The sequence below is a fragment of the Lissotriton vulgaris genome, chromosome 8, assembly GCF_964263255.1.
Source record: "Lissotriton vulgaris chromosome 8, aLisVul1.2, whole genome shotgun sequence".
Taxonomy (NCBI): Eukaryota; Metazoa; Chordata; class Amphibia; order Caudata; family Salamandridae; genus Lissotriton; species Lissotriton vulgaris.
The window spans coordinates 785,459,825-785,531,913 of NC_141696.1; positions in this window are offsets into that span (position 1 = coordinate 785,459,825).

The window sequence follows — 72,089 nt, forward strand, 5'->3', positions numbered from 1 at the left end:
AAAATGTCAGTATACAAATACGGGCCTATAACCACGTGGGCCGGCCACGGAGCAAACTCAAATCGTATATGATGAGGAGACATTTACACTGTAGAAGAACGTAACGAGCGGGCCATTAGGTGACAAGAACAAAGGTGTCTAACAGTTGCGGAATCGGTGGACGTACATTTTGTAATTAAAATACGACAGGGCCACTTACAATAACATTTTCTAGATATACATTTGCGGGCAAAGAGTTACGAGTCCCATTTATACCGGCGCCATTTTGGGCGAGGCCGGGCAGGTCCAAGATATAGTCAAAATGTCTCCACCAACCATCGGCCAGACCAGAACCCCTTTCGGCCCTTTATGTTACAAGATGGTGTCTTCCATTCAGAAAATATTGTTGGCAGCATTTTGAAAGGAAAGATAAACAGCCGTTCTCCTAGTGAGTCTCACATTGTTACATTTAGGAAGAATGTTGAAGAGTAGTATGTGGAAAATCTGAAGCCATTTTTCTACAAACTCTCAATCAGACTTGGATGGAAAAAAAAACCTGAAGAATGTACAAACTGAAAACCAATTTTTGTCTGTATAGCACCAACAGTAACGCTTGAGTCAGCTTTGTGTCAAGCCGCCATTTTCATTCAATCAATAGCGTCCCCCTGCACACATTCAGGGACCTGGTCGTGTCTTCAGATGAAACGCATTGTAGGAAAAGATGCAGAAAGGAAAAGGAAAAAAGTTCCGCCGGACCTAGTGAAGCTGCAGCAGGTGCAAATAAACTTCAGACAGTCTTACAAGCACTGCTCAGAACTCTCAACTGAGGCACTCAACATCCAGGACTTGCCATTCGGATCTTGGCGCCTTGTATTTTTGTTTTGTTTTTGATGGAGGGGAAAGAACAAAAAACAGACATTGAAAAAGGCTCAACAGTGCAGGGCGCCTTGTGCTGGTTCCGACCTATTCACACATCGGTCCGCTACTGACATCACCTCATAAACCAACGGGGCACCCCACGCCGACTTTCGGCGCAGCATTGTAGGATGGCCACACCAGTGCGGCAATTTGCTGGACACCACCTCGGTGCCATCCAGATCTCTGCGCGTTCATTCATTCAATAGCGTCCCCCTGCACACATTCAGGGACCTGGTCGTGTCTTCAGAAGAAACGCATTGTAGGAAAAGAAGCACAAAGGAAAAGGCAACAAGTTCCGCCGGACCTAGTGAAGCTGCAGCAGGTGCAAATAAGCTTCAGACAGTTCTACAAGCACTGCTCAGAAATCTCAACTGAGGCACTCAACATCCAGGACTTGCCATTCGGATCTTGGCGCCTTGTGCTGGTTCCGACCTATTCACACATCAGTCCACTACTGACATCACCTCATAAGCCAACGGGGCACCCCACGCCATCTTTCGGCGCAGCATTGTAGGATGGCCACACCAGTGCAGCCACTTGCTGGACACCACCTCGGTGCCATCCGGATCTCAGCGCGTTCGAGTCACTGTGCCGGAAGAGTAACCGGAACTCAGCTGAACACGCCGTCTTTCGGCGCAGCATTGTAGGATGGCCACACCAGTACGGCAATTTGCTGGACACCACCTCGGCGCCATCCGGATCTCGGCGCGTTCGAGTCACTGTACCGCAACAGTGACCGCAATTCTGCTGGACACGCCGTCTTTCGGCGCAGCATTGTAGGATGGCCACACCAGTGCGGCAATTTGCTGGACACCACCTCGGTGCCATCCGGATCTCGGCGCGTTGTGCTGCCTTCGGCCTATTCGCACATCGGTCCGCTACTGACGCCGCCTCACGTGCCAACGGATTTTCTACGCTTTTTGTAGCCCTATGTCGCATAACAGGTCATGTGACTTGTTTATAAAACTTTTCATTGGTTCATTTTACTTTTGGTTTCCTAAAGATGGAAGGCTTGGTCATATGACCTAAAAAATAACACTTTTCATTGGTTTAGAACATTTTTTTTTCCCAAACGATGAAAGCCCCACCTTGTTTCTGGATCATTCAGACTGAAGCTGGCGTCAGCATGAGAGCACCACCATCTCGTGGCTCCGTCGTGGTCATTCCGCGAGCAATCATGGCAGCCGCTCCCCACCGGAAGCCTGCGGGAGTCGGGGGCCCCCAAGACTTTTATACAATCTTCACGGCTGAGGGGACGCTTTTCGAGAATGGAGCCCAAGCCCTAGCAGGCAAGCGTCCGACTTCCAAGGTGTCCCAGGGCCATTTCAGTGGACCAGGCCCAAAACCGAAGAGCCGTCCGCCATTTTGACAGCCATGTGGCAGCCGCCTATCGCTGCACTGCAAGAGTGGGAGCAACTCAACAACATGGTGAGCGAGACGCTGTAGCCGCAAGAGCGGGCGCAACTCAGCTGGATGGCCGCCACCTGGGGAGGCCCGTTCACGCCGCCTCCCCCCCCCCCCCCCCCCCCCGGGCCGCCGCACGCCAATTTTCGGAGCAGCATTGTAGGATACCAAAACCAGTGCGGCAGTTTACTGGACATCACCTGGGTGCCTGTCGTACATGTTGTGTCAGCCATGTGACACTGGACACAGACCGCTACTGACGAGGCCTCCCCCCGCACCACCCGGGACGCCCCACGCTGTTTTTCTGTGCTGCATTGTAGGATCCCTAAACCAGTGCGGCACCCAGGCGACATCACCTGGGTGCCGTCCAGAACTCTGCACGTTGTGCTGCCTTGGGACTATTCGCACAGCAGACCGCTACTGACGAGGCCTCCCCCCGCCCCACCCGGGACGCCCCACGCCAATTTTCGGAGCAGCATTGTAGGATCCCTAAACCAGTGCGGCACCCAGGCGACATCACCTGGGTGCCGTCCAGAACTCTGCACGTTGTGCTGCCTTGGGACTATTCGCACAAAAGACAGCTTCTAACCATTGTTGCTTTTTGTGTTAATAAATGTTTAAATGTTTTTAGTTTTTGTTCTGTTCATTATCGTTAAAAGTTAATAAAGTTTTATAACCTTAATGTGTTGGAGTGTTATCTATTTTTTGAAAAACGGGTGAATGGGGCCTTGAATCGGGTTATTGTCATGTGTGGGCTTTGGAAGTGTGCTGCTGCAGGATCGGACATTTCAAACTCAAATGCACGTTCTTTTTCTTACCTTTCCGAAGCATGGAGCGCAATAGCAGGCAGAGAAAGGGTGATGCACGTGTTGAACACTACCTGACCTGGCAAGTTGCTGGCAGTGCCCCCCCGCCCGCTCCTGAAAGAGGGCACACACACACCGCCGCCCCGAGTACTTCACAAATCTTTAAAAGACCATGCGCTTGTTCATGAGGCTTAAATGGTTTATCACCTCTTCTAGAACCCCTACATCGACCCTCTGACGTTTCATGGAAAAATTACCATGTAACACAATACCAAGCCCTGTCAGCTGAAACCCCCAAGGAATCGTGGGGCATATTATCAAGGGGGTTTATCTCCGCTTTTTTGGCTTTAAAAACCATGAAAGCGGAGATAAAATTATTTCCCTATTATCAAGCTGTCGCTAACACCAGTTAGTGACACCTAAAAGGAGATAGCGACCATCTTGGGCCCGGCTTTGCATGTCAGTGATACTTATCACTAATGACATGCAAAGTGGCGTGCCAAGATGTTAGCGACTGGAAACAGTCCCTAACATCGCTACCTTCTATTACCAACTTTTGGAGATATTCGCGCTAAGCGCGAATATCTCCAAAATCTAACACCTGCCCTGAGTAGTTCTTAGCCATGTTATCCAATGGGAGGTGGATAACATGGCTAAGAGCATTTGCTCGATAATACATGAATATCGCTGACTTTTCTGCGATAATAGCAAGGTTTATCTGCGATAAAAATCGCCGATGTGCGGCGATAATTTTTGTCTCTAAACAAGTTATAGACAAAAATTATCGCTAGTTGTTCGTAATATGCCCCCGGGTTTTTGCTTGCAGAAATCGGGAGGCGGGAGACTAGCACTGAAATCAGTACTCACACGCCTGAATCAGGAGGATTGGCATGTCTGAATTCTCTACAGCTGGGGCCATAAACTACATCCGCAGGGGTAGGTGATAGCCTGGGACCAGCCTGGCATCTAAAATGGCTGCCGTGCACGACAAAATTGTGGCATTCGAAAAAAGGCAAGATGGCGCAGCCGCTGGAAGAGATATATCAACATATATCAGCCTCCTCAGCCACCCTCAGGAAACATAGGGGATTAGGATATGTCTCCCGCACCCCCTTATACCTAGTACTTTAATTAACGAAGCACAAAATGGCGAATTCCCGTTTCGCTACCAGTTTGCGGCCCAGTTCGCGGCCCGTGAAGCGCTTCTACCGTGAAAAATCATTTTTTTTTTATTTTCCCCACGGGACCCTTTAATAACCCCAACAACATTCCTAGGGGGTCAAGAGGGGGATACCTTGCCCCCTTTCATTAAATTCCCCCTTAGTTTTTCACCTTTTCTTCTCTCTCGATCCTACCGAGAGACAAGATGGCGGCCGCTCCGGACTGTCACGCAGCAAAAAAAAAAAAAAAGCTCACGCACAGCCGCTGGAAGAGATGTATCAACATATATCAGCCTCCTCACCCACCCTCAGGAAACATAGGGGATTAGGATACGTCTCCCGCACCCACTTATAACTAGTAATTTAATTTACGAAGCACAAAATGGCGAATTCCCGTTTCGCTACCAGTTCGCGGCCGCGCTTCTACCGTGAAAAATCATTTTTTTTTTATTTTCCCCACGGGACCCTTTAATAACCCCAACAACATTCCTAGGGGGTCAAGAGGGGGATACCTTGCCCCCTTTCATTAAATTCCCCCTTCGTTTTCCACCTCTTCTTCTCTCTCGATCCTACCGAGAGACAAGATGGCGTCCGCTCCGGACTGTTTAGAATGTTGACAGACACCGGAGAGCCAATCAGCTTTCTGCGCGCAAAGTTCCGATAAGCGAAAAGTAAGCGGACCGGATCGCTGCCCAGAGCGCTGTTACAGATATATATCTTGGTTTGAACGTTAATTTCTCAAAAACTACTGGAGCACATATATTGAGACCTAGCAAAGGCACATCGGGCTAACAGTCCCTACAATTTTGCCAAGTTTCGTGCAAATCCATTCAGCCGTTCGAGCTAAAAGTGAGTCCAACCGCCCTATGGAAAACTCAATGCAAAAAACGCGTTTTGGGACCCCCCTTTTTTCTCAGCCCCCCCTTGACGAAACCCCACCAAATTTTCAGGAGCTGCTCAGAAACAAAATGTGCCATTTTCCTGAAAATTTCAGCCGATTCCATCCACAAACGCCAAAGTTATTAGACATAGAATTTTCAAAAGTCCCATAGGGAATTTATCCTAACTATATATACCTACTGGCGAACGCCAGTAGGTAATATATATATATATATATATATATATATTCACTGAAAAAACCATAGGTTTCACACCAGTTATAGTTAGGAATTAGCATTTAAAAAACCTATTAAATTCACTGACAAAACCAGTTATAGTTAGCTGGAAATTTTACTGATATAAAACCAATGAAATTCCACGTTATAGTTAGTTGGACTCACTATAACTTGCGCGTGCAATGCACTGCTGATGACGTCACATATTACATCACTCATGACATGGTCAGTGACATCACTCATGACATCACTGATGACACCATCCAGTGAATATGTGTCTTTCTGAAAAATAAATATTAGTGAGTAATGTTTAAATATTTAAATATATATATTAGTGTTTCACTTTGTGTATAAGTGGCTACATGTGTTGGTAAGTAGCTACATGCGTATGTATATGGGTTATTAGGTGTTTCTCTTAGTATCAGTATGAGTGTCTATATGGTTTGGTGGGGATATTACTTAGCACATAGATGCATGAGTGTCTGACTCTCTGTTTGTATGTGTTTTGAAGACAGCATATGTGCAGGACTGTATGGGTGGATGAGTGTGTATATGTGTTTGTTAGTGAGTGAATGACTGTCTCACTAGTGTCTTTATCAGTAACTACATATGTTTTAATCTAGTATATGTGAATATTGATGTATATAAGTGAGTATATGTGAGAGTAAGAGATTGTAAGAGTTCCTGTTTAAATAAGTATGTGTTTCTATAAGTGATTGTTTAAGAGAATAAATATGTGTAATTTTCAATACAAGTAAGGTGGAAATGTGTGTATAACTCTATATTCAAATAAATGGATGTTCAATAGTTTATTTGCACGTGTGAGTATGTGTGTGAGTAACTTTTGGATGACTGTCGGTGTGTAACAGGATGTATAGGTGTATCACTTCATATGATGAGTGAGTATATGTATGAGTGACTATATAGAACTGTTGGTGAATGACTGGATGTGCATATAGATGGTGGAATTACTGAATTGCTTGTTGTAACTGATATGGGTATCGCAATTTTTTTTTAAATTTCAGTTTCTATTTTTGAATATGTGTTTCAAGGGTTACATTACAGTGAAAGGAGGTCTGTCACTATGTCACAAGGATGGTGTCATCAGTGATGTCATGAGTGATGTCACTGACCATGTCATGAGTGATGTAATATGTGACGTCATCAGCAGTGCATTGCACGCGCAAGTTATAGTGAGTCCAACTAACTATAACGTGGAATTTCATTGGTTTTATATCAGTAAAATTTCCAGCTAACTATAACTGGTTTTGTCAGTGAATTTAATAGGTTTTTTAAATGCTAATTCCTAACTATAACTGGTGTGAAACCTATGGTTTTTTCAGTGAATTTCAAAGGTTTTTTAAATGCTAATTCCTAACTATAACTGGTGTGAAACCTGTGGTTTTTTCAGTGAATTTCAAAGGTTTTTTTAATGCTAATTCCTAACTATACAAGACCTGAAAGCCCACCAGGAATCTCCAGTATGCGCCAGGGGACTGCATTGCAGAGAGGTGTAATGAAGCCACAACCCTTTTTACACCTCTCTGCAACGCAGCCCCCGTGCATGTTTGAAGAGGGGAAACTAATTCCCCTTGCATACTGGGGGCCCCTGGGGGCCAATTAGCCCACCTGGAACCTCCAGTATGCGCCTGGGGCTGCATTGCAGAGGTGTAATGAGACTATGCCCCTTGTTACACCTCTCTGCAACGCAGCCCACTGCCGCGTTTGCAGAGGGGGAACTAATTCCCCTTGCATACTGGGGGTCCCTGGGGTCAACTAGTCCACCAGGAGCCTCCAGTATGCGCGAGGGAGCTGCATTGCAGAGAAGTGTAATGAGACCACACCCTTGTTACACCTCTCTGCAATGCAGGCCACTGGCGCCTTTGCAGAGGGGGGACTAATTCCCCTTGCATACTGGGGGTCCCTGGATCATATCTGCCCAAACACCGATATTCCGAACGATTGTAAATGACTTTTCTTGAGAAACATTTGGATTTGGATTATCATGTCCTATACTTTGGAATTTTTGAAAGACTGACTTTGAGGATGCTATAAATTACTCAAGTCTGCCCGAATTGTGTGGGTAAAATTGATACCTAGTCACTTTTAATAAGAATATACTTATGTCTCGTCTAACATTTGGAAGAAATATCTAGTTATATGACAACGGGATACCGACATAACTTGAAGGAAATAAGAACGCCCTGAAGAAGTTCTGTTGTACAGAACGAAACGTTTCGGCTGGCTGTGGTACATAAACTTAAGGAAAATAAAAGCATTTGAATATACACCAAGATTCAGCGCTTCAATAAGTACTCTAAGTGATATGATTTGATTGGACTCATTGTGAAAGTGGTGCTGTGCCAAACTTTGGAATATTCTCCACTACTCTCTACTACTTACTCTCTCCCACTCTCTACTACTCACTCTCTACTGCTCTCTACTACTCACTCTACTACTTACTCTCTACTACTCTCTACTACTCACTCTCTACTACTCACTCTCTACTACTCTCTACTACTCACTCTACTATTCACTCTACTACTCTCTACTACTCACTCTGCTACTCTCTCTACTGCTCTCTACTACTCTCTACTACTCACTCTCTACTCTCTATTACTCACTCTCTACTCTCTACCTCTCTACCTCTCTACCTCTACGCCTCTACCTCTCTCTACACGCACACATATAGACATATATGCATATATATATGTGCATATGCATTTATATATATGTATGTGTATGTATAAAAAAAACAACTAAACATTTTTTTTTCTAATCAGCTACTTTTAAAACTGTCATTCTTTTTCCCCATGGTATGCTCCCCGGTACGCTCCCCGGTGCGCGTACCGGGCGCTCCCCCCGCGAAAATCCCCAAAAAAATTTATTTTTTTTTGCCCCGTGGCGCCCTTTTATGGCCCCCACATCAAACCTAGGGGGTCAAGGGGGGTCTACTCTGCCCCATTATGGTCATTTCCCCCTTTGTTTTGGCCACCTCTTGTGTCTCGATCCTACCGAGACACAAGATGGCGGCCGCTCCGGACTGTTTAGAATGTTTACAGACACCCCAGAGCCAATCAGCTTTCTGCGCGCAAGTCGCGTGACGCGCCCGGTGCGCGTTCCGGTGCGCTTACCGGAGCGCTGCTATAGATATATATATTTTTTTGAACCTTAATTACTCAAAATCCACTGGAGCACATACCTTGAGACATAGCAAAGGCACATCGGGCTACCAGTCCCTACAATTTTGCCAAGTTTGGTGGAAATCCATTCAGCCGTTCGGGCTAAAAGTGAAATCGACCGCCCTATGGAAATTAACATGGGGAAAACGCGTTTTGGGACCCCCCTTTTATCTCGGCCCCCGCTTGACGAATCCCCCCCAAACTTTCAGGGAAGGACCGGAACGCCGCGAGGCCATTTTGAGGAAATTTTCAGGCAGATTTGTCAACCGGCGCCAAAGTTATTCCAAATAGAATTTTCAGATTTAACATTGAAAAAAATCCTAACTATAACTACCTACTGGCGACCGCCAGTAGGTAATATATATATATATATATATATATATAATTACCTACTGGGATTTTTGAAACTTTGGCGTTTGTGGATGGAAGTGGCTGAAATTTTCAGGAAAATGGCACATTTTGTTTCTGAGCAGCCCCTGAAAATTTGGGGGGGTGTCATCAAGGGGGGGCCGAGAAAAAATGGAGGTCCCAAAACACATTTTCCCCATTCATTTTTCCATAGGGCGGTTGGAATCACTTTTAGCTCGAACGGCTGAATGGATTTACACGAAACGTGCCTTTGCTATGTCTCAATATATGTGCTCCAGTGGATTTTGAGAAATTAACGTTTTTGAAAACAGATATATCTGTGACAGCGCTCCGGTTAGCGCCCCGGTTCGCGTACCTGACGCATAACGGAACTTCGCGAAGCGAAGCTGATTGGCTGTCGGGTGTCTGTCAACATTCGAAACAGTCCGGAGCAGCCGCCATTTTGTGTCTCGGTAGGATCGAGACACAAGATGTGGCAAAAACAAAGGGGGAAATGAGCATAAGGGGGCAGAGTACATCCTCCCTGACCCCCTAGGTTTGATGAGGGGGCTTTAAAAGGGCCTCGCGGGGTTAAAAAATAACAATTTTTATATCGTTTTTTTTTGCGGGGGGAGCGCTCGGTACGCGCAATGGGAAGCGGTCCGGGAAGCGTAATATTGGGAAAATAGGATGAAAGAATGTTCAAATATTTTATGTTTATTGATCTTTTTTTTTTTTATTTAAGTACCAACATGTAGGTACCAATGCAGAGTCTAAAAATGAAAATACATTGTTTCCTTTGAAGATATCTTGCATGTTGTTTCAGAAGTTATTGTGGTATATGGAATTCATAGCGTAGTCTGTCAGGAAAGCAGAAAAACCATGGAGGCAGCAGATGATAAAGAGATGTTAAATACACATTGGAGATGATATAGTGGAAGAAAGGAATTCACTATGAGCAAACTTAAAGTTGCACAGTCTAATTTTACATTATAATCAATTTGCTACTAGTTTAAAAAATACATATAAAAATGAATAATGTCTCAAACAATTTTTGAATTATTATATATAAATGTATTTTTCAGAATTGTTTTCAAAATTAAAAAGAACTTCTAATAATTCTTTGTCAGAATTTGTCTCATTTTCAAGTAGGAAATCCACAGATTCAACACATTGCAGAAGTTCTATGTCCAGTGATTCATCAAAGAATTCTGATTCATTTTCTGTATCTTTGTTGCATTCTGCAACAATTTCCACGTTATTTTTTTTCTCTCCTTCCATTTTTGTGCTGTAAAATGAATTTAAAAAAAATATATCAGTACAGATAGGGCACAGACAGGTAGTTTGGTTTTTTAAACAGTGATTTTTTCTTTGGGCAGTGTATGGTATCAGACTGGAAGTAGAAATATCAAAAAATGTATGTGATAAAGTCTAAGTCAATTCTTAATTATACAAGACAAGCCTAACTCCATCCATAACTAAAACAGAGAAGTCTATCTTATTACAGAGGGATAGTATATAACTATCAGAAAATGTTTTCCTAATTAACTTAAAGTACAGAACATACTTCAGTTTTTAAAATAACATCTTACCTTTCAAATAGAAGCTTAAGTTCTCAGTTGAAATGCACTTGATATGTACTTCAGGAAGTAGTAGTCAAAATAGCTGTGTTTCTCTCTCTTTCTTTATATATATTCAGGTACATAACCAATCAAATGTCATGAAATAATAGAAGATATTGAAAGTAGCATTTTGATTGGTTGTTAATTCTAACTCTTCATAAGTGTTTTTGTTAGGTAATTTACCTCAGGATATTTAGTGAGGCTTACAGCATAATTTTCTCAATGGAATTCCATCAAATTTGGGGAAATGGTAGGGACTGCTATGTAGTAGGGGCTATTCTATATTTGATGAAAGTGTCTGTAGTGGTTTTTCTGTAAATTACTTTCCCACCTTTTTTTATCGAGCGCTTACCGGTGCGCTCCCCGGTACGCGAACCGGCAGCGTTACGGGAGACCTCCATTTTGAGTATCGGTAGAATTGAGACACAAGATGGAGGACAAACAATGTTTGGAATGGGTAAAAGGGGGCACGGTAGACACTTTGTGACTCTCTAGGTTTTCGGACGGGGGATTAGGATGCTGATACATGCAAAAATAAACAAAAATAAAAATTTAAAAATTTCGCGGGGGAGCGCCCGGTACGCGCACCGGTAAGCGAACCGGGGAGCGTACTTTGGTAAAAAAAAAGTATGAAAAAGATAAACGTTTTGAATAATCAGAGGTAGGGTAGCTCTGAAAAGAGCTATTGGGTTCTGTCGCTAATTTAGGTACCTACAAGTATGTTCTAATGCACACTTTTAAATAAAGGACAAATATTCTATTCCCTTCATCGGGGAAGTGCACACTATCTCTCTGTAGATGTCTTGAATGTTGTTACGCAATAATATTTCCTATTAAAAAACCATTGAAATTCACTGAAAAAACCATAGGTTATAGACCATATATAGTTAGGAATTAGCATTTACAAAACCATAAAAATTCACTGAAAAAACCATAGGTTATAGACCATATATAGTTAGGGATTAGCATTTACAAAACCTTATTTTACTCGCACAAAACCATTGAAATTCGCATATATAATTAGTTGCACTAACTATATATCGCGCATCCACAATCCACTGCTGATGATGTCACATATTACATCATTCATGACATGGTCAGTGACATCACTGATGACATCACTGTTGACAACTCAAATGACATCATTGACAACATCACTGATGACATCATTCATGTGATAATACAATGAACCTCTTCAGACTCTAATATAACCTTAGATAAACTCAGTGTAAACAGACACTCACAGACTGTCACTCATCCATGGAGTTACTCACACACCTAGTCAGTCATGCAAAGAATCAATCACACCTCCATTTCCTCAACTATACAATTATACACACCTTACTTATTCAAACATATACTAACACATATTTACTCTTTTATACAATCCTTGATTGAAGTTCACAATGATCCATACAGCCACTCACACATTCACTGGCTTTTATGCACAGTTATTTATATATGTCAACTCTCACATGTACTGTGTTTTACATATGTACTTACTTTGACATACAGCACTGAGATATCCATTCACTCACCAATACACTCATGCACACAGTCAACCACGCATACAGCTGTTTCCACATGCAGTTTTGAACCCATACATCTAGTGAATCAACTGGTCACACATCTATGCACAGAGTTATACACCTCCCAGCCACCCACATACATACTCAGTCTCCCATACAAATACTTGGGCAACCAATCAATAACCCATATAGTTACTCATATAGCTACTGATTAACACATGCAGCAGTTTAGAGAACAACAGACATAATGATGCACAAATTAAGACAGTTTAGTCACTAACCAATGCACTCAGTGAGACACATTTAATCACTCTCTCATACAGTCAGTCATGCACCTACTAAAACCTTTATCCCGACACTTATACATCCACTCATTCTTCAATATGTAAGACATAGTGCTGTCACTGACCATGTCATGAATGATGTAATATGTGACATCATCAGCAGTGGATTGCGGGTACGCGATATATAGTTAGTGCAACTAACTATATATGCGAATTTCAATGGTTTTGTGCGAGTAAAATAAGGTTTTGTAAATGCTAATCCCTAACTATATATGGTCTATAACCTCTAGTTTTTTCAGTGAATATATATATATATATATATCCACAGCCTTGGCTCAAACTTTCGCGGTCCAATGGCGCTCTCTCCACCGGTGCTAGGACTACTAAGCAGAGCCTCGCTTTTATATATTACACAAATCCCTTATGATAAGAGAATAAGTCCGCACTCACAAAAGAGTTTCTTTCCCAGTCCTTTGGTTTATTTGTCAAAAATCCTGCATATTAAGTTACAAAACCAACGCATTTCGCAACCCACAGTCGCGTGTTCACGGTAAATGCAAAAGTGTACAAACTCCTCCTATATTTTCGAAGGACCCGCCACAAACTCTCTGTTGTTGATCTCACTTCCTGTGGTTACACAGGAAGTTAGATGGGAAATGTAGTTTTTAGTCATTTCTTCATATGTTTCAATGTTTTATGAACACAGACTTGTGCAAACAATTTTGCGGCCATAGACAATTATATTACCTCATATATATCGTCAGTACAGTGGTTCGATAAGCTTTTACAAATTAATCATCGTTTGCCTCGTTTTGCTAAATGGCAAAAACCAACACATTTGGAAGAAAGCAATGAAGCCCTCTAGTGGGCATATTCATTTACAAACGCATTGATCTCATGAATTAGCTTCCATACTGAAAGCTTGAATATGTTTTTTGGTGCTTTTTAGCAAAGTTTGTGGCGGGTCCTTCGAAAATATAGGAGGAGTTTGTACACTTTTGCATTTACCGTGAACAAGCGACTGTGGGTTGCGAAACGCGTTGGTTTTGTAACTTAATATGCTGGATTTTTGACAAATAAACCAAAGGACTGGGAAAGAAACTCTTTTGTGAGTGCGGACTTATTCTCTTATCATAAGGGATTTGTGTAATATATATATATATATATATATATATATATATATATATATATATTCAATGAAAAAACCATAGGTTATAGGCCATATATAGTTAGGAATTAGCATTTACAAAACCTTATTTTACTCGCATAAAACCATTGAAATTCCATATATAGTTAGCTAACTATAAGCGCTAACTATATATCGCGCACCCGCAATCCACTGCTGATGATGTCACATATTACATCATTCATGACATGGTCAGTGACATCACTGATGACATCACTGATCAAAACAACCAGTGATTGTATGTGTCTGTAAAGTTTAAATATGTTTCACATATTGAAGAATGAGTGGATGTATAAGTGTCTGGATGAAGAATTTAGTAGGTGCATGACTGACTGTATGAGTGAGTGATTAAATGTGTCTCACTGAGTACATGGATTAGTGACTAAACTGTCTTAATTCGTGCATCAGTATGTTTGATGTTGTGTAAGCTGCTGCATGTGTTGATCAGTAGCTATAAGAGTGGCCATATGGGTTATTGATTGGTTGCCCAAATATTTGAATGGGAGGCTGAGTGTGTGTGTGGGTGGCTGGGAGGTGCGTGACTCTGTGCATAGATGTGTAAGCAGTTGATTCACTAGGAGTATGAGTTCAAGAGTGCATGTGGAAACAGCTATATGGGCGGTTGACTGTGCATGGGTGTGTTGGTGAGTGAATGGATTTCTCATTGCTACATGTGCAAGTAAGTACGTATGTAAAACACAATACATGTGAGAGTTGAGATATATAAATAACTGAACATAAGAGCCAGTGAATGTGTGAGTGGCTGTATCGATCACTGTGAGCTTGTATCAGGGATTATATAAGAGAGTAAATATGTGTTATTATATGTTTGAATAAGTAAGATGTGTATAACTGTATAGTTGAGGTAATGGAGGTGTGATTGATTCTTTGCATGACTGACTAGGTGTGTGAGTAACTCCATGGATGAGTGATAGTCTGTGAGTGTCTGTTTATACTGAGTGTATGTAAGGTTATATTAGAGTCTGAAGAGGTTCATTGTATTATCACATGAGTGATGTGATCAGTGATGACAAATGAGATGTCATCAGTGATGTCATTTGAGTTGTCATCAGTGATGTCATTTGAGATGTCATCATTGATATCATTTGAGTTGTCATCAGTGATGTCATTTGAGATGTCATCAGTGATGTCATCAGTGATGTCACTGACCATGTCATGAATGATGTAATATGTGACATCATCAGCAGTGGATTGCGGGTGCGCGATATATAGTTAGCGCTTATAGTTAGCTAACTATATATGGAATTTCAATGGTTTTATGCGAGTAAAATAAGGTTTTGTAAATGCTAATTCCTAACTATATATGGCCTATAACCTATGGTTTTTTCATTGAATTTTCAAGGTTTTGTAAATGCAAATTCCTAACTATATATCCACTATAACCTATGTTTTTTTCTGTGAATTTCATTGGTTTTTTAATAGCAAATATGAAAAGCTTTAAAATGTCAAGTACGTGATAGATAAAAACATTTTCGTATTTATGCACGCTGATGTGCTTTGAACGCTGCCCCCCCCCTCCCCTCTTTTGCCTTAGTAGTACTCTCTCTTTGCAGATACAGAAGGGTAGTTAACGCAGGCCTTTACCCCCGTTGTAATCCGTCGTACCTCCTTGTCTCTCCATTTGATTGATTGTTGTCCAAGCATTTACTGTTTTAGAATTGGTTCTCTTTGGATCATTCTCTATTTACAAACAAGCACAAAGTCGCAATACTCTGTTTAGTCTTTGCAGATAGTGAAAAATCGTGTAAAAAAATAAAAGTAATCGAGCAAAATCAGTAGGCCACTAATTGGATCTCTTTTTGACCTCGCTAAAATAGAAATATTAGGAACAACCCTTCTTGAGAAATACGAAAATAGTGAGATGAACTGAGCTCCACACCATGAGGGCTGCAAGACAGCTCGGCTCCATCACCCATCCCGCACAAAATAATGACAAACCCTATGCAAATATTAAAAATATAAACAACACACCAGCAAAGAAACAGGGTAAAACATTTTATTAAAAAACTATTTACATAACGTTGGTTTATAAGATGATGTCAGTAGTGGACCGATGTGTGAATAGATCGAAAACAGCACAAGGCTCCAAGATCCAGATAGCAAGCTCCTGGATGTTGGGTGCCATAGTTTAGAGTTCTGAATTTCAGCCTTTATCAATGCCTGTGCTTTGTTGAATCAAAATGGCGGCTTGACACAAAGCTGACTCAAGCGTTGCTACTGATGCTATGCAGACCAAAACTGGTTTTCAGTTTGTACATTTTTCTAGATTTTTCAATCCAAGTTTGGTTGACTTTGTAGAACGATGGCTTCAGATTTTCAACATACGGTGTGGTGGCGCTGACTGGGAGGGGGCGCTTCGCTCCTGCCCCCTCCCCAAGTAAGATTTTCATACGTGAAAGTACGTTAATGGTTTTGGTCCCTGAGATGCTTCGATGTCACTACCATTCTCAAATAGCATAAGTTCTAGATATTGGGTGCCATAGTTAAGAGTTCTGAGCAGCGCTTGTAACACTGTCTGAAGCTTATTTCCACCTACTGCAGCTTCACTATTCTCAAAGTAAGTGAGTGTCGTTTGTGGACCTGACTGCATTAGAAAACAATGTGATATGTTACCTTCCTAAACAGCTTGACGGAGGCCCCTGAGGGGCGCTGTGATGGCCATGGACTCGGAGAAGACGCTTGGCTCCGACACCCTCCCCAAGTCTTATAGCACTGGTGTAGCCTGAGATCGCCCCCGACATAGGCGGCCGGCTCCCGGGGTCCGGCAGTACTTTTTGCCTTTTGTTGACTCTTCAATTCTGGACCTTGTCCCACAATCCGTTTGACCTGAAGACAAGCTGTAGTGGGGCGCCCCTTTATCGTTTTAGTTGCCATTCCGCCCGCTTTTGCTACACTGTGCCTCTTCCGCCATTCAGCTGTTTTCCGCCCGCTCTTGCGACTACAGCGTCTCGCTCACCATGTAGTTGAGATGCGCCCGCTCTTGCGGTGCAGCGATAGGCGGCTGCCACAGGACTCTCAAAATGGCGGCCGTCTCTTCGGTTTTGGGCCTGGTCCACTAAAATGGCCCTGGGACACCTTGGAACTCGGACGCTTGTCTGCTAGGGCTTGGGTCCCATTCTCGAAAAGCGTCCCCTCAGCCGTGAAGATTCTACAAAAGTCTTGGGGGCCTCCGACTCCCGCAGGCTTCTGGTGGGGAGCGGCTGCCATGATTGCTCGTGGAATGGCCACGACGGAGCTACGAGATGGTAGTGGTCTCATGCTGACGCCAGCTTTAGTCTGAAACATCCAGAAACACTGTAGACTACCAATTCGATCAGTTCCGGTAGCGCCCCAACATGACCCGGAAGAGAAGAACTTGCCCTCCCCTCTTTGACTGATGGTTCTTGTTGCCTGTCCCCTCTGTTGTCATTTAACAGAACTTTTTGGACTGCTGAAAGGGGTTGTGTTCTGAACGCTGGTTGGTGGAGACATTTAGACTATATTCTTGACCTACGTTGTCGCGTAATGCGTTTTATGACACGCCGCGTTAGCGCACCCGGAAGTGATCCGAGGCGCGGCGCGTAACGTAAGCATAACAGGTCATGTGACTTGTTAATAAAACTTTTCATTGGTTCATTTTACTTTTGTTAATTTAATGATGAAAAGCTTGGTCATATGACCTAAAAATTACGCTTTTTATTATTTTCGAACAATATTTTTTTTTCAAACATATGTTATAATATTCCAAGCTAATGTACTTTCCCGGAAAATTTACAACTGTCTTGCAAGTAAAATATATTCCTTTTTCGAGAAAAAGGGCGTTTCTTCCTTCCATGACGGAGCCGTTGAGTAAAAGAGATTCGGCCTGCTGTCTTAGTCGCCGATACGCCTGATTATCAGATTCTTATCGATCACTTTATGTTGCAGACATGAAAAACACAACTGCCCTTGACCATTTATCTTTACTGCGTTCCTACATATTATACCTTTTATCCGTCATGTAATTGGACTGCTTTATTTCACTTGCCTTTTACTGATTCGAAAACAGTCACTAAAAGTAAAAACTTTACAAATGAAAATACTACTACCGTGTTTTATTTTAAAAACCTTTATTGTGAAAATGTCAGTATACAAATACGGGCCTATAACCACGTGGGCCGGCCACGGAGCAAACTCAAATCGTATATGATGAGGAGACATTTACACTGTAGAAGAATGTAACGAGCGGGCCATTAGGTGACAAGAACAAAGGTGTCTAACAGTTGCGGAATCGGTGGACGTACATTTTGTAATTAAAATACGACAGGGCCACTTACAATAACATTTTCTAGATATACATTTGCGGGCAAAGAGTTACGAGTCCCATTTATACCGGCGCCATTTTGGGCGAGGCCGGGCAGGTCCAAGATATAGTCAAAATGTCTCCACCAACCATCGGCCAGACCAGAACCCCTTTCGGCCCTTTATGTTACAAGATGGTGTCTTCCATTCAGAAAATATTGTTGGCAGCATTTTGAAAGGAAAGATAAACAGCCGTTCTCCTAGTGAGTCTCACATTGTTACATTTAGGAAGAATGTTGAAGAGTAGTATGTGGAAAATCTGAAGCCATTTTTCTACAAACTCTCAATCAGACTTGGATGGAAAAAAAAACCTGAAGAATGTACAAACTGAAAACCAATTTTTGTCTGTATAGCACCAACAGTAACGCTTGAGTCAGCTTTGTGTCAAGCCGCCATTTTCATTCAATCAATAGCGTCCCCCTGCACACATTCAGGGACCTGGTCGTGTCTTCAGATGAAACGCATTGTAGGAAAAGATGCAGAAAGGAAAAGGAAAAAAGTTCCGCCGGACCTAGTGAAGCTGCAGCAGGTGCAAATAAACTTCAGACAGTCTTACAAGCACTGCTCAGAACTCTCAACTGAGGCACTCAACATCCAGGACTTGCCATTCGGATCTTGGCGCCTTGTATTTTTGTTTTGTTTTTGATGGAGGGGAAAGAACAAAAAACAGACATTGAAAAAGGCTCAACAGTGCAGGGCGCCTTGTGCTGGTTCCGACCTATTCACACATCGGTCCGCTACTGACATCACCTCATAAACCAACGGGGCACCCCACGCCGACTTTCGGCGCAGCATTGTAGGATGGCCACACCAGTGCGGCAATTTGCTGGACACCACCTCGGTGCCATCCAGATCTCGGCGCGTTCATTCATTCAATAGCGTCCCCCTGCACACATTCAGGGACCTGGTCGTGTCTTCAGAAGAAACGCATTGTAGGAAAAGAAGCACAAAGGAAAAGGCAACAAGTTCCGCCGGACCTAGTGAAGCTGCAGCAGGTGCAAATAAGCTTCAGACAGTTCTACAAGCACTGCTCAGAAATCTCAACTGAGGCACTCAACATCCAGGACTTGCCATTCGGATCTTGGCGCCTTGTGCTGGTTCCGACCTATTCACACATCAGTCCACTACTGACATCACCTCATAAGCCAACGGGGCACCCCACGCCATCTTTCGGCGCAGCATTGTAGGATGGCCACACCAGTGCAGCCACTTGCTGGACACCACCTCGGTGCCATCCGGATCTCAGCGCGTTCGAGTCACTGTGCCGGAAGAGTAACCGGAACTCAGCTGAACACGCCGTCTTTCGGCGCAGCATTGTAGGATGGCCACACCAGTACGGCAATTTGCTGGACACCACCTCGGCGCCATCCGGATCTCGGCGCGTTCGAGTCACTGTACCGCAACAGTGACCGCAATTCTGCTGGACACGCCGTCTTTCGGCGCAGCATTGTAGGATGGCCACACCAGTGCGGCAATTTGCTGGACACCACCTCGGTGCCATCCGGATCTCGGCGCGTTGTGCTGCCTTCGGCCTATTCGCACATCGGTCCGCTACTGACGCCGCCTCACGTGCCAACGGATTTTCTACGCTTTTTGTAGCCCTATGTCGCATAACAGGTCATGTGACTTGTTTATAAAACTTTTCATTGGTTCATTTTACTTTTGGTTTCCTAAAGATGGAAGGCTTGGTCATATGACCTAAAAATAACACTTTTCATTGGTTTAGAACATTTTTTTTTCCCAAACGATGAAAGCCCCACCTTGTTTCTGGATCATTCAGACTGAAGCTGGCGTCAGCATGAGAGCACCACCATCTCGTGGCTCCGTCGTGGTCATTCCGCGAGCAATCATGGCAGCCGCTCCCCACCGGAAGCCTGCGGGAGTCGGGGGCCCCCAAGACTTTTATACAATCTTCACGGCTGAGGGGACGCTTTTCGAGAATGGAGCCCAAGCCCTAGCAGGCAAGCGTCCGACTTCCAAGGTGTCCCAGGGCCATTTCAGTGGACCAGGCCCAAAACCGAAGAGCCGTCCGCCATTTTGACAGCCATGTGGCAGCCGCCTATCGCTGCACTGCAAGAGTGGGAGCAACTCAACAACATGGTGAGCGAGACGCTGTAGCCGCAAGAGCGGGCGCAACTCAGCTGGATGGCCGCCACCTGGGGAGGCCCGTTCACGCCGCCTCCCCCCCCCCCCCCCCCCGGGCCGCCGCACGCCAATTTTCGGAGCAGCATTGTAGGATACCAAAACCAGTGCGGCAGTTTACTGGACATCACCTGGGTGCCTGTCGTACATGTTGTGTCAGCCATGTGACACTGGACACAGACCGCTACTGACGAGGCCTCCCCCCGCACCACCCGGGACGCCCCACGCTGTTTTTCTGTGCTGCATTGTAGGATCCCTAAACCAGTGCGGCACCCAGGCGACATCACCTGGGTGCCGTCCAGAACTCTGCACGTTGTGCTGCCTTGGGACTATTCGCACAGCAGACCGCTACTGACGAGGCCTCCCCCCGCCCCACCCGGGACGCCCCACGCCAATTTTCGGAGCAGCATTGTAGGATCCCTAAACCAGTGCGGCACCCAGGCGACATCACCTGGGTGCCGTCCAGAACTCTGCACGTTGTGCTGCCTTGGGACTATTCGCACAAAAGACAGCTTCTAACCATTGTTGCTTTTTGTGTTAATAAATGTTTAAATGTTTTTAGTTTTTGTTCTGTTCATTATCGTTAAAAGTTAATAAAGTTTTATAACCTTAATTTGTTGGAGTGTTATCTATTTTTTGAAAAACGGGTGAATGGGGCCTTGAATCGGGTTATTGTCATGTGTGGGCTTTGGAAGTGTGCTGCTGCAGGATCGGACATTTCAAACTCAAATGCACGTTCATTTTCTTACCTTTCCGAAGCATGGAGCGCAATAGCAGGCAGAGAAAGGGTGATGCACGTGTTGAACACTACCTGACCTGGCAAGTTGCTGGCAGTGCCCCCCCGCCCGCTCCTGAAAGAGGGCACACACACACCGCCGCCCCGAGTACTTCACAAATCTTTAAAAGACCATGCGCTTGTTCATGAGGCTTAAATGGTTTATCACCTCTTCTAGAACCCCTACATCGACCCTCTGACGTTTCATGGAAAAATTACCATGTAACACAATACCAAGCCCTGTCAGCTGAAACCCCCAAGGAATCGTGGGGCATATTATCAAGGGGGTTTATCTCCGCTTTTTTGGCTTTAAAAACCATGAAAGCGGAGATAAAATTATTTCCCTATTATCAAGCTGTCGCTAACACCAGTTAGTGACACCTAAAAGGAGATAGCGACCATCTTGGGCCCGGCTTTGCATGTCAGTGATACTTATCACTAATGACATGCAAAGTGGCGTGCCAAGATGTTAGCGACTGGAAACAGTCCCTAACATCGCTACCTTCTATTACCAACTTTTGGAGATATTCGCGCTAAGCGCGAATATCTCCAAAATCTAACACCTGCCCTGAGCAGTTCTTAGCCATGTTATCCAATGGGAGGTGGATAACATGGCTAAGAGCATTTGCTCGATAATACATGAATATCGCTGACTTTTCTGCGATAATAGCAAGGTTTATCTGCGATAAAAATCGCCGATGTGCGGCGATAATTTTTGTCTCTAAACAAGTTATAGACAAAAATTATCGCTAGTTGTTCGTAATATGCCCCCGGGTTTTTGCTTGCAGAAATCGGGAGGCGGGAGACTAGCACTGAAATCAGTACTCACACGCCTGAATCAGGAGGATTGGCATGTCTGAATTCTCTACAGCTGGGGCCATAAACTACATCCGCAGGGGTAGGTGATAGCCTGGGACCAGCCTGGCATCTAAAATGGCTGCCGTGCACGACAAAATTGTGGCATTCGAAAAAAGGCAAGATGGCGCAGCCGCTGGAAGAGATATATCAACATATATCAGCCTCCTCAGCCACCCTCAGGAAACATAGGGGATTAGGATATGTCTCCCGCACCCCCTTATACCTAGTACTTTAATTAACGAAGCACAAAATGGCGAATTCCCGTTTCGCTACCAGTTTGCGGCCCAGTTCGCGGCCCGTGAAGCGCTTCTACCGTGAAAAATCATTTTTTTTTTATTTTCCCCACGGGACCCTTTAATAACCCCAACAACATTCCTAGGGGGTCAAGAGGGGGATACCTTGCCCCCTTTCATTAAATTCCCCCTTAGTTTTTCACCTTTTCTTCTCTCTCGATCCTACCGAGAGACAAGATGGCGGCCGCTCCGGACTGTCACGCAGCAAAAAAAAAAAAAAAGCTCACGCACAGCCGCTGGAAGAGATGTATCAACATATATCAGCCTCCTCACCCACCCTCAGGAAACATAGGGGATTAGGATACGTCTCCCGCACCCACTTATAACTAGTAATTTAATTTACGAAGCACAAAATGGCGAATTCCCGTTTCGCTACCAGTTCGCGGCCGCGCTTCTACCGTGAAAAATCATTTTTTTTTATTTTCCCCACGGGACCCTTTAATAACCCCAACAACATTCCTAGGGGGTCAAGAGGGGGATACCTTGCCCCCTTTCATTAAATTCCCCCTTCGTTTTCCACCTCTTCTTCTCTCTCGATCCTACCGAGAGACAAGATGGCGTCCGCTCCGGACTGTTTAGAATGTTGACAGACACCGGAGAGCCAATCAGCTTTCTGCGCGCAAAGTTCCGATAAGCGAAAAGTAAGCGGACCGGATCGCTGCCCAGAGCGCTGTTACAGATATATATCTTGGTTTGAACGTTAATTTCTCAAAAACTACTGGAGCACATATATTGAGACCTAGCAAAGGCACATCGGGCTAACAGTCCCTACAATTTTGCCAAGTTTCGTGCAAATCCATTCAGCCGTTCGAGCTAAAAGTGAGTCCAACCGCCCTATGGAAAACTCAATGCAAAAAACGCGTTTTGGGACCCCCCTTTTTTCTCAGCCCCCCCTTGACGAAACCCCACCAAATTTTCAGGAGCTGCTCAGAAACAAAATGTGCCATTTTCCTGAAAATTTCAGCCGATTCCATCCACAAACGCCAAAGTTATTAGACATAGAATTTTCAAAAGTCCCATAGGGAATTTATCCTAACTATATATACCTACTGGCGAACGCCAGTAGGTAATATATATATATATATATATATATATATATATATATATATATATATATATATATATATATATATATATTCACTGAAAAAAACACAGGTTTCAGGGGTGTTATAGTTAGTTGGACATTTCACTCTTACAAAACCATTGAAATTCCCCCATTATAGTTTGTTGTACAAACTATAACTCATGCGCCTGCAATCCACTGCTGGTGATGTCACATATTACATCATTCAGTGACCTCACTGATGACATCACTGATGATATCACTGATGAAATCACTGATGACATAATCCAGTGAATTTGGTTTGCTTTGATATTTAAAGAAGTATAATATATATATATAGGAATCTGCCTTGAACACTGAGTCGATGTATAAGTGTCTGAATGGAGCATTCAGTAGCAATGTGATTGAGTGTTTAAGTGACAAATTTAAAGTGTCTCACTAAATATATGGGATAGTGATTAAACTTTGTGAATACCTGTATCACTCTATCTCTTGTTGTGTAAACTACTACATAAGTGCATTACTAGGTATGTGAAAGTCAACATTAGTTATTAATTAGTTAATTGAGTATTTGTATGGGATAGTGAATGAATGTGTGTGTGGTTGGGTGGGACATGTGTGACTGTCGAAAGATGTGTAAATAGTTGATTTAGTCGGTATATGAAGTTAAGACTGTATATGGAAACAGTTGTTTGGGTGAATGAATTTCTTTATGGGTGTGGTGATGAGTAAATATATTTCTCAATGATATATGTCCAACAAACTAAAAATATAAAAGGCAGAGTATGTGACAATTGTGTTATGTAAATAAGTATACATAAGACTCAGTGATTGTATGAGTGAGATATGGATAACTGTATAGTTGTAATAGGGATTTTATAGCACACTAAGTATGAGTTACTATCTATATGAATAAATAAAGTGGTGTTTGTGTAAATCAGTAGCTTAGTAAATATAAGTATGATCAATTATTTGCTTAAGTGAGTAGGATGTCTGCTTAAGTGAATAGGATATGTGCTGATGTGTAATGTTTATGTAGGTGTATAAGTATATTTAATAGTGTACTATTGATCTTTGTTAGCATGTTTGAGTGAATCTATAGGTAAGTGTTTATATGTGTTTGTAGATCTAGTTATCACTGAGTGGGTTTTTAGAAACTTGTACTGGTGTGTCAATAGTTTCAAATATGACACTTCATATTTTATAATGAGTGTTAAAAGGTTATGCTACTGTATGATGAGGTGTATCAGTTTGTCACATGGATGATGTCATCAGTGATGTCATTAGTGATGTCATTTGAGATGTCATCATTGATGTCACCGACCATGTCATGAATGATGTAATATGTGACATCCTCAGCAGTGGATTGCAGGCGCGTGAGTTATAGTTAGTACAACTAACTATAACAGGAGAATTTCGATGGTTTTGTTAGAGTGAAATGTCCAACTAACTATAACACCCCTGAAACTTGTGGTTTTTTCAGTGAATTTTGGAGGTTTTTTAAATGCTAATTACTAACTATAACATGTCTGAAACCTATGATTTTTTCAGTGAATTTCAAAGGTTTTTTAAATGCTAATTCCTAACTATCACATGTCTGAAACCTATGCTTTTTTCAGTGAATTTTAAAGGTTTTGTATATGACAATTTTTAAATATATTTATTCTTATATTTATTGTTTTGATACTGGTTACACATTTTTATTAAACTATTTATTTTGAGATATTTTATTTTTTTAAATTACATTACATTTTGTGCCCCCCTTCTTTTTATTTTTTTGCGCCCTTGACCCCTTCTCCTAGAGCCTGACCCGCACATCTAATTTTATTCTTTTTTTTATAGGAATGGGATTCCTATGGAAGAAAATACAAGCTGCTTGGAACTACTTTTCAGGGTCAGTGCTGGGCTAAAAGATGCAGCACTGGTTTCTCTCCTGATAACAAATTAATAAATTGGAATTCGTTCTTCGGGATGACTTAAGGTGAATATTTTAAAGTTCAAAAACTGCACACTTAGAAGAAGTTGCAACTGAAACCAGTCAACGTCAGCCTACGAAAGGAAATTCACTTAGCAGGTAAAAAGTGTTATTAATACTTTTTCTTACTCAGGGGTGGATCCTGGATCCAGCACTGCTGCATTACCTCTAAACAGTTGAAAGAATGCAAATTACCACAGACACGCAGATTGTATGGTTGTTGTGACAACCAACAACGAGGCGTAGACCTGCCTTTTCAGCTGGTACGAGGGAGTGTAGCTGAATAAGGCTTCCTGTTTAAAAATGTCGGAAGTGGGAGCAGCAACAGAGTACTAACCCTGATGAATCTGCCATAAAGGTCACTGGGCAGTGAAACATGTTGGTTACAGGTATTGGTATGCGACTTTAAGCTACCAGCCTTTTTATTTCAGCCGTACACAACTGAGTCATTAATAAAAGAAGTCCAAGAGGTGTGACTGTTGATTTTACTCTTCACTCTGTTTTCTGTATGTCTAAGGAGTCATGCTCTAAGCTCCTTGCATTGCACCGTTTCTTTATCTTTTGCTTTCTTTCACGTATTCACCAATTCTGGAATAGGAATGGTCACCTATGATGAGAAAGGGGCCAAGTTGTTGGTAAACATCTGACCAGATCGCCCGAGGGTGTTCGCCCGTGAGGTGCCTTCCTCTCCGCCACACATTTTTTTCCAGATTATTTTTGTGTATGTGTGGGTGTGTGTATGGTCCTAGGTAGGGCTGACACTTTTTCTGGTTGCGCCAAGTTGAAAAACACTTTGAATCCCCCATAATCAGCAAAACTGACAGATTAGAGAGTCTGTTCACGGACAGTAGGGCATTAGAGACAATGAACATCTAAATATAGAAATAGTATCGGGTGTTTTCCGCAATTCTATGAATTGAGAATTTTAGCGGAAGAGGGTCTCATGCCCGTTAGATAATTACTAACTATAGTCCTGGGTACTGGGAATTCTTTTTGGATTAGTTTCATTGAGTGGAGGGCTTTTTCTTTTTAGTACCCATAATTTTCCCTCTAAGCTCCTCTTGTTTTTGAATCTATAACCTGCCAACCTTCTTGAACTTTTACTATTCCACAGTCACAGCCATTGATAGTGTTCGTATCCACTTCTTCATAGGTGAGCACTTTTTTTTAAGAATAATTAAATTAATTAATCTGAATGATCTTTAAATACCGCCTCAATGCAAATTTTTGTTCGATTTCACAATGTGTTTTTAAGCACACTTTCCTACTTTTTTATATCCACCTCCACTAAAGTACAAAAATACCAGCATTGTCTGGAAATTATTCACCTTTCCACCTGACTTAAAAAAAGGTGAATACAACAAAAGTTACTTGCCACATATGCAAGACTGTGCTTTCAAGACAAGACTGCAATAAATAGTACTTGTGTAGAACTGCAAGAACACGGAAGCACTTGCAGACCAAGATGCTGTCTCTCTGCTGCTGCTCCCGTATCTGCTTGTGACAACTAGTACATTCCATAGTTGAGATATCGATGTAATGAAGTGGGTAGTAGATATATACTTGCCACTCCCCACGGCTGGTGTTGTATCCATCTGTGGACCACTATGTATCTGTATACCCCCTGTGTCATGGGGGAGCTGATAGAGACACGTTCTGTTTGTCTGCTGCTACTCCCCTATCTGCTAGTGATGACTAGAACATTCCATAGTTGAGACATCTGTGTAATGAACTGGGAAGCAGAGAAATACTTACCACCTCCAGGGCTGGTATTCTATCCATCTGTGGACCCCTATGTATCTGTGTACCCCATCCATCTGTGGACCCTTATGTATCTGTATACCCCCCTATATCACGGGGAGCTGATATAGATAGGTTCTTTCTATCTGCTGCTGCTCCCATATCTACTTGTGATTCTCCTTCCCAATTTGGAAAGCTTAGAATGACCTGTATAAAATATGGACGACTGATAGCATATGGAGAGCAGTCAGTAGATCTTTCCACCAGACTAAAAAGGGTTGGTGTTCTATCCATCTATGGACCGCTATGTATCTGTGTACCCCTATATCACGGGGAGCTGACATAGACAGGTTCTGTCTGTCTGCTGCTGCTCCCATATCTGCTTGTGACAACTAGTACATTCCACAGTTGAGACATCAGTGTAATGTACTGGGAAGCAGATATATACTGGCCACCCCCCAAAGCTCCTGTTCCATCCATCCATGCATCCCTATATATTCCCCCATGTCATGGGGGAGCTGATATAGACAGGTTCTGTATGTCTGCTGCTCCTCTCGTATCTGCTTGTGACGACTAGTACATTCCATAATTGAGACGTCTGTGTAATGAACTGGAAACCACACATATACTTGCCACCTCCCAGGGCTGCGTTTCTATCCATCTGTGGACCCCATGTATTTGTGTCACCCCAATGACGCAGAGAAGATAATATAGACAGGTTCTTTCTGTCTGCTACTGCTCCCATATCTGCTTGTGATACTCCTTCTCAATTTGGAAAAGTTAGAATGACCTGTATAAAATATGGACAGCTGATAGCATATGGAGAGCAGTCAGTGGATCTTTACTCCAGACTTAAAAGAGGGCTGGTGTTCTATCCATCTATGGGCCGCTATGTATCTGTGTACCCCCTTTATCACAGAGAGTTCATATAGACAGGTTTTGTTTGTCTGCTGCTCCTATATCTGATTGTAATGACTAATAAATTCCACAGTTGAGACATCTGTAATGAACTGGGAAGCAGATATATATTTGCCACCCCCAAGACTCCTGTTCTATCCATCTGTGGACCCCTATGTATCTTTATCCCCCGGTATGTCACAGGGGTGCTGATATAGACAGGTTCTGTTTGTCTACTGCTGCTCCCGTATCTGCTTGAGACGACTACTACATTCTATAGTTGAGACTCCTCTGTAATGAACTGGGAAGTAGAGACATACTTGCCACCCCACAGGGCTGCAGTTCTATCCATCTGTGGACCCCTATGAAACTGTGTACCCCCTATGTCACAAAGAAGCTGATATAGACAGATTCTATCTGTCTGCTGCTGCTTCCATATCTGTTTGTTATATCCGTTATCAATTTGCAAAAACGTAAAATGACCTGTATAAAATATGGACGGTTGATAGCATATGGAGAGCAGTCAGTGGATCTTTCCACCCGATGTAAAAAGGGTTGGTGTTCTATCCATCTGTGGACCCCTATGTATCTGTGTACCCCCCCTATGTCATGGGGGAGCTGACATAGACAGGTTCTGTTTTTCTCCAGATGCTCCCATATTGCTTGTGACGACTAGTACATTCCATAGTTGAGACATCTGTGTAATGAACTGGGAAGCAGATATATACTTGCCACCCTCCAAGACTCCTGTTCTATCCATCTGTGGACCCCTATGTATCTCTATCCCCCCTCTATGTCAAGGGGGAGCTCATATAGACAGGTTCTATTTGTCTGCTGCTGATTCTGTATCTGCTTTTGATGACTAAGCATGGGCTGAAAATTTGTTTCGCTTGCGGAATTTGCGGATTTTCCGCGATTTCCCAATCCACAAATCTCGCGAAATCGAGGTAAAATCCGCCAATCAGCTGAGACGAATTTTCAGCCAAGCACTTACAGGGTTACAGCAGCAGGTGCAAAAGTTGAAGCTAATTTTTTGTAACCTTTTACAAAAGGGTTACAAAAAAATTAACTTCAACTTGGGCACCTGCTGCTGTAAGCCTGTAAGTGCTTCCTGGCGCCTCATTGCCTACTTGCAACTATTCTCTGACCCTGCTCTGACCCTTGAAGCACGGTCAGAGAATAGTTACAAGTAGGCAATGAGGCGCCTGTCACGAAAGTTAAACCTCAACAGGAAGCACTGTCAGATATAAAAACAAGCATTTGCAATGCAATAGGTCTCGCATTAGAAAAGTTTGAGCTAGTGGTCTTGTAAATGACAATTTTTTTTATTTATGTGTTGGTTTTGAAAATAGCTAAATTAATAGCTTTGTCATTTACAATGCCAATAGTTATAACTTTCGCAAATGTGACTCCTATAGCATTTGTAATGCAACATGTTTTGTATTTTCGTGACTTAGATGTATTGTTTTAATTTTTTTAAATAATGATTTCTTAAATAAAAGTGATTTTAATTTATAATGGCAATAGCCTAAACATTTGTAAATAACTTTTGTGAAGATTATGTTCAGTGTATTTTATTGTGACGAAAATCTAAGAACAGAAGTGAAATATTAACATCTTTTTGTGACATTTGTAATAAAGCTTGAAACATTGAGAGAACATATTTGAACCAGTTGTTGTTGAATAGTTGCGCAGATTGATGCTGGGGTGGCGCTGATTGGGGCTGTAGTGGTGCTGAGTGATACTGGGATGGTGCTGAGTGCTGCTGGGGGGGTGCTGATTGGTGCTGTGGTGGTGCTGAGTGATAATGTGGTGGTGCTGAGTGATGCTGTGGTGGTGCTGAGTTGTGCTGTGGTGGGGCTGAGTGATAATGTGGTGGTGCTGAGTGATAATGTGGTGGCGCTGAGTGATAATGTGGTGGCGCTGAGTGGTGCTGTGGTGGTGCTGAGTGATGTTGTGGTGGTGCTGAGTTGTGCTGTGGTGGGGCTGAGTGATAATGTGGTGGTGCTGAGTGATAATGTGGTGGCGCTGAGTGATAATGTGGTGGCGCTGAGTGATGCTGAGGTAGCGCTGAGTGATGCTGTGGTGATGCCGAAGGCAGAAATGCACAAAACAGTCTAACAAAGGGCAGAAGGGCAGAAAAACAAGGGAAAAACGAGTCTAACAGAGGGCAGAAGGGCACAAAAAACAGTCTAACAGAGGACAGAAGTGCATACAAACAAGGGAAAAACAAGTCTAACAGAGGGCAGAAGGGCACAAAAACGAGTCTAACAGGGGGCTGAAAGGCACAAAACGAGTCTAAAAGAGGGCAGAAGGGCACAAAAAACGAGTCTAGCAGAGGGCAGAAGGGCACAAAAACAAGGGAATAACAGAGGGCAGAAGGGCAGAAAAACAAGGGAAAAATGAGTCTAACAGGACAGAAGGGCACAAAAATCGAGTCTAACAGGGGGCAGGAGGGCAGAAAAACAAGGGAAAAACGAGTCTAACAGGGCAGAAGGGCACAAAAAGCAAGTCTAACAGGGGGCAGAATGAATCCCGCCCTGTGTGTTTGTCCACGAAGATGCCACCTTTTTGCGCATTACCTCTACTCAACTGGAGTACTTTCTATTGTCTAATCAGTAAGTGCTCCCTCGTTGGCTAAATGTATTGGGGCAGATTTACAATAACTGGCGCATCCCCTGGGATGCGCCAGTTATTGTGCGCCGCAGCACCATGTGGCAAAAATGGCACAGATGCGTCAAGCATCCGTGCCGTAAAAGCAGCGCATTGTTGGAGCTGCGGCGCAGCTCCAGCAATGCTCTGAGGGGCCCTATCTCCACAATGCTGCATCAAGCCTTGTGCCTGCTTCAAACAGGCGCAGGGTTTTGACGCAGCATTGGCCTAAAAGTGACTGAGTGAAATCTTGTAGATTTCACTCAGCACTTTTAGGAGGTGTTCCTGCGCAGGAACGCCCTTCCCTGCGCCAAAACGCCTCCTGATGGTGCAGGGCTTTACAACGTGACGCATCTCTCAGATGTGTCACGTTGTTAATACCCAGCACCATGGCGCATCTTTTGTGCTGCCGCTGCGTCACAAAAGTGACTCAACTGCGGCGCAAAAGAGGCACAAGCGGCTTGTAAATCCGCCCCATAGTGCTTTTATTACACTGTAGCTGCGTAAAGGGCCAGAAGATGTGTTTCCAGTGACCATGTGTGCCTGTGCCTGTGTTACAGGCACACATGGTCACTGGAGACACATCTTCATGCCCTTTACGCAGCTGCAGTGTAGTAAAAGCGCTATACATTTAGCCAATGAGGGAGCACTTACTGGATTAGCCAGTAGAAAGTACTCCAGGGCAAAAAAATCCGCGATTTTGCGGGAAAATTTGCGAATTTGCAGATTTTTTTGCGATTTCACGGGGAAATCGCATATTTCGCCCATGCTTACTGATGATTAGTACATTCCATAGTTGAGACGTCTGTGTAATGACCTGGACAGCAGAGATATACTTGCCACCCCAAAGACTGCTGGTCTATCCATCTGTGGACCCCTATGTATCTGTGTACCCCCCTATGTCATGGGGAGCTGATCTATATATGTTCTGTTTGTCTGCTGCTGCTCCCATATATGCTTGTGACGACTAGTACATTCCATAGTTGAGACATCAGTGTAATGTATTGGGAAACAGACATATACTTGCTACCCCCAAAGCTCCTGTTCTATCCATTTGTGGCTTCCTATATATCTGTATCCCCCCTACGTCACGGGGGAACTGATATACACAGGTTGTATTTGTTTGCTGCTCCTATATCACAAAGAAGCTGATATAGACAGGTTCTATCTGTCTGTCTGCTGCTCCTGCCATATTTGTTTGTGATATTCGTTACCAATTTGAAAAAAACTTAAAATGACCTGTATAAAATATGGACGGCTGATAGCATATGGAGAGCAGTCAGTGGATCTTTCCACCTGACTTAAAAAAGGGCTGGTGTTCTATCCATCTGTAGACCCCTATGTATCTGTGTACCCCCTATATCACGGGGGAGCTAATATAGACAAGGTCTGTCTATCCCCTGCTGATCCCGTATTTGCTTGTGATGACTAGTACATTCCATAGTTGAGGCGTCTGTGTAATAAACTGGGAAACAGAGATATACTTGCCACCCCCCAAGGCTGCTGTTCTATCCATCTGTGGACCCCTATGTATCTGTGTACCCCCCATGTCACGGGGGAGCTGATATAGACAGGTTCTGTCTGTCTGCTGCTGATTCCGGATCTGCTTGTGACGACTAGTACATTCTATGGTTGCGACATCTGTGTAATGTACTGGGAAGCAGAGATATAATTGCCACCCCCCAGGGCTGGTGGTTTATCCATCTGCGGACCACTATGTATCTGTGTACCCCCCTATGTCACCGGGGAGTTGGTATGGACAGGTGTTGCCTGCCTGCTGCTGCTCCCGTATCAGCTTGTCACGACTAGTACATTCCATAGTTGATACATCTGTGTAATGAGCTGGGGATGCAGAGATATACTTGCCACAATCCCCAGGGCTGGTGTTCTATCCATCTGTGGACCCCTATGTTTCTGTGTACCCCCTATGTCATGGGAGAGCTGATATAGACAAGTTCTGTCTATCTGAACAGTTGTATGTCAGCCATGTGACATGTCATCACAAGAAAGTGGCCAAAAACTACCTACAATTTAAGAAGAAATGAAGAGTCAATATACATAAATGACTACAACCCAGTCATTTTGTCCATGTGGAATGCTAACATGGATATTCAATATGTTGCAGTTAATTCCATTGCTGTTTCTCGATATGTAACGTCCTACATTACAAAATCAGAAAAGGCGGAATTGAAAGAAATATGGGAAGAGATTTATCACGAGAACACACTAAGTAAGAAATTATACAGTTTTAGTTTGAAGATGTTATCCCATCGAGAAATCAGAGCATATGAATGCTCAGATCAGTTATCATCAGCAACTCTATACTCCAAATCTAGAAGAATAATTTACGTGAGTCTAAGTCTTGCGGCAATCCAAAATCGGGTACTGAAATCTGTTCAAGAAATTGAATATTTAGCAGAAAAACATCCAGAAAGTACAGATATTTTGAAAACGAATATGTTGGATACATATTACCCAAACAGAAGTCCTCATCTTGAGAACATTTTTCTCTATGAAGTGCTGCAAAATAACACTTTTAAACAGAATACTACAGAGAACACAATAATGGTAGATATGGAGACATTAGTTACGAAGGATATTTGGTGAAACAAACGAAAGGAAATTTGATTAATCAAAGGAAGCTGAGTTGTGACAGCTGATAAAAGGGAATTTTACTATTTAGCTCTTTTAAAAATATTCAAAACATGGCGTTTAGAAGTAGAATTATTTGGATATTTTAGGTGAAAGGCCACATTTTTCTTGTATTTGTTGTCGTCGAACTCACTACAAGAAAGAATTTGCAACTTATTTGTAGGTAGAGAATTGTTTTGATTTGGGTTCTGATCACTATATTTGTAAATATTGTTATAACAAATTTTATAAGAATAGAATGCCTGCTAGAGCTGTGCATAATAATTTAGAGTTAGTTTGCATTCCTCCAGAACTGACAGATCTCAATACCTATGGCTCTGTTCTCATTCAATGTGTGCACCCGTCTCAGGCTATTAGTCATATGGACCTAAAACAGGTAAATTGCATCTTTCAGATTTACAAAGACGATTAAAAGGAAGAGTGGTGTATTTACCATTAGATTTAAAGAAAAATATTGAACTATTGGTGTAGACAGTGTAGAAAGTGAACCACTAGTTATTCTTGTTAATAGTGTGCGGACTAAGAATAAGAAAATCTGGCAGGAGTTAGTGGATGTTAGGAAAGTGCAAAACGCAACATTGTATTCGATAAAAAACAATACATACTAAAAGAATGTTTATATAGAAGAAGAAGAAATAGTTTTAGCAGATCATACTGAAACATCAAGTGCACAAATTAAAAAAGTGGATCTGTTAAGATGTGAAGAAATCTATGAACATTACAGTGGACCCCTATTTATCTGTGTACTCCCATATGTCACGGGAGGGCTGATATAGACATGTTCTCTTTGTCTGCTGCTGTTCCCGTATCTGCTTCTGATGACTAGTACATGCCATAGTTGAGATGTCTGTATAATTAACTGGGAAGCAGAGATATACTTGCCACACCTCAGGGATGGTGTTCTATATATATATAGACCCCTATCTGTCTGTGTATCCCCCTATGTCAACAGGGAACTGATATATAAAGGTTCTGTCTATCTGCTGTTACTCCCGTATCTGCTTGTGACAACTAGTACATTCCATAATTGATACATCTGTGTAATAAACTGGGAAGCACAGATATATTTCCCACCCCCCAGGGCTTGTATTCTATCCATCTGAGAACCCCTATGTATCTGTGTAACCCCGTATTTCACGGGGGAGTAGATATAGACAGGTTTTATCTATCTGCTGCTGTTTCCATATTTGCTTGTGACAACTAGTACATTCCATTCGTGATACATCTGTGTAGTCAACTGGGAAGCAGAGATATAATTGCCATCCCCTAGAACTGCTTTTCTATCCATCTGTGGACCCCTATGTATCTGTATACACCCCTATATCACAGGGGATCTGATATAGAAAGGTTCTGTCTGTCTGCTATTGTTCCCGTATCTGCTTGTGATGACTAGTACATTCCATAGTTGATCCATTTGTGTAATGAACTGGTAAGCAGAGATAAACTTGCCACCCCCAATGCTGCTGTTCTATCCATCTGTGTACCCCTATGTATCTGTGCACCCTCCTATATCACGGGGGACCTGATATAGACAAGTTCAATCTGTCTGCTGCTGCTACCATATCTGATTGTAACAACTAGTACATTCCATAGAAGAGACAGAAAGTACAGATGTTTAAAAAACAAATATGTTGTATACATATTACCCAAACAAAAGTCATCATCTTGAGAACATGTATCTCTATGAAGTGCTGCAAAATGACACTTTTAAATGGACTACTACAGAGAATATCAATGATGGAAAATATAGAGTCACAAGAACCTGACTTGTGACACTGCTGATAAAAGAACATTTTACTACTTAGCCCTTTTACAACTATTCAAACCATGGCGTTCAAAACTGCAATTACTTGGAGATTTCCAGAGCTATGAAGATGCCTTTAATACTTGTAAAGATAGCACACGATGCAATGCTTTTGAAAATTATGTGAAAATGTTGAAAGATGTAATTGATCAAAAAGCTACAATTACAGCTGAGATTGCTAGAGACAGTTCTCAAGAAAGCCAAAGTTCTACTGCACTGTGTCAAGATCTATTAGGACAACTAATTATTGAAAACGAAGCAGCAATCGCCATAAATGAGGTGAAAACAGCATTGTATCAAGCTGAAGAAGATGTAACAAACTTAGCACACTGAGAAGAACAACTAAATGTTCAGCAAAAACAAATATATGAGCAAGTGAGACAACAGATTGACCATAGATTTCTTCATGAAAAGAAAGACCGCTCATGCATGTCATTTCAACCTATCCGAATGTACGTGAGTAGACAAGCTGCAACAGGAAAAGTTTTTTTAATTACAGTAATTACAACTTTTCTACAGAAAACAACTGTCGCATTTGTCTTCTGTTGTCACTGCTCCAACTGGGTTGGCAGCACACAACATTAAAGGAATTCCTTTATATAATTTACTAATGCTACTAGTAGAGCATGAAAACAAATTGGAATATCACAAGCTACCTGGAGAAGCTTGTTGTGAAGTTTCAAGAGTCTTGAACAAAATGAACTTCTCATTATTAATGAGGTAAGCATGATATCAAATTTAATGCTTGCCTTTGTGCATTATTATCTGCAATTTCCTTATATATTTACTCTGGAACTATATTTTCATTTGGAAATAAATTGAAAAGTAATCAAGTCTATAAAACTTGTTTGCCAAGTTCTGTCAGTAGTCCAATTCTTAAATCTTGGAGAATAATTCCATAATCAACATCATTTGCCTGTTGCATATTTGTAATGAGTTCTTTATATTTAAAATATGACAAATGTTCACGTTTCCAACACTTCCCAGAGAATTTCTAGTGTCTTCATGCGCAAGTGTTTTAAATACTGGTTGTCTTTTTACAGGAGTCAGTTGCAGTAAATCTCCAAAAACTATGACGTGTTTTCCTCCAAATAATACGTCCAACTCTGTTTTAAGAATTTCCTGTTTAAATGACATTCAGTCAGGCAGCTCCCTACTGTGCCCCTCTCACAATTGAGACCCTTGGTCAGCCCAAGTCACCTATACACAAGGCCTGCACTGTATAGAAAGCAACTTCCCTGTAAAATTTACTAATCTATATAAATACACATAGGTACAACTATATTATACTCCTAAATACTCCATTCTCAACATCTGCATCCTAATATACTAACAATAGAGTCGATTTTCATGCACAATATCATCGAAAGGAGAAGACAACCTAACGGCGTGACAAACTAGACTTCTTCAAAGAAAAACAACTTGCAAATATCTCAACACAACACAAGACGACAAGACTATGGAAACCATTTCAATCTACAGCACTACATGCCAAGAACAAACAATTACTGAGTAACTGACATTTTCCATCTGTCACATGAAAAATCTATCAGAAGTAAAGAAAGATGTTCTAAGTGAAGTGAAATTAGTTATTCTGATACATGGAAACTATTTTCATAACTTGTTCACTGTTTTTACAACTTCTTTACTGTAATATCCACCTTTGTGGTACTCACATAAAATATTATCTGATACATTAAAACTATTTTAAAAACTTCTTTACTGTAATTTCAGTGATTGAGATACTTAGGAAAAAAAATTAAGATACATTGAATTTTTTTAAATAATATAAGCCTTTGTGTTGCTTACTATAAAATCCATTTAATATTTATTTAGTAAATAAAGGAACAAAGTTTGTACTTGTGGCACCTATTTTGAAAACGTACACTATTTTCTGATACTTTGAAACTATTTTAAAGACATCTTTACTGTAATATCAGTGTTTGATGCAATCAGAAAAAAATTATTAACAAACATTGAAAATATTTTTACAACTTATGTACTGTAATATCGGCGTTTGTGATGTTTACTATAAAATGTATTTAATATTCATTTTGAAAATTAAGGAACAAAGTTTGTACTTGTATAAATTAATTTAAAAACATTCAATAACTATTCACAATAAATAAATACTGTATCAATATGCATTGTATCCAAGTGCTTTATCAAAAATATGCAGAACAAATGATCCCTTTAATTGTTGTGATGCACACAGCCAGACAGAGCTCACATATAAACTACTTTCCCAGCCTTCTTACTTTTTCTCTTGAAGTGTTGATAAGGTCTTTCCAATAGAATTTTAAAGGAGAAAGTAGAAGATGAAGAACATAAGTAGGACATTATATCTCAAAGTGCAAAAATTGATAAAAATAGACGGACCAAAGTATGCATGTACAATAGCCAGTGGAAGCACTCTGACAGCGGGTACACCCAAGGTGGTGAATAATGTGCAATATCTAGTAGAGGTACCACCACAAACAGAATGGGCAAGGGCACATGAATTGATGGATTGTATTGGCTTAGACTATCAGGAGAATATACTTTAAGAGGAACAGCTCAAGAAAAGACATTTGATTGATAAGACATAGCAAAGGAGTAGGCAACAACGGGGAGTAAAATCCGTGAGTGGTGAAGACTTGGTTTCTAAAACAATGTCTTTCCTACTATGTTGCAAGCTTAAGACACAATAACAACCTGAGCCCCTTACTTTGTGTCCCCCAATTATTTTGTCAATTAGGGTAGAGGGAGGAAATTGAAAACAGTAAACAACATATCTACAAATATACAGGTATGTTCAGAACACTAGATCAAGAACTGAAGAACAAAGGTCACAAAAAAAAGAAGTTACAAAAGGAAGGCTGCAAAAGAAAAATGACAGATCTTGTACACAAATAGGTAAGTCAGCAAAAGAACAACAAGTTAACAAGACTAAGAACACTGAAACAAAGGAATGCTGTGCAACAGATTGCGATAAGATGTAGAAAGATACTGTAAAAAAAACAGAGTTCAAATAAAGAAAAGTTCAAAAACATGTCATACGTGATGATGCAGGAGTAACACTATTGTCCATCACTTTTAATAATGCTCCCGGGATGGGCCCTCTTTGGTCAAATTAAAACAAAAATGCTTATGAAGGACATCTTTGGAGAATTATATAATACATTGGAGACCGTGAAGGAAGCCCCAATGCCCCCACGGTCCAAGCCGACTTCCCGCATCCTACGGAAGGCAGCATTACTTTTCCTCAAGGAGAGCAACTAACATGCTACTCCCCCTAAGCAAAAGCAATCTGCTTTCCTATTTGGAAGAGAAAGCAGGTTTCCTGCTCTCTCTTCCAAATAGGAAAGTAGTTTGCAATGGCAGGGTGGGAGCCGCAAGACTCATGCCCTGCCATTGCAAACAGCAGTGTCCTGGGGGTGAACACCCCGGGACACTACAAAACTCGGCCCTGGGGGGTGGCGGTCCCAAGGGCCATCTCCAGCCCCCCCTCCCACACATTAAAAAATCCCCGGGATGGCGGTCCCTGGGGCTGTGGAAGTCCTACCACCCCGCCACCCTTTTTAACAAGAACCAGGGAGTGGCGGTCCCCAGGTCTGCGAGGGGTAGTGAGCCCCCCCGGACATATTAATTTAGAGCCCGAGGGGTGGCGGTCCCCAGGGCAGTATGTGGGGGATTGGGACCCCCACGCTATTTATTTTAAAAATGCCCCTGGAATTTGGCCGTCCCGGGGACTAGTAACCTTTAAACTGCGTGAGCCCGCGCATCATTTTTCTGGTGGCGAAAGGCGCGGATTCTACACTCACACCGCGATTTAAAAAAAAAAATGTTTTTGCCCTAGAGGTCCTTCTGCGACCCCCTAGGCAGACCTAGGGAGTCAGGGTGTGTCTACCCTGCCCCCTTTTCACACGTTGCACACATATTTCAATGACTTCCTCAGCCTCGCTTCTATCGAGGCACAAAATGGCTGCCAACAGTTCCTGATTTCGAATGTTTACAACCGTTTGACAGCCAGTTAGAATTGAGTGTGTGATGGGGACGGTGCGCTTATCGTACGAGGCCAATCCTCGCACAATCCGCGAATCCACCGCACCCAATGATATATAAATGACTTTAACCGTAATTTTCAAAGAAACTACTGAACAGATTAACACCAGATATGCGAAAGGCACAAGTCAGAACTAAGGACTACCTCTCTGCCTAATTTGGTGTAATTCCATTCAGAAGTTCGAGCTGTAGCCGTGGCTAAAGCTCCTATGGGAAATTGCATGTGGAAAACACGTTTTGGACCCCCCTTTTTTCTCACCCGCGCATAGTATTTTTTAATTTTTCTGCGGCAAAATGCGCGTATCCTACACGCACCCCGTGATTTAAAAAAAAATATATATTATTTTGCCCTAGAGGTCCTTCTGCGACCCCCAGAGCAGACCTAGGGGGTCAGGGTGTGTCTACCCTGCCCCCTTTTCACACGTTGCACACATATTTCAATGACTTCCTCAGCCTCGCTTCTACAGAGGCACAAAATGGCTGCCAACAATTCCTGGTTTGGAATGTTTACAACCGCTTGACAGCCAATTAGAATTGAGCGCGTGATCGGGACGGTGCGCTTATCCTACGAGGCCAATCCTCGCACAATCTGCGGATCCACCGCACCCATAGATATATAAATGTCTTTAACCGTAATTTTCAAAGAAACTACTGAACAGATTGAAATCAGATGTGCGAAAGGCAAAACTCAGAACTAAGGACTACCTCTCTGCCAAATATGGTGCAATTCCGTTCAGCCGTTCGAGCTGTATCCGTGGCTAAAGGTCTTACGGGAAATTGCATGGGGAAAACACATTTTGGACCCCCCTTTTTTATCGGCCCGCTTCATCAATCACCCCCCAACTTTCAGGGAAGGAGTGGCACTGAGCTGGCCAAAAGTTTGAAAAATTTCAAGAAGATTCATTAATCAACGCCAAAGTTATTGGCAATAGAAAGTTGCGGTTTTCGTTTGGATAATAGGCCCAAACTATAACTACCTACTGGCGACTGCCGGTAGGTAATATATATATATATAAATATATGTATGTATATATATATATATATATATTACCTACTGGCGGTCGCCAGTAGGTAGTTATATTTAGGATTGTTTTCCATAGGAAATTCTTAACATTCTATTTGGAATAACTTTGGCCCTGGTTGAAGAATCTTAGCGAATTTCTCAAAGAAGATGGCTCGGTCCGCTGCGCTCCTTCCCTGAAAGTTTGGGGGGGATTGGTCAAGTGGGGGCTGAGATATAAGGGGGGTCCCAAAACGTGTTTTCTACATGTTATTTTCCATAGGACCTTTAGACTCGGCTACAGGTCGAACGGCTGAATGGATTTATAAGAAATTTGGCAAAACTGTAGAGTCCGGTTCGCAGATTACGCTTTTTTTGGAATGGTGTAAATCCGTTCAGTAGTTGTTGAGAAAATTAAAGTTAAAGTCAATTATATATCTATAGGCGGGCACGCGTGCGCGCACTCAAGCGGCTGCGCGTGAGCGGAATTTTTTTTTGCTGCGTGACGTCTGTTAACGTTCGATTCGAAGGAAATCAGGAAGTTTTGTTCGCCATTTTGTCACTGCGAGTAAATATATTGTTCATTTCAAAGCGTTGAAACATGGAAAGGGGAGAAGGTAGAGATTGTTTTGCTGCGTAGCTTTTCTCGGGGTGTGCATTAAGGCCCTTAAACGCAAAAAGATATAATTTTTTCCCGAAAAAAAATACGGGGTGCGCGCACACGGTCGCGCACACCTATTTACAAGAGAGTGAAATTGGAGATAAATCAGAAGTTTGAGTGCTTAGATATAAGGTGGCTCTGAAAAGAGCCATTGTGTTAATTGAGTGTTTTCTGCATTTATAAGTAAGTACCGATGCAGAGCCTGATGTTGCAGAGGAAGATTCTGTTTCCCTCATTCGTGAAATGAACACCGTCTCTCCTATAGACGTCTTGCATGTGGTATCGCAAGTTGTTGTGGTAAATAGAACCCATGCTATAATCTCTGAGGAAAGCAGAAACAGATGTATTTACATGTCTCCGTGCTTTCTCAAATTGTGCACAATGTTGATTGGACCAATTCCATTTCTGTCTTTGGCATATATTGGAATATACCAAGGCAGATCGAGGAAAAAGTGTCATCAATTGTCGAAAGGTGTCTTTTAGAAGCATTTCCAGACCTACCCCAGTGATTGTGCCTAGATCGTTCCCGCCACAGTGCACAATTATAAGGTCTGGTTCTGGGAGATGCATAAAAGTTTTCACCAATGGAATCAAGTGGTGACATTTCAATCCTCTTTTGCCAATCCATGTTATGTGTACATTTGGTAAGCCGAGGTTGCAAATTCGTCTGCTTACTGCATATTTTTCACTCCAGTGAATATAACTGTGTCCTATAAGCCAGACCTTCATTTTCAAGGGATTTGTAGTCGTCCTCCGATCGGTTCTGGAAGTGGAATGGTAGTTAGAAGTTGAAATTCTAAATAAAGAAAAAGGAAGAGGCTGGGTGTGGTTAAAAAAATAAAAATGATTGGTTGCTTGTAATAAGTGGAGATTGAACAGTACGTTGCATGTTAATGTTTATGTTAAACGAGAAGTACTATTGGGTGTGAAAAAACAAGACATGTAACAGAGCTGTGGATTGGCAGGTGTTTCTGGAGGGAAAATAGTCTTCTTAATTTGTTGTAGAACGTTGAGACATGAACTTTTGACCTGTGCCTTCAGCAAGGTGCAGAATGAGGTGTAACCATGGAAACAGCCGGAGATGGCAGTTGGTGATGGGTTCACTCTTTGGTGCCTCTGTGTCTGACTCTGTTCTGTGGTGGCAGGCGGACAACTGTTTGTTATTGTAGAGATGAAAGGGTGATAAGGAGAGAAATACGACATAGCGTTTGGCCTGTAGAAGCGTGGGAGCAGTGATTAAGTCTGAGTGAAGCGGAACTGTGGCGGTGCTTGGTAACAGTAAAAAAAATTTTTTAACAGTGGTATAACTGTCTGTACAGTGCGCGACCTACTAAGAAAGAGTTCACGGGCCGTAATTGGCTTGCAGGTTCTAGTATCAGTAAGTGATGTCGAGAAAAGAAAACATTCAGGACTTTATTTATGAAGGCCTTGCGCCACCGGTGCGTCACTGTTTCCCATTTTAAAAAATGAGGCACCGCCGGCGGAAGGTCTTCATAAATAAGGTCCTCAGTGACTACAGTTAAGGTTATGTGGAACCCATGAATAGTTTTTCAATATGAAATCATTTCAGTTGAGATTATGGATTAAAAGAGAAACCGTGAATATTTGAAATGTTTATTTAGAAATGTACTGTTTTAAAGGCAAATCATTATGTAATATGAGTACAGAAATTGCAAAAAACACAGTAATTGGTATTGTCAGTAGTACATGGAATACAAACGCTATAGTTGAAGAAAAATGAATATAGTTGGAAAAAAACATTGTACACTCTTATAAGGAAGTATATTATATTTCAATAAATGGAAGAAGGTCTCTGGCCTTTCAGTTTAGGAACGATATATGAAAAGGCAAGTGGTTATACATCATTACTTTATCAATCAGCTGTCTACATGCGAAGCACTATCAAGTTTGTGTTATGTTACTGTGTTCGGGGAAAAAAAGGCGCCAAAAGCGACAAAATGGCGAGAGGTGCATGTATGTAATCTGTTGGATGCTGCGCAAATCACTATTGAGGAGAACTACTGTATTGAGATATCTTTTGAAGGTTGCAGTATTGCATTTGAAATACAGCACAAGTAACAATGGAAATATTGTTGAAAGAACATATTTTTCTGTAAAGTATTTTAAATTAATAATTTTATAGAAAATTAAAGGAGCAGAGGCGTGTGAGGCGGAAATAAGCAGTTGAGATGCGAAATGGCGTTTACAGTTATAAAAAGCTCGTTTAAAATTTACACATTAATTAGGGTACATGTAGCATATATTAGCGAGTTTTGCATCGAGTACGTTTGAAATAACCTTAGATAAGATATGAAATAGAATTGTTGAGATTAGACTGTAAAAAAATAAAGTTGAAAATCGAGTAGCTGAAGAAACAAATGTAGTCCACATAAAAGACCAAAATTTAAACAACACGAAATCATAATGTCCACTGTTAGTAAAGCCAATAGGTCTGTTCTTCAAAAGAAAATATGGAAAAGAACTTGAAGAATATAGGGAAGCAAAAGGATAATGAGGACGTCAATGGCTTGTATAAGAGTTATTGAAGCATTGTTTAGGCAAAATAGATAACTTCTGCTTGTAACAGGAAATCACTTTTATGATTTGAAAGTATGCCAGCTATCCAATGGAAAAGAGTAAAGCAGTACTCATGATCTGTTAAAATTGGAGCCTCTTTTATTATCAGAGGGCAGCTCGGTGGGTTTTCGATGTAGTTCTCTGTTAGGAAAGAGTTAACCGTCCATTGTGTAGGCAAAGTATGCAGCAAGTGCTTCTAACAGGAAATCACTGTTATCATCTGAAAACATGTCAGCCATCCAATTGAGAAGATGAAAGGAGCATTCATGATCTGTCATTATTGGAGCGTCTTTTACCATCATAGGGCAGCTCGGTGGGTTTTCGATGTAGCTCTCTGTTAGGAAATCTTGCGCCGCTGCGAATATATTCCAATGACCCAGAACTCCTTGTATCGCTGCAAAGGCCATAAACCCTCCGTTGTAACAAAGCTGTTCATGATCAAGTAACGGATTCATGAGGCGATTGTAATTCGGTTCAGGAGGTACCAAATTGCAGAGACATAAATCCAGGGCCCACGTGAAATCACAGCTCAGGCAATGAAATACAGGCTGCACACAGATGAAATACGAATATCGAAATGTTAATCGATATGAAGTATTCAAAGTTGAGAGTGGTAAGGTGCCGTAGTACAGAAGCATTCTCTGTCGAAATAGTTCTAAGTAGTCCGGCTCGTTTGCGAAGGCAGGAGGGACATCCATTTTGAATTTCCCAAGATGGTAAAGGAAACGGCGCAGCACTGCCGGTTGTATAGCAACTCCACAGAATTAGGTCGCCGGCTATGCAGTGGAGAGGAGCAGAATGACTTAATAAATTTTCTAGGAGTCTAGTCACTTATATATTGCTTAGTAGTTATCAAAAAAGTAGCTTTTCTTGAAGTGGAGGATGCGTTAAAAAATAAGGGAGTCATTTGACCAAGTTGTAAAGCAAGGTCAATTTTTTTTTACATCAATGCTGTTTTCTGTGAATGTTTGCTAAGTGAAAGATATGTGTGTGAGCAGATGCAACGTTCAGTTTTAAATGGTAGGTAGGTGCTGTTTCTTTATTTTTATTTTGAATTCAGTTTATCTGTTTTTCCCATTAGTATACACCTCCGTTTGGTTGTTTCATTTTGTTTCAGAAAGTAACCCAACAAATGTTCCTCATCTAATTATTTTTCTCTCACATACAAGCCTAAATTGCTACGAATGTATTTTCGTTCCTAGAACATTTATTTTCCGCTGTTCCTTACTTATATTAATTCTCACAATCTTGGCATTTGCTAGTTTGCGTTGTCTATACCGTGGTTTGTCGCTTTTCAACTATATACCTCTTTTTGTACCAATTTGCTATCTTCATTCATGAGTTTTACTCACACCTGTCAAAATCAGAAAGGAGGGGTTCTGCAACTTCTACATGTTTGTATAAGATAGCTTTTCAGAATATCCACTGAGTTATCTTTAACATGGCCTTATAATGAACCCCCAAAACCCACTATATGATTTGTTGTTCGCCCTCTTCCTCAGCAAACATTTTCTGATGTCTCTTCACACACACAATGCATCTCTACATGTGCAGTGTGTCACCAAAAGTACAAACTGTCCTGTCCTATTAAGTGATGATGGGAAATTGGCCACCCTACTTGGCCCTATCAATGATGACTGCGAACCATGGCTGTGAGGCCCACTGAAGGGGACTTTCCTCTCCTGGACTTCTCAGCACAGACCATGAATGTGATGCCCGGGCAGTGGGGCCACATCTCCTGGGCCTTGCAGCACTAGACCATAGCTGTGAGGCTGTGACACTCTCCTAGCAGTCCTTGTGAAATCTACTTCCCCCCCACTCCCTATGGTGAGGTGGCTCATTCTGGCGAGCTTATAAAGAACAGGTCTTCTGTTAACTCAGAAAGTGAATGCACAATATCGATGCCTTTAAATCTTGTTTTTATCTTGTCAAATTTGCTCTTTGTTGAGAGACATAGGTCAAATGTCACCTTATGTCTTACAATTTGCTGTCAGAGAAGTAATGTAAACACAACCTCCAGGATATTATAAGCAGCTTAAGTTAGAGGAATTTGTAAAGTGAACTGTCTGACAATTGTGCTGGACAAAATGTATGAAATGTAAGGCTGTAGGATATTGGGTTTTTTTCTAACACACATTTAAAAAGCTTGTAAATAGACTGTAAAACACTTCAAAATATATTTTAGTAGTTATGAAAACACTTTTTGTAATTTTGAGTAATGAAAACGTTTATAATAGGATGAAAATAAGTCAGAACACTTTACTTGGTGATATGCAAATGATAAACATTGTTGCGAAACCCAATTTTCACAGATTATTAATTATACACTATATAGTTTTATCAGTACAAACTGCATGTTAATGGGAATATTTGTGGCCATTTCAATAAAACATATGCTTTTTGAAATTTTCAGTGTGCTACCAAATCAAGTTTTAGTAATACATTTATTAAAAGTGAGCTTTTAAATATTGACTGAGAAACATTCTTGTCCCGCCCTGATAACAATGTTATTGGTGAACTAAGAGGCAGGTCAGGGGTTAGGTCTACCCTATATGTGGGTTAGATTCTTACAGGTACCAAAAGTTTAGTCTAATAATGAAACAAAAGTGTTTTGTACAGCATAAAATGCTGAACTTGCATATTTGAAGTTGCTCACAATGGCTTCTGTGCTGGGGAGAGAGCCATAGTGATAGGTGGGTGAGGGTGGAGACTGTTCTACAAGTTTAGAAGTTAGGTATTATCATCAAGGACTCCCAGCCATTACCTACTGCTGTGAGGTCCAAGGGAGGAAGGAACAACCCCCATGCCTTGCAGCGCTGGACCACGGTGGGAAAGGCCCATCCTCCCTGGGGCCTCACAGACATGGTCAAGTGCTGCAAGACTCGAGGAAGGACGATGCCCTGGCCTTGCTGTGCTGGACCAACAATGAGGGACCTGGAGGGGCCCTTCTCCCTTGGTCCTTGCAGTCCTGGTCAAGTACTATGAGGCCTAGGGAAGTTTGCTTTTGATCACTTCTGAAGTTCAAGTAATATTTTCTTTCAGTTACTTTCCTGTCTGCAAACCGACGTTAATGTCTCCAGATCCCAGGCCACCTGTGAAATGGCTGAATAAATGGATTGCCCATTGTAGAGTGTCTCACTGCAACTGTTTTCGTTCACCAAAAGCACAGCCCTGTTTTAATAGGCATGATGTTGTCTCTACCACCTTGCTGCATAATATGTTTCTCCTGGTCAGTACTCCCTGAGATCATTTGAAGCCCACCAAGGGGGGCTCTCTGCAATTGCTCTACGCCATTTCTCCTTATGTTTTACGCACTTGAGAAATTTGACTTTGTTGTTGAAGCAAGAATTTGTTGTATAATGTTATATCCACCAAAAGTCTGTTGAAATCTTTGCTCTTTTGCTCTGGTTTAGACATTGAAATACTGGCCATTGGGGTAAAGTACAGACCAGATGTAATTCTAGAGGCCTGGGGTCCCTCCTCTGGGCTTTGCAGCCTTAGTCTGCCTTTTGACTAGGATTGTGCTGTAGAAATACCACATACACATGATTGCCACCCCTGCCTACTTGGATACGAATCTTGCTACTACTATTGACTCTGCACACACTTGCAGCAAGAACACCTTCAGATGGAAGAATTGCTAAGAAAATAAACAAACAAAAGGGTTTTGCCATCTATGCAGCAAGAATCTGGAACCATATCCCCCTATCCATCCGGACAGCCCTAACCAGGCTCCCGTTTAGCAAACAACTGAATACTGGGTTCTTTAAAAAGGACTACATCATAATCCTGTGACAGTCCACAAATCATGTACTCCTCATACCACATGTTGACTGTATCTTTGACCCTGTACGGCTCTTCACAACCGTTAAGCTAGGTTTGTGCTATATATATTCCTTATACATTAGTCCTCATGCTCTATTGTGGAAACAAATTGTTAACTTTTGATTAGAGATATAAGTTTTGGAGAAACTTAGACCAAACCTTTTCATCCAGTGTGACCAATATAATTTTGTTCCACTTAATAGAAATGTAAAATGTATATACTTATATTATTAGTGTCAATATTGATGTTTTTATTGTTTTACTGATATCCACACCTAGAAAGTTGCTTCTTGCAAAATTGCTTAAAAAATATTCAGTAGTTTTCACCTTCTAAACGCATTAGAGGGCCCTCACATTTTCCCTTTCTGGCCTGGTCCCCAGAAGTGCTAAAACCGAAATGGTAAATGTTTGTTGGAAGGACCAACTTATTTAGGGCATGTCACCAGTAAATTATTTAATTGCCTCAAATTGTAAAGCGCTCTGATATCCTTCGGGATCAAGTTCGCGCTATATAAAACTTTATAAATAAATAAATAAATAAATAAATAAATAAATAAATGTGACAATGGAGATCTTGTTCATGTCTTCCGATTCAAGGTCGGTATTCGCTGCCAAATACAAAGATCAAGAAACGCATGCGTGGGGTAGATAGTCTGCATTTTTAAAGGAAAGGAAATGAAGGGTTATTTTTACCGCGTTAGCATTGTCGTTTAAAAAGTTACAGTGATTTTCATTATATGTTAAGAAAGTGTCACTGATGAAGACTGAAAATAAATCCTTATAAATAACAGGGACTGGTGTATTTTAGAAAAGGTGTGTAACATTACATGAATTGTAAAAAAAAAAATAATGTAATTGAAAGTGTATGGTTTGAAAATGAAAAGTAGAGGTTTATAGTTCACGTTTTGAAAGCGGTTCTAGAAGGTCAGATGCATGATAGATTTATAAAAAATTGAACATGTTTTTCAATAGTATTATGGAAAAAATATGTGCCTTTATGTACTATTTAGATTATCTGCCTGTTGCCTATTCTTTGAGTTTTAGTAATCCTGTGTCTTATAAGTTTTCCAGGGGCGGTTTGAGGTCCATGGTGGGCTTGGGCAGGGAGGGTAGGTTGGGGGTTTGTAATAGGGGGTCCGGGTGGGGTGGAGTGTGGAGTTTAGTGAAGAGTGAGGGGGGCGGGGGGTTAGGGTGTTTGGTAATGAAGCAGAGTCAGAGGACTCCAAATTTCTTTTATGGGGTGCCACGGAAATATGTATTTATTCTCAGAGGTTTATTATATTAAGGATATATATTAACATGGTGGCTCTTGTCGTTTTGTGGTTCTGTGCATGTGTATAATGCTGGCCCTGTAGTTTTTGTTTATGGACCTTATTACGACACACAGGGGAGCCACGTTGCACAGTGTGAGATCAGAGACTTAGGAAATAAAACTTTATAATTGTAAGGGCTCTAAACGATACAAATCGCCCGTTCTTGGTGTAAAAAATATCACCGCTATTGGTGGTATTTTCTACGGTGTTAGTGCTCGAAGGAGAATAGTAACATATATGTGAAATAAAATTATGTAACAGGCTCAGCATTTCACATTATCGCGTGAAAACAAAAGTTGTTCTCACATAGCAATAAGTCTCTTATAATTAAGGGACGGAGTGTATATAGTGCTATTTACTACTCTGCTATGTGAACGATGTCGAATATTTCATAAGAGGAGGCTTTAAAAGTTTTTCGATGAACTGGTTTTCCAGGGAAGTGGGTGAAGTGTTCCGTGTAAATTGCAGAATAGAAACTAGTAAGAACCAATTGGAAGTGTTGTTTTAAAGTCACATGACTGCACATGCGTGTCTCGACACCTGTACGCGATAGGTGGGTGCGCGCACCCGGTCCCGCACTAAATGTAAGCGGTGAAAAAACATCCTATAATATGCTCTTGGAGCACGTTTTGGTAGAAAGAGTTAGTTCTGAAAATAATTTTTTTTTTTTTGGAAACAAGTGTTATGATGCTTTTGATTTCTTAAAGTTGCTACGACATTTTTCAGTATGTCATACTATCCAAATAAAGTGAAGAAATTTAACTTTTCTTGGAGCATTTATGACTGTTAATTTTGTGTTTAATTAGAGTAAAGCTTTGCTCTCCGTATACAAGAAGTTTTCCACAGTTCGTGCATTCCATGTGCACGTTCGCCAGATATGGTTTCAAGTCCATTTCAGCACTCGATGGAGATACAGGTCGTCCACCGGAAGATGTGCTGATTACTTCTGATGGTAATAGCGTGGCCTCCGTTTTTCTTGTCAAAGGTGGTCGCTCATTTCCTTCAGATTCGGAAGATAAATGCGGAACGGTAGCCATTGCAGCGAAGTCTTAGGGAAGATGTTCGACGTTGTTCTCTCTTGAGAGTAGAAAAGAAAGTGATGGAAGTGGGTGGAGTGCTGCATGTAAATTCCAGAATAGAAACTACCAAGAACCAATTAGAAGTGTTGTTTTGAAGTCACATGACTTCACATGCAAGTGTCAGGTCCTGTACGCGATAGGAGGGTGCGCGCACCCGGTCTCGCACTAAAATAAAGAGGCGAAAAAACATCTCATAATATGCTCTTGGAGCATGTTTTGGTAGAAAGAGGTAGTTCTGAAAAGAATTTTTTTTTTTTTTTTGGAAACAAGTGTTATGATGCTTTTGATTTCCTAAAGTTGCTACAACATTTTTCAGTATGTCATACTATCCAAATAAAGTGAAGAAATTTAACTTTTCTTGGAGCATTTATGACTCTCAATTTTGTGTTTAATTAGAGTAAAGCTTTGCTCTCCGTATACAAGAAGTTTTCCACAGTTCATGCATTTCATGTGCACGTTCGCCAGATATGGTTTCAAGTCCATTTCAGCACTCGATGCAGATACAGGTCGTCCACCGGAAGATGTGCTGATTACTTCTGATGGTAATCGCGTGGCCTCCGTTTTTCTTGTCAAAGGTGGTCGCTCATTTCCTTCAGATTCGGAAGATGAATGCGGAACGGTAGCCATTGCAGCGAAGTCTTCGGGAAGATGTTCAACGTTGTTCTCTCTTGAGAGTAGAAAAGAAAGTGATGGAAGTGGGTGGAGTGCTGCGTGTAAATTCCAGAATAGAAACTACCAAGAACCAATTAGAAGTGTTGTTTTGAAGTCACATGACTTCAAATGCAAGTGTCAGGTCCTGTACGCGATAGGAGGGTGCGCGCACCCGGTCTCGCACTAAAATAAAGCGGCGAAAAAACATCTCATAATATGCTCTTGGAGCACGTTTTGGTAGAAAGAGGTAGTTCTGAAAATAACTTTTTTTTTTTTTTTTTTTGGAAACAAGTGTTATGATGCTTTCGATTTTTTAAAGTTGCTACTACATTTTCCAGTATGTAATACTATGAAAATGAAGTAAAGAAATGTATCTTTTCTTGGGGCATTTATGACTTTCAATTTTGAGTTGAATAAGAATGAGGCTCTGCTCTCCGTACAAAAGAATTTCTCCACACTCGTTGCATTTCATGTGCACCTTCGCAAGATATGGTCTCAAGTCCATCTCAGCACTCGATGGAGATACAGGTCGTCCACCAGAAGATGTGCTGGCCACCTCTGATGGTAATAGCGTGGCCAGGGCTCTTGTCGATGCTTTTGCATAATGCTCAGGGTGCCTTTGTTTAACATGCCGCAGCATGGTGTGTATAGAAAAGGAATATTTTCTATTTGGATTTCCCCTTGAGAGCTCCGAATTGCATATCGTGCAGGTTACTTTTGGGGCATTCACTTTCTTTTGATCTTCAGGATAAGTAAAAAATTGCCAAATGAAAGATTCCTTTTTTCTTCTTAACGGTGGTCGCTCATTTCCTTCAGATTCGGAAGATGAATGCGAAAGGGCAGCCATTTCAGCAAAGTTTTCCGGAAGATGCTCGACGTTGTTGTCTCTTGAGAGTAGAAAAGATTGTGAGGAAAGTGGGTGGAGTGCTTCGTGTAAATTCCAGAACAGAAACTACTAAGAACCAATTGGAAGTCTTGTTTTCAAGTCACATGACTTTACATGCGCTTCTCAGGACGTGTAGGCGGTGACACTATCTAGTTACGAACGTGATTTCATACTTAGGAACTAGCATTCAAAAAAACTATGAAATTCACTGAAAAAACCATAGGTTTTACATACGTTATAGTTAGGAAAAAGCATTTGAAAAACCTATGAAATTCACTGAAAAAACCATAGGTTTGACACCAGTTATAGTTAGCTGGAAATTTTACTGACATAAAACTAATGAAATTCCACGTTATAGTTAGTTGGACTCACTATAACTTGCGCGTGTAATGCACTGCTGATGACATTACATATTACATCACTCATGACATGGTCAGTGACATCACTCATGACATCACTGATGACAGACCTCCTTTAAGTGTAATGTAACCCTTAAAACACATATTGGAAAATAGAAATTAAAATTTTCAAAAAAATGGAGATACCCATACCAGTTACAACAACCAATTCAGTAATTCCACCATCTATATAAACATTCTCTCATTCACCAACAGTTCTATATAGTCACTCATACATATAATCACTCATCATATGTAGTGATACACCTATACATCCTGTTACACACCGACAATCATCCAAAAGTTACTCACACACATACTCACACATGCAAATAAACTATTGAACATCCATTTATTTGCATATACAACTATAAACACACACTACCACGTTACTTCTAAGGAAACTTATACATACTTACTCTCTTAAACAATCACTTATAGAAACACATACTTATTTAAACATGAACTCTTTCTATCTCTTAGTCTCACATATACTGACTTATATATATCAATACTCACATATACTAAATTAAAACATATCTCGTTACTGATAAAGACACTAGTGAGGCAGGCATTCACTCACTAACACACACATATACACACTCATCCACCCATACAGTCCTGCACATATGCTGTCTTCAAAAAATATAGAAACAGTGAGTCAGTCATTGATGGATCTATATGATAAGTAACACCCCCACCAAACCATAGAGACACTCATACTGATACTAAAAAACATCTAATAACCCATATACACACACATGTAGGTACTCATCAACCCATGCAGCCACTTATTCACAAAGTGAAACACTGATACATATATTTAAATATTTTAACATTACTCGCTAATATATGTATTCACTAAGATACACTTAATAAGCCAGTTAACCAATCATTTTTTTAAAAAAAAACATTCATTAAAACATTTATTTAAACATTTATTCTTCCATCGACCTTTACATATACATATATAAAAAATATTTATTTTTCAGTAGGATACACATTCACTGGATGGTGTCATCAGTGATGTCATGAGTGATGTCACTGACCATGTCATGAGTGATGTAATATGTAATGTCATCAGCAGTGCATTACACGCGCAAGTTATAGTGAGTCCAACTAACTATAACTGGTGTCAAACCTATGGTTTTTTCAGTGAATTTCATAGGTTTTTCAAATGCTATTTCCTAACTATAACGTGTGTAAAACCTATGGTTTTTTCAGTGAATATATATATATATATATATATATATATATATATATATATATATATATATATATATATATATATATATATATATATATATATATATATATATATACCTACTGGCGGTCGCCAGTAGGTATATATAGTTAGGATTTTTTCCCTATGGGATTTCTGAAAATTCTATGTCTAATAACTTTGGCGTTTGTGGACGGAATCGGCTGAAATTTTCAGGTAAATGGCACATTTTGTTTCTGAGCAGCTCCTGGAAATTTGGGGGGGTTTCGTCAAGGGGGGGCTGAGAAAAAAGGGGGGTCCCAAAACGCGTTTTTAACATTGAGTTTTCCATAGGGCGGTTGGACTCACTTTTAGCTCGAACGGCTGAATGGATTTGCACGAAACTTGGCAAAATTGTAGGGACTGTTAGCCCGATGTGCCTTTGCTAGGTCTCAATATATGTGCTTCAGTGGATTTTGAGAAATTAACGTTTAAATCAAGATATATATCTGTAACAGCGCTCCGGGCAGCGATCCGGTTCGCGTACTTTTCGCTTATCGGAACTTTGCGAAGCGAAGCTGATTGGCTCTCCGGTGTCTGTCAACATTCTAAACAGTCCGGTGCGGCCGCCATCTTGTCTCTCGGTAGGATCGAGAGACAAGAGGAGGCCAAAACAAAGGAGGAAATGAAGGAAAGGGGGCAAGGTAGACCCCTTCTGACCCCCTAGGATTGATGAGGGGATATTATAGAGCCACGCTGGGCCCAAAAAAAAAAAAAAAAAAAATTCCGTTTTTTTCGCCGTAGAGACGCGTCTTGGTACGCGAACCGGGCAGCTAACCGGGAAGCTAACCGGCAGTGTAACGGGAGTCTGACGAGTAGCTGATTGGCTGTCAACATTGTAAACAGTTCGGAGCGGCCGCCATCTTGTCTCTCGGTAGGATCGAGAGACAAGAGGAGGCCAAAACAAAGGGGGAAATGAAGGAAAGGGGCAAGGTAGACCCCTTATGACCCCCTAGGATTGATGAGGGGATATTATAGAGCCACGCTGGGCCCAAAAAAAAAAAATCCGATTTTTTCGCCGTAGAGACGCGTCTTGGTACGCGAACCGGGCAGCTAACCGGCAGTGTAACGGGAGTCTGAGGAGAAGCTGATTGGCTGTTATCATTGTAAACAGTCTGGAGCGGCCGCCATCTTGTCTCTCTGTGGGATCGAGAGACAAGAGGTGGAAAAAAAAAAAGGTGTAAATGAATGAAAGGGGTAAGGCAGACCCCTCCTGAACCCCTAGGATTGATGAGGGGGATATTAAAGATCCCTGGGGGGTGAAAAAAAAATGCGATTTTTCGCGGTAAAGGTGCTTCCTGGTACGTTAACCGGGCAGCTAACCGGCAGCGTAACGGGAGTCCGACATATTGTGTTTTTTGAACGTTTGTGATATGTGCACGTGTGGATTTTGTCTAATTAAGGGTTAAAAAAAAATATATATATCTTTAAGCGTGTTTTGGCGAGCTTACGTTTTGGGTTTGGTTTGCGCTGCAGAGACGATACGTCACGGTTATGCGATGCATCATGAGGCGTCTCACGGGCTACGTGATACGTCACTTAATAAAGAATATATTTTACAGCTATAGATATTAGCTTTTAAAAAACCAATGAAATTCACAGAAAAAACCATAGGATATAGACCATATATAGTTAGGAATTTGCATTTACAAAACCTTGAAAATTCACTGAAAAAACCATAGGTTATAGACCATATATAGTTAGGGATTAGCATTTAAAAAACCTTATTTTATTTGCACAAAACCATTGAAATTCCATATATAGTTAATTGCACTAACTATATATCGCGGACCCGCAATCCACTGCTAATGATGTCACATATTACATCATTCATGACATGGTCAGTGACATCACTGATGACATCACTGATGACATCTCAAATGACATCACTGATGACATCACTGATTACATCTCAAATGACATCACTGATGACATCACTGACATCTCATTTGACATTACTGATTACATCACTGATGATATCATTTATGTGATAATACATCTTCAGACTCTAATATAACCTTAGATACACTCAGTGTAAACAGGTACTCACAGACTGTCACACATCCATGGAGTTACTCACACACCTAGTCAGTCATGCAAAGAATCAATCACACCTCCATTTCCTCAACTATACAGTTATACACACCTTACTTATTCAAACATATACTAACACATATTTACTCTCTTATACAATCCTTGATACAAGTTCACAATGATTCATACAGCCACTCTCACATTCACTGGCTCTTATGTTCAGTTATTTATATATGTCAACTCTCACATGGAGTGTGTTTTACATATGTACTTACTTTGACATGTAGAACTGAGATATCCATTCACTCACCAATATACTCATGCACACAGTCAACTGTCCATACAGCTGTTTCTACATCCACTTTTGAAGCCATACACCTAGGGAATCAACTGCTCACACATCTATGCACAGAGTTATACACCTCCCAGCCACCCACACACATACTCAGTCTCCCATACAAATACTTGGGCAACCATTCAATAACCCATATAGTTACTGATATAGCTACTGATTTAAACATGCAGCAGTTTACAGAAGAACATAAATAATGATTGCCAAATTAAGACACTTTAATCACTAACCCATGCACTCAGTGAGACACATTTAATCATTCTCTCATACAGTCAGTCATGCACCTACTAAATCCTTCATCCAGACACTTATACATCCACTCATTCTTCAATATGTAAGACATATTTTAACTTTACAGAAACATACAGTCACTGGGTGTTGTCATCAGTGATGTCATCAGTGATGTCATTTGAGATGTCATCAGTGATGTCATCAGTGATGTCATTTGAGATGTCATCAGTGATGTCATCAGTGATGTCACTGACCATGTCATGAATGATGTAATATGTGACATCATTAGCAGTGGATTGCGGGTCCGCGATATATAGTTAGTGCAACTAACTATATATGGAATTTCAATGGTTTTGTGCAAATAAAATAAGGTTTTTTAAATGCTAATCCCTAACTATATATGGTCTATAACCTATGGTTTTTTCAGTGAATATATATATATATATGTATATATATATATATATATATATATATATATATATATATATAAATACACATCATCATATATGTGTGTGTTTATAACATATATATTAAAATATAGTATTGAAAAATTTGTGGAATCTATTTGTTTTATGGTATTAATATTATATATTTAAATATACAAAATGTACTACTTTAAGCTATATACTTCAAACTGTATATATTAGAAACACTACATTTGTGTATGTTTTTTGACAAAAGTATTGCCAACAATAAGTTTTTGATATATTTGTCATTTCCAATATAAATATAGGAACACAATACTGTGGTAAACAACATATTTTACAGTATGGGCCTCATTACGGTTTTGGTCGGAAAGGTTCCCAACGGCATTCGGATTTTCCTAACCTGTGTCGAAACCCATGTTTTCGACAAAGTCTGAAACCTTTCCGACCCACCGAGTACGATGGAAGGTAACCGTTCGGTCATTTTGAATCAGTTCTGACCGGCATTCAGAGAATCCAAGTCAGTCAGAGATGATTTATACAGCTCAATGGACAGCATTTCCGATTGACCAATTACAATGTGTGTCCAACATAAAAAGGCTGTCGGAAACCGACTTTGTGGGCCCCTAGCAGGCCCCCCTTCACCCGGAGGTCTCCAGGTGGGGCCCAAGATGGGACCCCTCTTTCAGACCATGCACAGTGTTGCATGCACCCCACAGGGTGCAGGGTTTTCGGCAACCACCCCTTTTTGCAATGGAAGCCTGTGTTGCCGATTGGAACACAGGCTCTCATCGAAGTCACTGGGAGTCTGACCGAACGGACCTAATTCTTTCTGACTACATCATAATGAGGTCCCAAGTTTTTGTCAACAATATTGTTTACCTCCATACTGTGTCATTGATCCGCTCCTGAAAACTGTAAACAAAAGCTGTGCGGACAGGAGTTAATTTGTGCTGGTGGGTCCCCACCTGCATTTGTTTGAAGGTACCAAGATTCTTTTAGTCACTCCTTTGATGGGTGGTGGCGAGTTGAAAAAGTTCCATGTTCACCTCATTTTATCAAGGAATTGCAAGTGACACTTGCTTGTATTTTTTGCTCATAAAGTATTTGATACTATGATGCGGGCATGGACAAGTCAGGCCATGCATGTGCATCATTTTGTAAAGTAGAATGAAAGTTCCTAACACCATCTCTACTCTGGTTTAACTTCTCTGTGGACACTGTTCAGTTACAATGAAAGAAGAAGAACTCTTGGAACTCAGCTATTAAGCCAACGGTGCATATTTCTGTGTGGCTTTTTCCATAGGGACATTTGTGCTCCTGGAGCGCAAAGTGAATTTGGCGAGCATGACCTGATGAATGATGTGAAATGGTAGCAATACCTTGACTTTATGAGTGGTTAAGCCTATATTCAGCGGTTTCAACTTCTAAAAACAAGGTATGACCTGAGTGCTTTTTTCTAGTAAGAGAAATCAGCTTTACTCAGCCTAAAAGGTTTTAGTTTATTAACCTCTATATTTAGTTCCTAGTATGTTGTAGCTAATTTCACTGGCTGTGAAAGATTGTAAATTAAATTGAGGATTAAGGGTGGGTGGTGAACTCTGCCCCGCCAGCAGAGTTTTCCAACTCTGAGCTCCACTGGGAGAGTGGAGTTCGGAAAAAACACTCTGACCCAGGCGCATAGCAGAGTTTGCCCCCACCGCCCACCCCTTGTAAGGTAGGAATACTCCCCAGTATTTCTCTGCTAATTGCAGAGGTGACTGAAGGAAAAGTAGGAGGCGGGTGTGTTAGTTTCATTTCCTGCAAGTTAAAATGTGAGAAGTTTCCACCTTATTCAATTAAATTCCCAGCATTCCTGACATTCTAGCTGCGGTGCATTCATGGTAGTTGCTGAGCACACAGAGCTGTCAAATGCAGATAAAAATGATGAAATGCACAACCAGGAGCCGGAGGCTCTCATCGTAAAAACCTCTTGAGTCCCACTGATTCGGTCTTGCAAGGCATAGCTCACTGTCAACACTAACCCTGCTGGTATATGCCTTTGCAGGTGCCCTGCAGAGCCCACTTCCGCTCTCGCCCGCCCCACTGTCAAGTTCAACTCTAGCCAATCGCAACACCAGCTGCTCTAATGCACCCACTACCCATGCGCGAAGCAGGATCCCAGTCTGCTCAATTCACATGAGTTTTAAGAACCTTTTTGCTTGCCTTTTCATTCTGCAACCGGATCTGGATATTATCTCCCTCCCACCGGCCCTAAAGGCACAGGTGGTCCTCACTTCCTGCCCAGTCTGCCTGGCTTACTTGTTGCTAATTGCTTTACCTGTGACTGCGAGAATTGACTCCAAAGAAGAAAGCAGAACCGGCTGTTCATCCTGTGCTGGTATTGTGTAGTATATTCATGTGTGGACCCTCCCCCCTAATCCGTGTACACCCCCTGTGCTAGGGCAGAGAGGAACTCTGTTGAATTCCAAAGTTTTTTTGCAACTCTGCGGAATTTTCCATAGTGCAAATTCGCCCACTTCGCCCACCCCTATTGAGGATGGTGACATTTTCAGACTTTTACTAAATGAGGCACACCACAATGCAGAAGAGTTAAAGAATTCATTCCAGATACCAGCAAAAACATGCCATCCCTGGCAGGTCCACCAAAAGTTGTCGCCGTTTAGTGTCTTTACAAGGATTTGGAGAAATGTTATGGCATAATGTCAGTTCATACAAAGCAGCTCCGCCCATGTTTCTACAGGAACCTGGAAATCCTATATTGACTTGGGAGGATTAGATGGAGGCATTTGAAACTTATTTGGTGGCACTAGTGAAAGATGTGAATGTTGTGTAAAATTTTTAGTATAAGAAAGGTAAAACCATTGTGAGCAAGAACTTAATTGAAATTCCTAGTTAGAAAGAAACTCTGTTATATGTGTCAAAGAGGACAACATTTAGCTGAGTCCAATACCTGCCCTGCTGTTAGGACAAGATGGTTTAAGAGAAATAAAATTGAACATTTCTCCAGTATCTGTAAGATGCTGAAGAGCAATGAAAAGAAGCGCAGGGTAATTGGATTAGGTAGGCAGCCGGATGATAGAGTGGGTGACTGGGAAGAGTCTGAAGGAGGAGATGTACAAGTTTTAGTAGTATCTGGGATGACTGGGCAACCTATTAATGCTTGTGATATATACTATTCACCTATGTGTTTACTTAAGGTGGATGGTGAAGAAGTACATATGTGGACGGATTTGTGTTCTTCTTACATCCTTATGTATATATAAATTTGGCAGAGATTGAGTTAATATGACCTAATTCTCATGGATGTGCAACCTAAGAGTTATTGTGGTGGTAAATTACCAGTATTAGGTTATTGTGTCGCCAACTTTGAATACAAAGACAGACACACCATGGGCTAAGTGTGCATTAAAGAAAACAGGAGAACATTGCTGGGTGGAAGGGAGCAACGAGCATTGGGAATTGCATTAAATCCTAATCGTCCGGATCAAGTGTTGCTTCCTGATTCTAATGAAGTAAGTAACTGGAGTTCTGAATTTCAGGCATTATTTGGCCAAACTTTAGGATGTTTAAACAAATTTGAGCATCAGATAACTTTAAAAATGGGGGCTATTCGCAACATTCATAGGCTATGCAATATTCCTTTAGCATTTATGAGTCGATTGAAGGACAAATTATACTGGTTGTGTGAGATAGGGGTTATAGAGCCGAGTGATGCCACAGAATGGCTTAGTCCTGTTGTCCTGACTAAGAAAGTAGCAGTGTGAATCCTGTTGTCAACTGAGACGACTTGCAGCAGGTATTGTAGTACTCCACCAGCCCAATTGCCACGAACAAGCTGTATGTGGGAGAGGGCAGCTTCTAATTGCAATCCCCCGAAGGACAAGAGAAGGTATATATAGAAGAGGGGAATAAGAGAATGTGTGGTTATGGGAAACGTAGAGGAGAAGAAAGAGGGGCAAATGCAGGCATGAACAAAACAGTTGGCTCGATGTATCAAATGGTTTTACCCATTCTGTGTCTATGGTGAAAGGCATTAATGCAAAACGGCCAGTATGCCTTAAGTAAAGAAAGGAAAGGTGGTGGGGAGAATGGCAAAAGGGGCTCTTACAAAGAGCAGGAGAAAGAAGGGTAAACGATAAACAATAGGCATGAAAAAACGACCAAGGAAAGAAAAAACGGTAAAAGCAGGGATTATATGAACAATAAAAGAAGAGTGGTAACTGTGGAGGGAATGAAACAATCGACTCTAGGAGGGGAAAGAAGAGGAAATGATTAAATGAAAGAATGCAGTGAAATAGAGAAACAACAAGAGAGACATTAACAAATAATGCTTATAGCGTCGACATAGTGAATGAAAATGAAAGCAAATAGATTGGGGAGTGAGTGGCAGGTGAAGAGAGTGACTGAAATGCAGCAGGAAAGTGATGTGGTAATATTGATGGAGTTACAGAGGAGAGTCTCTCATGAATGAGAAGCTACGACAAAGGGAGGTGAGAGAGACGACAGGTGCAGCATTTAGGGCTGAAAAAATAGAGTAAAGTAAGAAAGTGAGGACAAGGAAAGGTGGGGAGTAGATCAGGCGAAACAAACAGGCTTGCTACTTTGCCTACAACCATTCGGCTTTTGATGGCGTCCATACCGACAGTAGGCACCAATAGTGGGAATGGGCAGTGGCAGTAGCAGAAATGGGTGGTACCAGTGTGAAAAGGGGCAGTGCCAGTGGTGGAATGGGTGGTGACAGTGTTGAAGTAATAGATGTCCTTCTAACAAATTTGGGACAACTGCTGTATAGAAAGTGTCTTGAACTAAACACCTTTAAAAAAAAAAGTTTATCCTTAATTTTCCACCGCTCAAATTAAATTAATTTCATATTTCCCTAGACTACTTCACCACTAACCCTTTTTTTTTTCTGGAGTAGCGCGCTACTCGCGGAAAAGCTCTTCAACACCTCATAAGGGGTAGCAAGGGCTATATATCTCCACTATCCTCCTCAATCTAAATAACAGACTAACATATCCACCGCTCAAATTAAGTTCATATTTCACTATACTAATTCATCACTAATCCTTTTGGGTTCCGGAGTAGCATGCTACTTGCCAAAAAAGCGCTTAGGCGCCTCGTCACGGGTAGTAAGCGCAACATAAATGCAATTGCAATATAATTACAATACAATAAAAAACAAATGTGATGACATGCAGTGAGATAGTCTAACACCAGCACAAAGAAGGCATGATGTAGTTGCCAATAATTCCTGATAAAATTAATGGCCAGTCTTCCGATTCCTGCACAGACCCTGGGTGGGTTTCTTTGGTGCGGAGATTTTGCGTGAACTGAAATCGCGTTCTTTGTGATAAAAATATGGTATTGCTTTGGACAGATACAGAACTCCCTTTATTAGAGGTGTGATGCAATCATTTAACTCGCAAGATACAGGGGCATATTATCAAGGGGGTTTATCTCCCCTTTTTTGGCTTTAAAAGGCAAGAAAGCGGAGATAAAATTATCTCCCTATTACCTAGCTGCTGCTAACACCATTTAGCGACAGTTAGTAGGAGATAGCGACCATCTTGGGCCCCACTTTCCATGTCAGTGATATTTATCACTAATGACATGCAAAGTGGGCGTGCTAAGATGTTAGCGACTGAAAACAATCGCTAACATCGCTATCTCCTATTACCAACTTTTGGAGATATTCGCGCCTAGCGCGAATATCTCCAAAAGCTAACACCTGCCCTGAGCAGTTCTTAGCCATGTTATCCAATGGGAGGTGGATAACATGGCTAAGAATTGGATAACATGGCTAAGAGCATTAGCTCGGTAATGCATGAATATCGCTGACTTTTCAGCGATATTCATGCATTGCGGCGATTTTTATCGAATTTGCGATAAACCTTGGTAATACCAAGGTTTATTTGCGGTAAAAATCGCCGCAGCTCAGCGGTAAATTTTTGTCTCTAACCAAGCAATAGCGATAATTATCGCTATTGCTTGGTAATATGCCCCACATATCTTTGTTTGTTTTCGATAAAAAATTATTTTGAAAAAACTACCGTCTGTTAACATCTATGCAGATGTCACATTCTAGGTTTTCTCACACAAAGCTTTGTGAATGGCACATCAAACATCAACTGAAATAGAAACCAGCTGTGTGAGAATGTAGGCTGGCATGGAATGATAGCTGCTAAAATGCAACATCTTCACAAACAATAAAATAGAACAAGAATTTAAGAAATTGTGAAAAACGATTCCATAATTTAAGGTCGAACTTCATAATAAAAATGTTCATGTGATTTAGAACGCATATGACCTTCTTCTATGAAAATACGGTTTATGGGTAGCAGATGCTATCTCTTTCTAATCTGTTCATTTTTCACGTTGTTTCTGCTGTGAAGAACATAAAATAGGTATTGGGATTTGTAGTTAGAAAGAAAAACAGCCACACGTTTCGTTGTGATTCATCGAACTTTGGACTGAGCCTTTAATCTTTTCCAGAATTCTGACAGAAAAATGAAGGTGGATCGTAAACATTGTGGAAAAATCTATACGCCCTTTTGACTTCAGAATGGAAAGAAAGTGAAATCAATAAAGAAGTTTCAGTGCTGGCTAAATATTGCTGTCATTGAACAATTGAAAACGTTTTATCAAGGGAATAAAAACGCTTTGAGTTTCACAGCAGCGGTCACTAAACAAGCTGTTTACTCAAAAAAACATCGGCTACAATGCTTGTTGGTAAACATATGTCGCCCATCCCCCCCAAAAATTGCAACATAACGTTACATTTATAATAATGTAAATGAAGGCTGCAAAAAAACACCTCAAGCAATGCAGGATAACTTTCCTGTTATCACTCGACTTTACATTAGGACAAGGTGCACACAGTGAAATTGTATCTACCTACGGCGTCACTTCCGGTTTCTTTCCTTGGGTAGTCTTTAGTCGCTCATCTCATTTCGCTATATTTTCCTAAATTTCTATTGTTCCACTCCTTGTTGTCACCTCTTCATACTCTGTCTCCAGGTACCCAGGCATGGCAATCTGGTGTATAAACAAAATTGCTTGCACGTCAGGACCATTAGATTTTTGATTTTCTCACACAAACTACTGCTTTGGGAGTTTAGGAAAAAAAAAGAAAGAATGACAATTTGGTCTGAAAAACATGGCACCTACTCAGGATTCACATGGGCCAAAGTTACATCTTCTGGGGAGGTTCTCCACCAGGTTTGTAGACGTGAAGGCCTCTGATGACCTGGAAATCTGGCGGGTCATCCTCCAAAGCCTAACTCGCCCCTTATTCTCCAGTTCCTACGTGAAGTTTCTAATCACATACTTAGGTCCTAATTATGAGTCTAGTAGTCCATGGACCGCCAGACTTGTAGTGATGGTCTGGCCACCACCGCACCGCCGATCCGACCGCCTCATTACAAGCTGAGCTGTTCGGACCACCTGGGAGATCAGGAGGTCGCAATATGCTTGGTGGGACCACCGCATTCCCACCAAGCATATTACTTGTTTCCTCTCCTACAGGGTTTACATGGAGGTTCTTACTCCATGTAAACCCTGGAGGAGAGGAAACAAAGGGGGTCCTACAGGGCCCCCTGTGCCTCCTACATTTGTGGATGCAAACGGGGCATAACATGTGCCCCCCCCTGTGTGCATGCACAACAGTTACTGCACGGCATGGACTTTCGAGTGCACCGCTGTGCCACCGATCCGCTAAAAGTTGTAATCAGGCCCTAAGTGTTGCTGCATTTTCTGGCTCTGTCCACTGAGGAGGACTTGTAAGAGAATGCATTGCACATTGACATTGTTAAAAAAGTTCCCATTAGCTTCTACTATCTGCAAAAATGTTTGCTACCCTACAATTCATACCAATCAGGGTGGCATGGTAAGCAAAAAAGTATGAGTGCCCATCAGAGAGACAAACACTGGAGGTGGTTGGTACACCATAACGTTTGGCGCCAGTAATTTCCGGGATTTCCGCATCAAAACATGTAATCATTAAAGGTCCTCTTTCCATTTCATTGTTGAGGCAAGAACTTTTCAATGTAATTCTCACCTATGTTAGAAGAAAGGTTCTGAGAATTACAGGTTTCGGGTTCAGTCTTTCAGACCCTTCTCTTTCACACCTCACTTGTTTATATGCCTCTTTCCTTTAATGATGATGGTCTCATGACTCAGCCCTGCACATCCATTATCAAAAATATATTTGTCTTGTCACATTCATTTTGTGACTATTTAAATTGCTGAAAAGGTATGCAAATCAAGCATGAAAAGGACTCACTATTCCAGAAAAACAGTCCACTGTTCTATCTATAATGTCCACCCAAAAATCACAATGTGCCCATGTATTTCAGTTTTTCCAGGTCTAAATTCTTAATATTGTATACAGTCAATAGCACTGCGACCTTGTCATCAAAAACTTTGTGCAAGAATCAAGATTGCATCTAGGTTTCAACACCTGTATGAAGATACAGGATCGTTGTACAATATTGGCTAGTTCCTTTGTATTAAATGAAAAAGATATGGATTCCTGTTTTATAGAAGACCACCCTGAATCCATTGCAAATTCTTAAACATCACTCTTTTACCATTTGTAGCAAGATCGCAAAGTTCACGAAAAGAGTTGTTGCCAGGCAAGTCATATTCGCTTTTTATGCAAGCACCTTTCTGAAGCTATTGGGATTTAGACTCAACTAGGTGACTGATACTGCTGTGGTCGTCTTGTGGGACGATTTACAGTAATGCCGTACTGAGGATTTGACCACAATGCTATTTTCTGTTGTGTGCACGGGCTATATGGCCACCTCTTATTTTTTCTAACTTTATTGCACTTACAGGGTTTCACCTTCCCATTCCATGGACCAGGACCAATAAGATCAAGACGAGTCTTGGTGCCCTCAGCAACAGCTTAGCACGTCTTAGAAGGTAAAACTGCAAACACTGTGGAAGGACACTGACTTCAACCACCACCTCATGACAATATAAAGGAAGCACTAATGGTGGGGTACTGTGAAATGAGTGACACCATTTTTTTGCACTCCAACTGGTCGGCCTTCTATGGACCAAAAAAAAAAGGTGGCTGTCAAACAGGCGAGGTAGGTAGGTCTTGATTTAGCATCTGGTTCACGTGAGCAAAGTTGAAAGGGCTGGCTACAAACTTGGAGGTTGAATAAAGTTGTATTATAGGGGGTTACAAGTGCTGTACCCTATGCCCTTGAGTGGCCTCTTTTTAGTCTGTTCACAAAGTCCCCCTTATAAATAAAATCCTTCAAATTTGACAAATTAATTTAACTGAGGATGATGGATAATTACACCGCATGTGTTCATTGGTGTCTCTGTTTCAACATTTACATCCCTATCATACAGAATTTGCACTTTTTAGTCCTACCAACGGGGTACTTTTGTAAGGGAGGCCTGGTTTTCAATGTCCATTGGAGATTAAAAACAAAATATCAGACAGTAAAGAGCCCGCGTTTGGAATGTGGAATTGCTAACGTTTATTAAAGACTAATTTGATTTTATAGGTTAGACTATAAACTGAATTGTCATTTGCTTCTTACTTTAGTTCTAATACTCTAACCTGGCCCAGAGAGATTATTTATCAAAGTTAGGCTAGCCCAGCTAGGATTCGAACCTGTGACCTGCAGGTCAAGTTACAAACAGACCTCTAAAGTGGGCATTTGGGATATAAAGCAATTTTACATTATTTGCCACAAAATTGCTACCAAATCCCATGGACATCACCCAGCCACCTCACGTCTGTACCCTTCCTGGTTCACCTTCTCTCAACTACTGGATTTCCTGCAATGCTCCAGAGTTCCCTAGCCTCTTGATCTGGCAGTAGCTCTGGGGGCCCAAATGATGGTCTCCTGGCGTTTCTCCCAGCTCTACCTGTGACAGATTTCCACACCTTGAAAAAAGATGATCAAGTGAAGGGAGGTCTTGTTGCTGTCATTGAGCACCGAGGCAGGCAGCCGCTCTGTCCCACCGAATGGAGTTAGTGGACTGACCCTCCTCTTATGGACTGTGGCCTACACTAGCCAACACCCAGTCATCCCTGCAGTCTAGATATATTGAACATTGACCTCCATGGTGCTACAGAGAGGATGGTGTTCATCTCTGCTCAATGCAGTCCCACCTTATGAAGTAATGGGTTCATGGTTCAACATCCTCAAACGCTTGATGGAGAAATAATTTCTCACCATATACATGAAGTGACCATCTTTGATTTTATACAGCCATACATCTACACACTGGAGCTCATGCAAGAGATCTCGCAAAAACCCACATCGGCTAATTTGGGAGAGGGACTTCCTATTTGTTGTCATTGACACTGGGCTTAACCACTCTGCACTGAAATACTGTAGAGTGTTTATATTGGTACTTCTTCCATCACTGTTTCATTAATATTTGTTTAATGTTTGAAATGATTCTTGCGAAATGAAACAAAACTGCTATTGTATATAAATACTCGACTTATCTAAAGCGTCCTGTCACCCAGAATGGAGCTCTGCAGCTGGAAGGCACAACACTGCCTGACAGCATCTGCTGGTGAAAGGAGATGGGTCACCTTTGAATATCATGCACACAAGAACTGTCCATGAGGCCAAAGAAAATAGTACAACAATGACCAAAAGCATCCTGCGGCTCAGGTGTACTCGGATCCATAATTGTGACTACCAGGGGCAGAACACATGTCTGGATGCCGTCACCCACTCATGATCATCCAGCAGTGGCAAAGGTAACCTGTTCTCATGTTAATCAATCAGCTAAAATAGGACATCCTTTTATATAACCTGCAATTGGTCCTATATAATTTTATGGTATTATAATTGCATCTATATAGCCCTTATTACCACTTAGGAGGATTTGAAATGTTTTACACCAGAAATAAAGCTGCTCTGGAATTTAAGATTAGTGGTTAATTTACTGATTATTGGTTATTGTTGTGTATTGGGATCATCCTGGTGCTCTGAAAAAAACAATTCTTTGCATTTAATTCAGTTTTGCATGTGGGAGATTACATTAGGAGCTAGGTGTACTCTTTAGCACAATGTGAAACAAGCAAAAGTGTTCTTACATAACAAAATGTAACAAAACTGTTCTTATAACTTAAAAAAAACTACTTATGTAAAAAGCATTCTGTGCCCCATTTCGTTCTTTGTGTCCTATACATAAGCAAACACAAGGAGATGATGGATGAAGCGCTGAAACTTTTCAGACACTCACCCGCAGTCACAGATCTGGGTTGAATTGTTCTTTAGCATACTTCGCCACCCAAGTTTAGACACAGCTATGTGCAAATAAGTCTTGACTCCATGCCTCATGGGAACAGTCCAGCCCAAACTGCCAAGCCATGTCTTCTCTGGACCAGAAACAAGCATCCTGGGACTGATTTTGGGCTAAAAGGCCAGATCAGCCAGGATAGCTTGCATCCAGTGGCAAAGTGATCAAGGAACCCACGTCTGGGCATACCTTGCAAACTTAGTGCGAACAAAGCAAACACAAGGAGATGATGGACGGAGTACTTAAACCTTTCAGACACTCACCCCCAGTCACAGATGTGGGTTGAATCCATCATTATTTATTTTATTTAATTTATTTATTTTATTTATAAAGTTTTATGTAGCGCGAACTTGACCCAAGAGGGTATCAAAGCGCTTTACATTTAGGATCATTGCGTTAAAAGTTACATCAGAAACAAAATCATAGTAATGAACAATACACATAAAACAATGTTACAGTAATTCGGAGGAGGGAGGGGAGGAAGGAGTAATAGCGGGGAGACGAGGAGGAGCAATGCCCAATGTCCGTCTGGGTAGGTGACAGTCAAGGGGGAAAACCAGGGCCAGACTCCTCATTAGCTGTCAAGCAGCTCCACTGAACATCAGCCATGTTGCTCAGGTCTCAGCGTTCAGGAAAAGCCCATTTTTAGTTTATTTGCTATGCGAAGGTTCTATGGCGCTATCTAGACCCAGAGGTATCAGAACGCATAACCAGGGGAACGTTGAATTATAAGGTACATCAAAAAGGATTATAAAGCGCTTGCTAGACCCGTAGGTATCAGAGCGCTATAGCAGAGGAAGATTGTGTTACAAATTATATCAGTTACTATAGCGAAGTAGGTACAGTAAACAAACAACGGGAGGAAGGAGTAATAGTGGGGAGACGAGGAGGAACAATGCCCAATGTCCGGCTGCGTAGGTGATGGTCAAGAGGGAAAAGCAGGGCCAGAATCCTCATTAGCTGTCAAGCAGCTCCATCGGTCATCAGCCATGTTACTTAGGTCTCAGCGTTTCAGGAAATAACAGTTTTTAGTTTAATTTGCGAAGGTTATAAAGCGCTATCTACACCCGGAGTTATCAGAGCGCATAACCAGGGGAAACGTTGTATTATAAGATACATCAAAAGGATTATAAAGCGCTTGCTAGACCCGTAGGTATGAGAGTGCTATGGCAGAGGAAGATTGTGTTACAAAGTACATCACTTACAATGGCGTAGAAAGGTACAGTGAACAAACAACGAGGTTGAGAGAATTTATAGGAAAAGGAGGGTAGGAAGGAGCCTTAGCAGGGAGACGAGGAAGAACTGTGTCCAAAAGTCAGGAGAGAGAAATAGAGAGGGAAAGGGGAGAGGTGGAGTGAGAAGGGAGAGGACAAGAGGGAAAAAGGAAAGAAGATAAAGGTAAAGTCAGCCCAAGGACCATGTGGGTACGTGACGGGCGAGAAGTTCATCAGAAGCGCCAGTCGGTAGCAGAGGCACCTGCTCTCCGCCAGGGTCCCGTCTGCCTGCTTCTCCAGCGGCAGGCTGGCGTTCCTCCAGGGGGCAGTGAGGTTGGCGCCAGCGGGCACCAGGCAGCGGTGTTCCGGGGTGGCGGACAGGACAACCGCCGAGAGTCTATTGAAGCCGTTGGGGATGATGCTGGCGCTGAGCAGGAAGAAGATGGTGCGCTGGAAGGGCCCCCACTCTCCCAGGAAGGCGGTCTCTTTCTCGTAGTCTCGCATGGCGGCGCGGGGACCGGAGTTGCAATGCCAGATACTGGCGGCCACCTGAGGATTGGCCGGGCGTAGAGCCACATGGAGCAGGTGCTGGAAAGCAAGAAGCTCCCTCTTCAGCCTGGGGTTTTGATTGTCTACCCAGGTCCCGACTGCTGTGGTTATCCCGACTAGTAGTGAGACAGATCCTGGGACCACTCTGGAGCTGCTGCTGTCTCCAGGGTAGGGAAGATCCCTATGATGTGGCCTCATGAACAAGAGATATTCACCATTTTAGGGTCAGGCAAGGCTCCACTGGATCGCCTCCCCACTCAGTTTATTTTTATGACAGGAGACCCCCTCACCTTCAATCCATTCCTCTGCTAACGCCTCCTGTGCGCGCCAAGTCTGCTTTCGGCAATGATGGGGGCTCTCCCCCTCTTCAGCTTGCCCTCTGCTGGTGAGGCCTTGGGTATTGGATCTGGGAGACGCCTCTGCCTTGGAATCACCAGGACTGGGTGCTGCTCCCCGCCGCTGTCCCGGCAGGGGTCCCCACCACTGCCGCTCCGAATTCGCTCATAGGCCCTGAGGCCGCGCGCTCGATTTTTTTGCTATCCCGGTAGAGGCCTCTGTTCCGTCGCCCCTTTACTCTCTGCTGGGCCACGTTTTGTGTCGCTGCTGGGGGGTCACAGACCGTAGCTCTGGGTGCTTCAACTTTGTTGGGCTGCCTCCACAGGGGACCACAGGCTCTCGGAGACACTTCTCAGTCTTCACTCGACGTCGACCCTCCGTTCTGCCAATTACCCCGGAGCTAAATCGGGTCAATGAATGGAGGCCCCAGGCCAGACTGGTTTTGGGCTAACAGCCAATGTCTTCCCTAGACCAGAAACAAGCATCCTGAGACTGGTTTTGGGCTATCAACCCTCATCAGCCAGGTTAGCTTGAATCAAGTGGCAAAGTGAGCAAGAGACCCACGTCTAGGAAAACCCTGCCAACTTAGGGTGAACAAAGCAAACACAATGAGATGATGGATGGAGTGCTTACATCTTTCAGACACTCACCCTCAGTCTTAGATCTGGGTTGAATCCATCATCGTTCTTTAGCTCACTTCGCCACCCCAGTTCAGGCACAGCTATATGCAAATCAGTCTTGATCTTGTGCCTCATGGGAACAGTCCAGCCCAAACTGCCAAACCATGTCTTCCCTGGACCAGAAACAAGCATTCTGTGACCGGTTTTGGCCTAACAGCCCTCATCAGCCAGTCTAGCTTGAATCCAGTGGCAAAGTGAGCAAGAGACCCACATCTGGGCATACCCTGCCAAGTTAGGGCGAGCAAAGCAAGCACAAGGAGATGATGGACGGAGCGCTGAAACTTTTCAGACACTCACCCCTAGTCACAGATCTGGGCTGAATCCATCATCGTTCTTTAGCTCACTTCGCCACACCAGTTCAGACACAGCTATATGCAAATCAGTCTTGACCCTGTGCCACATGGGAACAGTCCAGCCCGAACTGCCAAGCCATGTCTTCTCTGGACCAGAAAAAAGCATCCTGGGACCAGTTTCAGGTTAACAGCCCTCATCAGCCACGCTAGCTTGCATCCAGTGGCAAAGTGAGCAAGGGACCGGTGTCTGGGCATACCCTGCCAACTTAGGGCGAACTAAGCAAACACAAGGAGATGATGGATGTAGCGCTGAAGCTTTTCAGACACTCACCCCGCCACATATCTGAGTTGAATCCATCATCTTTCTTTAGCTCACTCCGCCACCCCAGTTCAGACACAGCTATATGCCAATCAGTCTTGACTCTGTGCCTCAAGGTAACAGTCCAGCCCGAACTGCCAAGCCATGTCTTCCATGGAACGGAAAAAAGCATCCTGGGACAGGTTTCGGGCTAACAGCCCTCATCAGCCAGGCTAGCTTGCATCCAGTGGCAAAGTGAGTAAGGGACCCACGTCTGGGCATTCCCTGCCAACTTAGGGCAAACAAAGCAAACACAAGGAGATGGTGTACGGAGCGCTGAAACTTTTCAGACACTCACCCACAGATCTGGGTTGCATTCATCATTGTTCTTTAGATCACACCCCAGTTCAGAAACAGCTATATGCATATCAGTCTTGACCCTGTGCCTCATTGGAACAGTCCAACCTGAACTGCCAAGCCATGTCGTCCCTAGACCGGAAACAAGCATCCTGGGACTGGTTTCAGGCTAACAGCCCTCATAAGCCAGGCTAGCTTGAATCCAGTGGCAAAGTGGGCAAGGGACCCATGTCTGGGCATACACTGGCAACTTAGGGCGAACAAAGCAAACCCAAGTAGATGGTGGATGGAGCACTGAAACTTTTCAGACACTCACCCCCAGTCACATATCTGGGTTGAACCCATCATCATTCTTTAGCTCACTTCACCACCCCAGTTCAGACACAGCTATATGCATATCAGTCTTGACCCTGTGCCTCATGGGTGCAGTTCAACCTGAACTGCCAAGCCATGTCGTCCCTAGACCGGAAACAAGCATCCTAGGACAGGTTTTGGGCTGACAGACCTCATCAGCCAGGCTAGCTTGAATCCAGTGGCAAAGTGAGCAAGAGACCCACGTTTGGACGCACCCTGCCATCTTAGGGCGAGCAAAGCAAACACAAGGAGATGATGGACGGAGCGCTGAAACCTTTCAGACACACCCCCAGTCACAGATCTTAGTTGAATCCATCATCTTTCTTCAGCTCACTTCGCCACCCCACTTCAGACACAGCTACCTGCCAATCAGTCTTGACTCTGTGCCTCATGGTAACAGTCCAGCCCGAAGTGCCAAGCCAGGTCCTCCCTGGACCGGAAACAAGCATCCTGGGACCGGTTTCGGGCTAACAGCCCTCATCAGCCAGACTAGCTTGAAACCAGTGGCAAAGTGGGCAAGGGACCCACGTCTGGGCATACCCAGGCAACTTAGGGTGAACAAAGCAAACACAAGGAGATGGTGGATGGAGCGCTGAAGCTTTTCAGACACTCACCCCCAGTCACAGATCGGGGTTCAATCAATCATCATTCTTTAGCTCTTCACCACCCCATTTCAGACACAGCTATATGCAAATCAATCTTGACCCTGTGCCTCATGGCAACAGTCCAGCCCGAACTGCCAAGCCATGTCTTCCCTGAACTGGAAACATAATCTATAAATAACTCATAAATAAATGAATTAATGAATTAATTAATAGTGTGCCTTTCCCCAATGATAGGAGATTGTCCATTAAGCAAAAGTCAACCTAAAATCCATAAATCAGTGTGCAGCATGTGTCCTATATGAATTCACACTCCGTCAACAATTCCACAGTAGAACGTGCTCCACCCCAATAAAACTTGTTCAGTATGCATTTGCAGCTTTGAATGTGGATGGAAGAATCGTATCCGCTTGAGCAGGATTTCCTTCCTCCTCTTCCCAATCCCTGGCTCTCCCAGTGCTATCATGGCAAGTAGCACCAGGTTTTCTGCCCTGCAAGGCCTCCTACATTGAGTGGGGAGCACGTTTTTATATTATCTGGCATCTGTGTCTTCATTTATATTATCTGGCATCTGTGTCTTCAGGTCTAACCACTAGTTTTGAGTGGAATGTTAGCATCGTCTCTGTAGTATGTATCTTAGGCAACCCTCCCTTTT